This window comes from Nelumbo lutea, chromosome 1 (assembly GCF_056320005.1).
Source record: "Nelumbo lutea isolate HS-2025 chromosome 1, American lotus-T2T, whole genome shotgun sequence".
Taxonomy (NCBI): Eukaryota; Viridiplantae; Streptophyta; class Magnoliopsida; order Proteales; family Nelumbonaceae; genus Nelumbo; species Nelumbo lutea.
This window is the reverse complement of record NC_142684.1, coordinates 22,009,816-22,072,635: the sequence shown is the minus strand read 5'-3', so window position 1 is coordinate 22,072,635 and position 62,820 is coordinate 22,009,816. Positions and strand designations below refer to the sequence as shown.

The window sequence follows — 62,820 nt, the reverse complement described above, 5'->3', positions numbered from 1 at the left end:
CTTATCAATAATTTCAAAAATGTCTTCATATTTTTCCTTCTTTCCACCAAATGTTTTGTTAATGGCCTCCTTTGCCCTTTCCATAGCCTCATAAAGATAACCCATGGAAGGTTTGTTTTCACAAAAGTCCTATCCTTTCTATCCATCCACCCATCAGACATAAGAGAGCAGCTCCACTTTTCTCAAGACTCCTTATGGTGTTGAAGCAATTGTTTTGTATAATCAACCTCCTTCTCCAAGAAAGGAACTTGCAACTTATAGTAACTTCGGATTTTTAATCACAGACCAAATTTATCTATTGCCTCTACCATTGCTTCAAAACTTTCAAGTATACAGTATTCAAAAAATTACCAACTTGATAAAACCATCTAGTAATGCTCTCTCCCTTCTTTATTATGTACATAACAAATAGTGGTTTGCTTCATTTTTTTTTTCTTCTCAAATTTGCAATTTCTTTTGGGGTTGCAGTAGGAAAGAATTTGTCCAAAGGCCTCTTTTGCCTTTCTATGGGGGTTATTTAGAATTTCTTCTTGAACGTAAAGCAGAATTTACATTTCTACAAACATTAGGAATGCGATTACCACCAAGCACTTCCACCTTGTCCCCCATCTCATCTTCATCTTCAATTATATTTTCAAAATCATCAAACTCTTGAATTCTATCCTCTTGGCATCTAACCATGTCCTCTTTCATTATTTTTTTTTTGCATGTACGCTAATATCTCTTCTTTCACCTCTTTTGGACATTTAGTACAAACTTTTGCATTTCTTTTTCCACCAATTAAATGTTCTTTTGTTCTAAAGGTCCCTCCATTTGTCACTTTTCAAGTGATAGAATTTGTGTTCTTTAGATCTTGCAAATAACAATATATCTAACCCAGGTCTTTTCTCTTGCTTTCTTGAGTATAGTACGACTTGTTTCCCATCTCTTTACTCTAGTTGGTTGGCAACAGCCAAGAAACCTAATGTAATGTAACTCTTTAAAGTTTGAAAGGCAAGGTTTATAAGAAAATAAAAAATAAATTAGTTATCAATCTAAAATTCTAAAAAAAAAATAAAAATATACAATTGGTATTGGTTGAAACTTGCAATTTGCAACTATCAATAATCAAATTTAAATAGGCTCAAACCTTAGACTTTAAAATAAAATATACTATTCTACTATTTACAAATAATTTATAAATTCTACTTGATAATAACAAAAATAAATAAATATTCTACTGTTTACAAAGAATTTGCAAATTCAAGCATCGAATGCAAATCCACAAGGAAGAATAATGGGTGAAGCCCCAACTTTTGCACCAAAAATAGATACAAAACATGTACAACCCCTGTTTTAAAGGTAGAAAATGTGAAAATATACACAAAAAATATATGATCAAATCAAAATAGATACAAGCCCTGTTTTAATGTAAAAAATAGTGGAAATAATGGGGTGGATCCCTTGTTTTTTGTGTAAAATATTGTGAGAAAAAACAATGAAGAAGAAGAAGAATGCGGTGGAGCCCCTGTTTTAACATTAAAAGTAATGAGAAAAAGAGGTGGAGCCCTTCTTTTAATGAGAAAACATCGAGGAAAAAATGGGGTGGAGCCCCTGTTTTTGTGTAAATATCTGTATAGAAAGAAAAGAAGAAGAAGAAAGGTAAAAGCACACACGTTTGTTGGGGAAAAGCCCCTGTTTTTGGTCTAAAAAACTATGGAAAAAAAAAGAATGAAGAAGAAGAATGGGGTGGAGCCCTTGTTTTAACATTGAAAATAATGAGAGAAAGGGGTGGAGCCCTCGTTTTAATGAGAAAAAAACCAAAGGAAAAGATGGGGTGGAGTCCCTATTTTTGTGTAAAAATTTGTGTAGAAAGAAGAAGAAGAAGAAGAAGAAGCCCCTATTTTAGTGTCAAAATAGTGGATAAATGCAACCATTCTCAACCGTAGAAAGAAAGAAAGAAAGAAAGGAGAAGAAGATATGCTTACCGCTATTCAGTTCAATCTTGGATAAACAAGAATTTAGAATTCGGGGAAACCATGAACTCCTCTTCATTCTCAATCTTTTTTTTTTTTGTAAGGACTCCTCTATCAATTCAGTTTCCTTTTTTCTTACATTTTCTTATTTAAGTTAATTTTGATATTTTATTCATTTATTTAATATATGGTATAGTATAATAGTATTAGTATATAACATAATATATCATAATTATGGTCCATTAAACAAATAAAATAGATTTTTTCGAAGACCTTTAAAAACATCATTAAGGTGGTCGCCTAGACCGCTTGCCACCTCGCCTAAGGTGCACACCTTTCTAATGCCCATGCGCCTTAGCCTGGGTGAGGTGCCTAGCTTGAAAACCGCCTCACCTCTCTGCCAAGGCACACCTTTTAAAACAATAAGATATAAACACTTATACACTTTGGAAACACACGGATACAAATTAAAGACATCAAAATGAATGGATATGCCAAGAAATGCATACAAATCATATAAATACATTAATAACACTATATCTAAAGTTGAATAATGTATGAATAAGGTATAAACACATGAGAAATGGGCATTTTAATAGGTTATATATGAAGAAAAACATTGCAATCAACAATATTGAGACTTTAAAATATGTACACATCACTAAGATTAGAGAGAGAGAGAGAGACTGAGAGAGATCTTAGAAATGAGAGAGAGAGAGACTGCGAGAGATCTTAGAAATGAGAGAGAGAGAGAGAGAGAGAGACTGAGAGAGATCTTAGAAATGAGAGAGAGAGAGAGAGAGAGAGATCAAAAAGGGTTAGGAGATAAACGTTGTTGCTATTGTCTATCACCACTATTGTTACCGCTACCACCATCCCCCTTCTTCCATCCTTTATTTCCTTTTTTTTCCTTTATTCTATCATTTTCTTCATTTTCTTTCCTTACCTTTCTAATCCAACAACCACCTACCTCTTTCTTTAACCATAAATTATTTTTATCATAATATTCCAATCTAAGATTAAATATATCAAACTTCTTGAACCCTTCGACCCATACGGTCGAACCACTGACCCGAAAACCAGTGGTCAAAGTGGTTCCATTTTTGGGTTGTTTATAAAACCTTGAATATGCCCTATACTAAGAGTATCATGTCAATAATTTAAACCTTGCCTCTAATAGGTTTCAAAGCTTTTTCCTAGAAACTGTTTCAAAATATGAAAATGGTTTTAAGCCTCCTTCCTTTTTGAATTTCAAACTAGATATAGTTTTTGGGAAAAATGACACAACTACCCTCAATCATGTTTCTAATCTATGTAAATTTACAAAATACTATTAATTTGTTGATTTCTTTTAAATAGAAATCACTGCCAAGTTTTAAAATATAAGTGTTGGTGGAAATATCAATCATTGAAATATGGAAAACATGTTCAAAATGTTAGAAATATTATATGAAAATATTGTAAAAATTAAAGACATGTTAGAAACAATTTGAAATATTCTTGTTGGAAGGATTTAAAACCCATCATATGGATGGCCGAACCATGCTAGATGGCTGGGCGAAATTTCAAAATTTTGTTAACCCTTACGGGAACTGATTTTTTGGTGAATTTGAAAATTGAATTTTCCTTATCAATCTTGCACTGAACTGGACTGGATTTGAAATCAAATCAAGAGGGAGAGGTATACCTGATGCGGATACTACAAATATTGATCCCAAGGTGAAAGTTCACACCCAAATCATTCATAAAACCAGCCTCCACTAAAGATGGCGCAGTGTGTAGGTGAAGCTGGTTCAACAACATAGTTTTTAGCAAAATTGTGATTCAACATGCTTGAATTGAATGAGGTAAGTGAACCTGATTTTATTCGGAGTTTTCTTGCAAAAACAAAGAAGAAAACTGATCTAAATCAGTTCTTGAAAGCCTAAGTCGTGATAGGGTTTCTTGGAAGGCAAAAGAGAAGAAGAGAGAACAAAAGAGAGTGGTATTCTAGTTTAATTCGCTCTCTTCTTCTTTTATCTCCCTATGGAGCACTCTCCTAATCAAATTAAGAGATTATCCAAATCTAATTTGGATCTGGACTCTATTAAGAGATATGCCTTATCCTCTTAAGAGGATGGGTGCTCTATACCCATTTCCAAACCTAGATTTGACCCAGAATTGTGACAGCTAACTTAATCTTATTAGTATGGGCCTTTGGCTCATTTACTTTAAAGGATCACAACCCAAGATGTTTCATAACTAACTTAGGACTGATTTGCATGGCTTGGGACCCCACAATGACCTCACATAAGTCAACATGGATTTAGCCAAAAAAGGCTTGGCTGAATTCATTGTTAAACGCAATGAACCCTTGAGCTCATCACTATGGACTCAATATGGGCCCAACATTTATACCTAAATGATCATTGAATTCAACCATCCTATGAATACCCAAAGATAATGGATTCAACCATCCTTGAACTCAGCCATGTAATGGTTGATCAAACACTGTCCGTAATGATCAAACACTGTCTCTTACACTTAACCCCTTGGCCCGTAATGATCAAACACTGTCCAATAGGGAATGACCTCTCCCCTGGCTATAAGATGTAGTATCACACTCTCTATTCGGATGGATCCCAGGAATTACAACATTTTTCATAAAACATTAATATATATATATATATATCATAAATACATTTTTCAAAATCAGATTTCAAACACAATTGAAATTCACTATTCATAGTTTAGGTTTCCATCAGAGAGAGTGTAAACCATATCATTCAATTTTTCTGACAAATGGGCCAATTCTATCACTGTGATCACCCACTTATATTACCCCAACATACCCAGGTTTTAACCCTTGATGGATCTCACTGATTGGCATATCAAAGACAACTCAATCTAATACCTAGTATAGTACCATAATCAAGTTCAGAGTTATGTGTAACTTGTCAGTTTTGCCCATTAATCTCCAAGGTCCAAGGCATAACTAGAAAATGGTCCGAGTTTATTGTGTCATCCAAATACAAACTCCGTGTGCTTCGGGCTGAACCAAGTTGCTCCAACTTCTTTGACAGGATAAACTCCCCAAATCTATCCAACAACTGAGAACATTCTAAACTAACACGAGTATCATAAGTGTTCAATTTAGGGAATAGATATACAAAAACATATCAATATTAACATGAAACAATATTGTATTTTATTCATTTACAAATAAATGTTTATGTACATCATTCTGATTGGAGTAAAGAACATATGCTATTTAACAATGCTAAAATATAGAATGTCGTTTTATTTAATGATAAAAGAGCATAATAGATCCTTTTAAATTATTATATTATTCTAAATCATTAGGCACAATGAAAAACTAAGGTTAATAACATGATCTATATACTTTAAATAAAGAATTTTTTTAAATATAAATAATATTATATATTTAATATATATTTGCATACATACATATATAAACACAGTATATATATATATATATATATATATATATATATAATTGAGATCAGGGTGGGTGTCGAATTTACTCCCCATCCCTACCCCCTCCCCAGTTGGGTATCACTATTAATTCCCATCCTAGCCAAGGCAAGGAACTAGAAGAACCACCCAACCTCTAAGAGCAATGTTGGCCATCCGATAGAAAGCTTATGGCTCTTAGACAAGAGGTAGTTTGAGGCATTTCAAACTAGACCTTCCAAGACTCAACAGCTTACAACTCGACAAGTAGATCCTTTTTCTTCGATGGTATTTTACATTGCATGGAATGCCCAAAGAAGAATGGGTTACTGTTTTGAGCCTTCGATTTGAAAGCAATACCATTGAATGGTATCAATGGCTTTGTGCTTATCACCCTCGCACGACTTGTGGGCAATATGTTGTGGCCCTCAATGCTTACTTTAATGGACTATAAGGATCTTGTCATTTTAACATCTCACCCAAACAAGTTTTTTTACCATTTACTAGGAGGAGTTCCAAAGGCTCTTGAGATGAGTTAAGAGACTCTCTAAGGAGTAATTGGTTGAGTGCTTCATTGCATGAATCAAAATCAGAGTGGGCATGGAAATGTTGGGGCCCAGGATTATGGATAGAGGCTTGCATTTGGCCTTGCTCAAACAAGAGGTGATTGTGGTGAAACAAATGGTGAACTTGTTTACACCCATGCAATAGATACCATCAATTCCACCCATGCCACCTTCTAGACCAGTTGCAACCACTAGGCCCTTCCTAGAAGTCAAGAGACTATCATCTATCAAGGCAAGAGAACGCAAGGCTAAGGGCCTTTACTACAATTATGATGAGGCTTACATCCATTAGCACAAGTGTAAGAGTTAGAAACTATTATGGATTGTCCATGATTCAACAAAGGAGATGGAAAAGACATTACCAAAAGATAATGTAGAATGTAAAGAACTCTCCCCATATATTTCCATTCACGCCCTAGTTAGGGGACCATCATTGCAAATTATGAAGGTTTAAGGATTTGTATACGACAAACTAATCCTTACTAATGGGAGATTCACTCATAACTACTTGGTAACAAGTGCAGGCTACCCACCACTTTTGACACTCAATTCATAGTCAAGGTTGTTAGCAGCGAACGACTTCTCAGAGTTGGGAAGTGTTATAGGTGACCCTCTAGATTCAAGGTAACAACATCACAACTAATTTCTTTTAGCTTGATTTTCCTAATAATGATGTTGTTCTCATAAAGCAATAGCTCTGAACTCTTGTGCCTATAACTCGGGACTTAGCTGAAATGAGTTTTTAATGTCAAGGTTTGGAAGGACCCCAACAATTGAAAGGAATTAAACCTTCTAGCCAATAAGGAAAGTCAACTATTTGTTTTGCAATCGGATGATAAAAACATCTTCAGGTTTAAAGAAGATTGAATTGAAAGTTGTGAGGCTATTAGAAGAATTTTTTTATATGCTTGAGGAACACAAAAGTTTGCCTCCACCCAAGAATCAGGATCATTATATACCTCTCATTGAAGGAACCAATCCTATCTATGTCCGGCCATACAGGTATTCCTATAGCCAAAAGAATGAAATAGAGTGGTTAGTTTAGGAGTTGTTACAAATTGGAAACACAAGATCTAGTTCCAAAACTTACTCCTCCCTTTTATTGTTAATGAGGAAGAAGGATGGCGATTGCCGCCTTTGCATAAACTATAGGGCACTTAGTTAGGCCACTGTTAAGCACAAGTTGTTGGATTGGATGGCCTTACCCAAGAGGGGATGGATTGGGTATGCCTTAAAATCTTTTTCAAAAAAGAGAAAACTGATTTAAGTCTACTTTAAAGAATGAAACTAAGAGTTGCATAATGGAAGGCCTAAAGTGTGTGTGCACTATGATTAAAGTAGTTGAATAAGAAGATTCAACAAATAAATTAAACAAATGTTTTAAATCAATTATTAGAACAACAAATACAGTCGTGTAAAATAAATGAACAATATATTCAAATAACTAAAGCAAATAAGTGCAAGTAACAATGTATTGCAACAAATGAAGGTAAATGAGTAAGAAGCTTCTCAATATGGAAGTATTGTCAAACCTTTCACAACTTTATTGAAGAAGGGGAGTTGGGCATGGATTGAGGAAGCAGATAAGCTTTTCATAGACTTAAAGAAGCCATGATTAGAAACCTAGTGGTATCCTTACCTGACTTAACAAGGGATTTACCATAGAATGTGACACCAATAATTTAGGCATTGAGGCAGTACTCTCTCAAGAAGCCCTATCAATTGCATTCTTTAGCATGGCCATCAGAGGAAGAGAACAATCCTTGTCAACTTATGGGAAGGAGTTGTTAGCCTTCGCCATCGTAATTCAAAAGTGAGACCATACTTGTTGGGTCACTGCTTCACTATTCCTAGTGACTACTAACGCTTAGACAGCTATCATAGTAGAGGCTTTCCACTCCTACACTACAAAGGTTGCTCTCTAAGCTCATTGTATATGACTATGAAATTAGATATTATAAGAGGAAATGCAATGTTATAGTAGACTCTCTATCATGGATGTATCACAATGCCCTCTGATGTCCAATTCCTATTTGTAGGGTTGTCAGTGGGTGGACCTAAATTGACTGGGTTAGTTCTAGTTCTAGGAACTTGAATTGATGGGCCGGTTCTGGTCCCCGATATATTGTCCTATTATTATTGGTTTGGAATCAGTTCTTTCCAGTCCCAAATCTATCCAGGTCCAACTCGATATATATACATATATAAAATATATTTTTAGCAGGTTTATTATAATAAGGTCCATTGGGTTAGACCCAATTGTCTCGAGAACCGTTTAACTCTGGGTCTAAAATTGCAGACCCTATTAGGTCTAGTTCGGTTCTAGGTCCTTAGTATTTCTTGTTGGATTGATTCCGATTCTACTTGGACCCGACCTATTGACAACCCTACCTCTATGGCTGGAAGAGTTTAAAGAAGAAGCAATGCTTGATCCTAAACTACAACAACTGAAGAAAACAAAGGAATAACGAGGAAAATTTTAGATTAAAGGTGAGATGTTTTGGAGGAAAGGAATATTGGTTTTAATCTCTCAATCCAAGTTTTCTAGACAATTTTTTGATGAAATGCACAACTCACCCTTTAGGTGGCCATTTGGGGTTCCACAATTTAGATATCATATAGCATAAGCTTGGCCATATGGTTATATCTTGTATTATATGTATTCTATTTTTCCTTATTCTTTCTTTGTTACTTATGAAGGGAACATTTGTCCTTTCAACCTCTTGTAACATTTTGGTATAAATACAATTCTTTCTTAGGGGTGTGCAAGTGAGAATACACCTAATTTTCAACCGTACTCTCTCTCTCTCTCTCTCTCTCTCTCTCTCTCGTACTAGTTTGGCATGGTATCAGATCAGGTCTTCCTAACATGTTTTTAATTTGGATTCGACACCTGGGTTTTAAAGGGAGATAGAAGGACTTCAAATCAATTTCTCTGCAATATTCTACAAGCCTTCTAGGTGTTGTTTTGGTCAACACAAATCTTTCTTACTTTACTCTAAAATTTCATATTAGATTTGTGTTTTTTTTTTCATTTTCTCTCAATCAAACTATTGTATCTAACTAGGATTCTATATTTTGTGTCACCCTAGCCCTCTCTTTCATTCTACCAAATCAGATCTTTCTGGATCCAATCTATTGTAGTAGGGTTTTGATCTATCTCTTCTTATTGATATTGCTAAAAGTCGCCTTTATTTGGATTGTCCATTCTTGCTATTATTCTTTGGAGTTACTCTGTTGGAAAAGGTGTTCTCTTTGGTGGTTTTTTACATTAACTCTTTGTTGTTTATCACTTGTTGGACTTGTTCTTGGTATTTTTCTACTATGATGGCTTCAGATAGAAATGAAATTCTTCCTATTAAGTTTAATGGAAATAATTAGACAATGTGGAAATTCCATTTTCAATTTTTCGTTGAAGGACAAGGGTTGTGGGGCTATATTGATGTTCAACAAGATGAATTAGACAGTAAAGGGATGAAACAATGGAAAATAGACAATACTAAAAATGTTTCTTGGGTTCCTGGGTCTATTGAGATTGATATTACCATTCCGATGAGATGATTAAGAACTGCTAAGGAAATGTTTGACTATATGGAGAAGGTTTAAAAGCAATCTAACCTATCTAGGCAATACCAAATTCAAACTAAAATCTTCTTCTACAATCAAAGGGAGAAGAAAATACATGAATATTATGCTGAGTTTGTAAACTTTTGGAATGAATATAAATCGGTCCATATGGGGGATTCCTTGACAGCTTGTTGTGTTAAAGCAATGAAAGATCACATTGACAATAGAAAAAATGCAATTTCTCATGCACTTAAAGCCTGAATTTGGGGTAATTAGGTCAAATATTTTGAGTAAGGGCACTACACCTAGCCTGGATTCTATCTTGGGAGGGTTTCTCAGAGAAAAAACTAGGATGATTACTTTATCTACCATTGATGGGAAACATGATTCTGGTGCTAAAATTATTTTTCTTGCTAAAAAGTCCAAACCCAAAAGGGACTTATTTCTGGTGCAATGTTATGGGTGTAAGGAGTTTGGTCATGTGATTTCCCATTGCAAAATAAACACATGCACCTACCACAAACAATATGGACACATCATCACTAAGTCCCACTTGACCACCTAAAAGACATACTTCAACCCCAAAGAATAATCAATACATAGCCTATTATTTTACTATTGAGGGTCCAAATGGTGCAATTATCTCGTCCTGATTTTCAACTAAGTGAGAGTCATTTATTATCTAATCGAGGAAAAGATGCGACAATTGGTATCCACTATAATTTTTTCTACGTTTTTGGCTATTGGTTTGTCAAGTAAGTTATCACCTTATTGTCCCAACCCTAGCCATCTTTGGATAATTGATTCAGTTGCCTCTATTTATATGGTAGGGATATATTTTGGTTATCATCTCAAACCTTCATCTTTTGTTAAACACATTGTTACAACTAATGGTGAAACACTTGGGGAAAATTCCTTATCAAAGTACCATGTACTTTGGGGGTTGTGTCAAGTCAGTCCCCGAATTTCAAAATGTGTCTTTGTAATACCCTAAACTTTCAAATTGTGTCTAATAGGTCTCTACTGTTAGTTAACCATCAGTCAACACCATCATGTGACATCAGGTGCACATTAAATAATTCCAAAATGGCAAAATTACCCTTTATGGTATTTTTTCTGACCATTTTACCCATTTTGTCTTAGTGTTAAAAGAAAGAAAGGGGAAGAAGGGTTATGAAACTGGACATCGATCAACTGTTGAAGCTCCTGCTCCCCCGTTCAACAATCAACTATAACCGAACAAAGAATTATACTACTCAAGGCTCAAGGCTTCCTCTACTGCAATGAAGCTCATTAAAAAGTCTCTGGATGGAAATGGGTCTAGTACAATGGCGATAATCCTTGAGGAACTAGATGACCTCTGGTTCATATACAACTTGGCATCCAAAGGTGATACAATTTCATCTAAGGACACCCAAAAGGTTCAGATTGGTCCGGCTACAAAGACTACTAAAAGAGTGAATATGAGGTTTGACATCAAGCTACTCAGCTCTTGAATTGGTTTATGTAGAACTGGCAGATAAAGAAAATTAGATGACACCTTACAGGTTTTTCTATCATTTCACTTATCCATTAAAGTAGGGACCTATTAGACACAATTTGAAAGTTTAGGGTACCGTAGAGACATGTTTTGAAGTTTGGGGACTAACTTGACACAACCCCTAATAAGGAATTTCCCAAAAACTTAAAATCACTACGTATAATGATTTGTCTTTGCCTACCCCTACTAATTCTCATTTTCATCTACCTAAAACCTTATTTGTCCCAAAAAATTATTATTAATTTAATATTTGTTGATCAGTTGATTGATGATGGTAACATTGTTTCTTTTTTCTTTTGATGATTGTTTAATCTAGGACCAACACACTAGGATAGTGAATGGGAAGGGGTGTAGGTTGGGCTGACTCTTTGCTCTAGAAGTCAAGAAAATGAAGATACCACATATCTCAATGTTTGCTTTCTATTGCTTCTAGTTCTAATATTGCTCGCAAAAATAATGAGTGGTATATTTGGCATAGACGCCTTGGTCATCCTTATCTCAAGAAACTTGAATTTTTATTGTGTACTAGTTGCCTATTGTCTAACGCTACTACTTTTGTTGATGTTGATTAGTCTTGTATTACATGTTGCTTGAGTAAGAGGCATAATTTGTCATGTCCTTCTATTGTTGAACACTCTACCGTTCCTTTCAAGTTAATACATAATGATGTTTTGTCATCTCTCATAACTTCTAGGTTGGGCTATAAATATTTTGCTTTTTTCATTGATGACTATACTTGTTTCACTTGAATCTATTTTCTGCACAAGAAATCAAATTTTTTTTTCTCTCATTTAAATTATTTCAAACTTTAGTTAAAAATCAATTTAATGGTACTATTGGCAGTTTGCATTCAGATTTATGGGGACTATTATAATAGGGAGTTTAGAGAGTTTCAAACCTATTTAAAAGAACAACGAATTATTTTTCGATGGTCATGCCCACGAACTCCAAAACAAAATGGGGTTGTAGAGCATAAGAACAAACATATATAGAATGTTGTGAGAACCCTTCTTTAAGACTCTCATGTTCCTACTTCCTTTGGGTAGAGGTGGCCAGCATTACTGTGTATTTAATCAACTTCTATCTTCTATTGTTAGTAATACCTTATCCTTTCAATGCTTATTTCATTGTCCACCAAGCTTCTCATCAATTCATGTGTTTGGATGTGGTTGTTTCGTTCATTTTCCACCTCATGAATGCACTAAGATTTCTTTTCAATTTGTCTTGTGTACTTTCATGGAGTACAATTTAGAACATAAGGGGTTCCTTCTGCATTCATATTTCTATGAATGATATCTTTCTTGAGAATGTTTTTGTTATTGCCAAAATTTGCAATAAGGATGAAATAGGAAATTTTCTAAGGACCTCAACTAAGGGGGTGTCGCCTTGGCTGATGAGGTGTCACCTCGTCTATGTCACCTTAGGTTGGCACCTTGACTACTATAAAGCCCATGTAATCAAAAGAGAATGTTAGAGGTCCCGAAGGGCAGATTTGTCCTTTCAGACTCTTGTAACATTTTAATATAAATACAATTCTTTCTTGGGTGTGTATGAGTGAGGACACACCTTATTTTTTAACCATATTTTGCTCTCTCATATTGGTTTGACATCATAATGAAAACAACAAGAGACTATTCTTATTGGAAAGGAATGGATTGACTGGTGCGATGATGGGTCCAAGAATCTCACATTTTCCAACAAAATAAATATGAGAACTTACCCTTTCCCGAACTGTTGCAACCTTTGCATATACCAAAAAATCTTTGGTCAAAAGTCTCACTTGACTTTATTAAAGGATTACCGCCATCTAATTTGAAAAACTATGATCACGAGGCTATTAACTAGGTTTCTAAATATTTTCATTGCCCTTTCCCATCCTTACTACCAAGGAGGTAGTTTATGCTTACATGCATCAAGTATTTCAGCTTCATGGAATACTAGGAGGTATTGTCAATAGGTATCCCACATTCAATGAGCTTGTTCTAGAAAGAGCTCTTTAGATTTCAAGGAAAGTGTTGAGGATGAGCTCTATCTACTATCCTCATATGAATGGTCAAATAGAGGTATTGAATCGAATCCTTGACACTTAAAATGTTTTTTCTAGAACTAAGCCCAATACTTGGGCACAATCGCTTCCTTTGGCCAAGTGGTGGTACAATACCACTTATTTGAGACTTTGTATAGAAGGAAGCCCTCAACTTTGATTGGTAATGTATCAAGAACTATGAATGGCAATGGGCAAGGCAGGGATGGGGAGTGGCTCCCCATCCCCACTAGCAGGGACAAGGTTGTTCCCATCCCCATCCCCTTGGGGATCCCCTCTATCCATGATTTTTTTTTATGATGACAATCATTTTGTTATTTCTTTTTATTTCATTTAAAAAATTAAAAATAAAAATAGTTAAAATTTACAATATTATTAAAAAAGATCCAAATGTATTCAAACATATACAACCATATTTTCAAAAATATTAATACACATATATAGATAAATACATACATATATACAAGTAGGGATCCCTGCGGGGTGTGGGGGGGGTGGGGGGGAAGTGATATCCACATCCCCACCCCTTCTTTGTCAATGGGGATGAAAACGTTTCCATCCCTCTCACTGTGGAGGAAAAATCATCCCCATCCCCACCCCATTAAGGGTGGGTCCCCACAGGGATCAGGGAAATGAGGAAAATTGCTATCTCTACCAAGAGCTACTAAGGTTTAGGCGATGGAAACAGAGTTATGTGACTAACACTAGGCCTTGCAATAGTTGAAATTGAACCTCTTATGAGCTTAGGCCTAAATGAATAAGTGTGTTGATATGGGTCCTTCAGAGAGAGAATTCCTTATTAGTGATATGTGTATTTTCGATTATAGCCTTACTAGAAAGGCTCAATATCTTCCCACTAATCATAGAAGTTAGCTGCATGTTACTATGACCCTTATGAAGTCATGGAGAGGATCGGACTAACAACTTATAAACTCAGGTTGTCAAAGGAAACAAGATACATCAAGCTTTCCACATTTCGTTGCTCAAGAAAAAAGTCAGGCATTGACACTTGACCTGACCCACTTTATCGCCATTGGCACCCGACGGATTTCTTCTATCCCAAATGCTTACCTTGAGAACAAGGATGCTTCTAAGGGAGGGGGATGATTCATATCCCCATTTGCCAATTATATAGTGATGAACCCCCCCTATTCCTGGCGCGTCTAAAGGTTGTTGGAGATCATCTCCAAAATCAGTTATACTTATCAGCTTGTAATGGTCCTTATATATATTCCAACTATCATTAACAAAGCATCTATACTATATATATATATATATATATATATATATATATACATGATCCACATCAACATCTCTCCCATTCTCCCATTCCCTTTTCTCTCATTTCTCCCTAAAGGCTCACTCCTTTCTTCTTTTCCCCTTCTTAGTCCTCTCATATAACCATGTCAGAATTCCTTTAGTTCCTTGCTAGCCACTATGTGTCTGTTTGGCATCGATGTCATTGCTCTAGAAAATGGTGGCACATCAGCACCATGTCAAAAAAAAAAGGGTGCTCCAGGAAATGTCTGTTCTCTCATTTTTCCCTTAAGGCTTTCTCCTTTCTTCTTTTCCCCTTCTTAGTCCTCTCATATAACCATGTCAGCATTCCTTTAGTTCCTTGCCAGCCACTATGTGTCTGTTTGACATTGATGTCGTTGCTCTAGAAAACGGTGGCACATCAGCGCCATGTCAAAAAAAAATGATGCTCTAGGAAATTTCTGTTTGTTTGGAACTATTTTTTCATTAAAAAAATGGTGCTCCAAGCCATGCCTTGGAAATCGAGAAGGTGTGGTTTGGAGCAACACCAAATTTAACGTTTCTTCAGATTGGAGCTCGTTGCTGCCAATGAGGATGTGATGTGACAGTGACGTGGACTTCCTATAAAGGGCACCAGTGCTGAAAACAGTTATATAGCATTGGTACCAAACAAAAAGTGTTGTTGCTGATCTAGGAAACGTCCCACCTGGCAGCAATGTTTCCAAACAAAAGAAAAAGACACCACTTCTCAAAAAACGGTGCTTCCAACTCACATATCATCTGCAACATCGATGCCAAACATATACTATATGTTTCTAAGAAAGAGCCCAACCCATTTAGGAACGTAATTGATAAGGAAAAACTTACCAAACAACCTATGTACAAGAAATGGAAACTTGCAATAAGAGTTTCTCCCTTTCTATTATCAATCATTTTTCTCAATTAAAACTTCTCTCTTCCTATGTTTCACTCTTAAACAGTTTGTTCTTATATTTTTCCTTGTTTTACTCTTCCCTATTTTTTTTTTCCTGTTTAAGGCTGAAATAAGGAATTTCTAAGTCAATTAACGAAAGTTTATTCCCCAAGTATGTCTAGAACAACTGTTTACATAGATTATAAGAACTCAGAACTAGCATATTTGATTGGTTCTGATGAGGGGTGATTTGGCCTGATCTATTCATGCACGGATACATGGAAGCAATATGCTTATTAGACATTGACTTGGCACTTTCTGCCACCTCAGTAGGCTAGATCACCTCAGGTACCTCAGTCACATCGGCCAGGACCAAGGTCCGAGCATCTCATGACGGCCCGACCTGCCGATGTGACATGTAGCCACCTTCTAAAAGCGAGCCAGCTATCTCCGAGCTCTTTAGGATCACGTTGCACGGTTGTAGGTCTTATCCTTGTCCCGCCCGGATCATACTGACTCGACAAACCTTATCGGTTAGCACGAAGTCCACCTCTTGGTGTGGAATGGACTCCTAATAGCGTGGGCCGAAGATCTCGAAAGTGTTTCATGAGACCTACGGCAGTTCACCTATTTAAGGGCATCAACCTTAGCAACACAAGGTACATGCGATTTACTGCTTACTAGCATTCTAGCATTCAAACATTCAGCTCACTCAACAAGAGTACTAAGTTAAGCATCAGAGTGCCCACACGGGGTAAGCCACCCCGGGTTCTCTAAGCTTTTCTCTTCTTGTAGTTTGACCGACCAGCTAAACAATCGATGTTTAAGCTGCCCTCCAACTAGGAGCAACCAGTTCGTGCACAATCAGCTCCCAACCCTAAGGATAGTGAATTTGGTTTACAAGAACAATTTTCCCATTTCGTTTAAGACCGAAGAAAGTAGTGTTGGATCGGTTGGTTTTCAAGTATATCCAAAACCGGTTCACTATCGCAAATTGATGGTGATAGTTGGAGCACCTATCGGTGTCTCTACGGTGTTCTACATGCTCATCGCCGATTGATTAATGGACTAAAGAAACAGTTAAAGGGCTACTGTCCCAATATTATTTTCTAATTCTCAAGTCTTAGCCTTTTACAAAACATATTAACCATGCCTTTTTTTATCAAACATTTTTGACCCAGCTATTACAATTTGCAATGCTGAAACTGTTCATTTTACCAGTTTTTTGATCGGCCAATTGTTTCTGATTAGTTATTAATTTCGGGGAAGGGAAGGTTCAAAATATCATTACATATCGATCCGTTGATACTTATTATATCGGGGCCTTTTTAATATATCCCTATAAGGGTTGTATCGGGTCAGGCCATGGTTCAGAGAATAAACGAGACTTAACCGGCCTGAATCAGGCCATGATTCAGAGAATAAACAAGACTTAACCAACCTTTTTAAATCGATTTTAAAAAATAAATAAATAAAACATAAAAAAAAAAAAACACTGATACAGGCCGATACACCCTACCGATATATCTGCCTGTATCGATAACGACATAGCAACTAGGTGATTGTTAATAACGACATGGCAACTATTATCAATGATCTGCAACAATCTTTAATTGATTTTACTCCTCCGAAGTAGGTTGTTTCACAGGTTTATGTTTGGCTTGTTGCCTTTGATGAGTCGTCGATTTCCGGCCAATTTCCTGCTATAAACTGAAAGCTGCATCCACTAGTAATCACAACCCATTTTGCAAGAAACGGGTGAAGAAGATGAAGTCATTGGGTTCATGCAACCCATTTTTCAATTATTTCAAGGGTCAATCCGACACGTGACTTTTGAACTTTTGCAAACATGCCACCATTAATGCTAATGTGCCCTTGACTTTTGCATAGGTGATTAGGCGCCCGGTATTACATTTTATAATAATTATAATTATTATTTGACGAGATAATCTATAAGATTACTAATAATTAATAATAATCTATTAATTAACAGTAATATATAACTACACTTAATAATATACTACTGTTAACGGTAATTAATATAATTACTAGTATTTGTATTTCTATTAAGATATACAACTGTTTTAAACTAAGAAAAACAGAAATTATTGTAATTTAATTATTTAATAATTATTACTATAAATTATTAACAGTAATACATAAAATCATAAATTATTAATTAACAGTAATTTTATAATTGTAAATATTTAATAATAGTAAATTACAATTGTAGATTGTAATTATTTAACAATTATTACTGTAAATTTTTAACAGTAATCTATTATTTTAATGCTTCTAAACTTAGATTTCTATTAAGAAATAAAACTGTTTTAAATGACACGAGTGGTCTTAACCAGCTTGTACAATATATAACCCAAAAATAATGCTTGGGTTGGTCTGAACTATCTTAGACAATTGGAATGTCATAAGCTCTTTTGGTAGAATTTTGCTTAACGAAATTCAATCATGTTCTTCCCCTTTGAGCGGTGTGATCCACTGTAACTCGGGGAGAGGTCCCTCCAGCCACTTGTTCAAGCAAGGGGTCAAAATCTTCCGAACTTGAAAATTTTTTATTTTTCTCCAATGCAGTAAGTGTAGAACCAGGAAGAAAAATTCTCCAAGCTAAGTAAGAAAAACCTCCTGCGTCTTGTGTCCATCTCCGGCTGAAGTTCATAAACCGCCATGCGTTGGTAGTGAGTATATGGTTAAAAAAATTGTATGATGTGATTAATTTTACCAAATTTTGAGAGGGAATGAGTATATTACCTTGTGAACCCACTCGTATTCACCACCCTTGGTGTCAAATGTTCCATGCTGCAGACTAATCAATTTCAGCGTGAAACGAGGGCCACACTCCTGCAATATTTTGTGGGGTGGGGAGAGAGAGGTTGTAAGGTCACTGAACTAAAATTAATGGCTGATAACAGATAATAATGTTAACCCTGATGTACAAAACACATTATCTTCCTCATTCAGCTGACTCATAAATTGTAGATTTTGCAGCAAAAAATAAGGTAATATAAAATGTTAAATAAAATAAACAGATTTGAGGCGACCCAAGCAGCCTTAGGTCATCCTTAATGGTCAAAGAAAGTTCACAGCTCTGATGATCATATATGAAGGAACTTTGTTCCCTTTGCCAGTTTGCTGGTACATTTGGCGAGGAATAGGTCAATCTTGGAAGATGAATGATGCTCACTTGTTCATGTAATTGGAAAGAGTCTCTGCTTAAACTTTTTATTGCATGTACTCTCACGAGACAGTCTCTCATGGATTCTTGAGGACACTTCTATGTAAAGTTTCCATTTTATCTCCTACATTATTTAACAAAGATAAACAGTTAATGTACAAGATGAATAGCACTTTTTTTTCTAATTAGTAACAAAAGGTCAAAAACTGTACTTAGTAACAAAGATCATGTTTTATTAGACCCTTTTTTATTAAAATTCAAAATATGTGAACTATTTTAATAGTATATACTTTTCCATAGGCATTTCCTCAAGTCCATGTTTTCCCATCTTGCTGAATCAAACTCTTGGAAACACATCAACACTGGTTCTCAAGACTAATGGAAATCGAAGACTTCAATCAAGCCATGTTTAAGAGGTATTAAAGGGTACCAGATTTGACTCCTCTTGCAATGTATGGCTTAAGTTCTGATTACTTGTGCATATGTCAATTTTTTCGTGACAATGTAAATACTTCTCATATATGGGGCAGTAACCTTTGCAATTTATCTTCGTTCATGCTTTTTAACTACTTATCCAAAAAAAAACGTAATAATAATAAAGTAATAGATCAGTCAATGTGAAACCTGAAGACGTGCAATCACTTTCTCTTGAGGTATTTTCTCATCTTTGGCATCCTTGGACTTTTACCATTTGAATTGCTCTGCTTCATTTCTTTCGTCTCAAAGATGTACCTAGTTGCACAAAAGAAAGATTTGTTACTACATTGTAAATATATCAAATTGCAAAAGCCTTCTGCAAGAACAGGCAAACTCCTTATGTTTGTAAACAGCAAAAGGAAACATACCTATGGTGGCAAAAGAATATCAAGTCCCGCTGGTTGTGAAAAGTTACAACTCGCCGGCCACGGAAATTTGGGTCTTGAGAGAAAAGTGATTGTATTAGCCTAATGATTTAAATCATTCAAAAACAAAAATGGTTAGAAAATAGAAGCCATACTTTGAATGAAACTAAATGTAAGGAAATCATATATAAAAAAGAAAACAAAGAAAACCAGATTTTCACCTCCCGATACGATGACCCAGGCGTGTTGTAAAGTTGGTCAGTATCAGTTCAGGCTTATGACTTGTTGGATTACCATGGTTCTGCAAGCATATAAATATTTCAACATTCAGTTTAATATGTTGCAACCCCAGAAACTCATCCTCTGTCATTTGTCTTGCATGCTATCTAGTTGAAACTAACATCCATTAGGAACTAAGAAGATGGCTCAGATTCACTATCCTGGAAAAATGGAAAACTCATACTTGAAATTTTAGAAAAGCAAATAGTGGGCATCCTCTTCAGGCCTTTAGAATCCTTAGCATCCCTTTCATGTCACACCTAAGGATTATCTTCCATGTTCTTTCTTTGAGAAAAAACCTTCATTGCTTCTACTGACTTTGCTCAGAACCTTATCACTAGCTCATGGAACAAGTCTGATGAATAAACCATTTGCTTAAGGAGCATCATATGGATAATGAACAAGGTAAATAATCCCACTGAAAAAAAAAGTTTAGTAGGTAAAATCACCTGGAAAAGAGATCCATTTAACCTATAAATCTTTTCTATTGCAGCTTAGCAGGTTATTCAAAAGGAATCAACAAGCTTAGCTACGTTCGGACTGAGTTTCAGCAGAATGGGCACTGCCACATCGCAAAAAAAAAAGCCCTTACCTGGGAATTCTTTGAATATATAGGAAGACTAAAATTAATTTGATGGTTGCTGCCTAGGGAACCCTGAACAATCTGGAATTGGTAGAATCTTCAGAGATCATAGTAGCAGCATGTTACTCAGATTTCCTGGATTTTTAGGAAGGCAAGTCACTAAAGTCTGAAATGTTAATGGTCTTAAATTTGCCTTACTGAGTGCTGTAGGGATTTGTTCGTTGAGGGCAAATGCCAAGTAGTGATAGGTTGATTTACTACAAGAGAGACTACGGAAGCAAGTTGAGCTGGGTCACCTAAACCCAACCTCAAAAAATCGGGGGGGATTGAGGTTGTGATTGAAAAATATGAACTGGGCTTAACTTTGGGTTGGGTGGGGATAAGGCCTTGGGGAACCCCACTTGACATGTCTTCATATTGGTATATATGAATATCATATAAATATGCATGCATTTATGTATATGTATCAATAATTTTAACGGAAAAGTACGGACAGGCCCAATGCAGAATTCTGATTTCCCCTGCAGAGCTATAAACATTCAAAATGTCAACAACCCACACTCTATGCACCAACGCCCGCCCGTAAATTGGCATCAATTCCGAGCTGGCACCTACCCCAACTGTACTTTGGGCCTACAAATTCTGACCCTGGACTGAACCATCATTCTCCCTAATTTTAATTTTAAAGGTAAAAATTTTATAATATAATATAAGGATGGAACTCCTAAGCATCATAACTTTGTCCCTTAATCGATCAATCCTAAAATTAAAAAACTTAAAAAGTGAGAACATCATTTTGAGCAAAAAAAAGTGAAGAAATCGGGCTAATCCAACCCAAAGTCATTAGCTGGGGATTCAACAACTAAGGTTGGATTAGGATTGGCCTCAACCTGACCTAATCCTGCCCAACTGTGCACACCAAGAGAGGAAGACACATGGCCTCAGATTCAGGTTGAGAGAAGCACAAAATCTACCGGTCAATCTGAATTGCTATTTCAGATGGGTAAGTAGATCTGCAAATGATAGGACAGATGCTTTAGCAGGAAGTGGTGTGGACAGAGTAAAATTTTAGGAGTGTTAGAAGTGGAGGCAAAATGGTAAGCAGTTTTTTTTTTTTTTTTGTCTCTTATGTATGACAGTTTTAAGCTGTAAGAAGAATTTTTTGTATTCAGATTTCGTTTCAAAATCCTTGAAGTGTTGGGCACCATCTTTTCCACAACCATAGTTGTCAAGGCAGAGCCTAGGCAACAAGGTGCCCTTGGAGGCTCACCTTGCCCAATCGCCAAGCAGTTTTGTATATTGTGTTATAAAATACTTTTGTGTTCTTGTAAATAGATATTATTAAACTACAATATTCATTTTGTGTTTATATACTAATTTCTTTTTATTATTTTCTTATTTGTCAGGGCTTAATCAACACAAACATTGTTAAATGCTGTATTTAACCCTCAAAGACTTCAAAACCTGAACCAGGAAGAACTTAAAATTTTGTCTAATCAACACATATCTTCTTCTTCCACTTTTTTTCTTTTCTTCTTTCCCTATAACAAAATAGGGGTTCAGCCCCCTTATGTTTTGAAATTTCTTTTCTTTATTCTCTTTCTTATTTTTTGTTGATGTTCTATACTTTAACATGAAGTTTATACTTTTCTTACAAAAGTTATGGATAATTATTAAGGAAACATGGTTACGGAACCTAGGGAACTACCCTAGGATATATGTATTTTACTTTAAAAAAAAATCCATTGCCTAGGCAACACCTAGGTGGGCACCAGGTGACTAGCAGACAAGGCGTCCCCCTATGACCTAGCCCTCACCTTGGTGCCTTGAAAACTATGTCCACAACTTTAATAAAAGTTGATCATGATTGATCAAAATATTATCAAAAGAAAAGTGCAGATGTGCATGCCTGTGAGAACATGCATGCCCATTAAATACCTCGATATCTTTGCGCAAAACTAGTTTTGAGAGCTTGAAATGTGCAGTTGGTCCATCAGGTAGAGCAATGATCAGAAGAGCATCTACAGTATAACAAGAGGCTTCAAATATCAATAACCAAAAGGAAGACAATATTAACACAAAACAAAACAAAAAAAACAGAAACAGATTTCACAGAAATATTCATAGTTGCAAAAGAATGGATAAATATGGATCAGCAATACAAATTTTATAGTAGAATAGATCATGATTCAGTTATTAATATACACAACCATAAAATTACAATTGAACAAATTGAGAACATATTCAAAGTCTCTTTGGGGATAAAGCAGCAACCGATACCTGGTTCTCTAAGGTTAGTGTGGACAACTATGACAGAAGTGAAGTCCTTGTTTTTTGCATATTCCACAATCTGTGTCACAAATTAAAAAAAAAAAAGGGCCTTCTATAGATCATCGTACCCAGGAACCCAGATTATTAAAATATAGCATTACAACATGCTACAATTCAAACACACAGCACCTTCTTCAAGTCAAAGGTTCCCCTCTTATAATAGTGGACATTTGGGATGACTGAAAGTAGCTCTGAGATAAAAGCAGGCCCTCTCTGTAAATCAAGTAAAATATACATAAATCAGCAATTGTTCAAAAAATAAGCTTTGCAAATGATATAAGAATATCCTTTGAAGATTTAGAAATCTATAAAAGTTCAGTAGCTTCCATGCTATGTACAATCAATAAAGAGGGATGAAGAACATACAGTAGAGTTAAAACGACATGTGGTGATCAATATCTTTGGAGTGCACTCCCTTTTAAGAATTGAACTAAAATCATCTACATCATTTCCAGCAAAGAGCTGCATATGAATCAGGGTTAAAATGTTAAAGAGTCATGAATATACAACATAATAATTAATAAGGAAACAAGAAAAGGAATAAGAAACAATATGATCCACAGTACAAGTTTTCCACCATAAGAAATAAAATTCAAACAACAAACAACTATTATGAAGCATGAGAAACTAATTTGCACCAATCAGAAAAGAAATGGTTCATTATTGTACAAATAAGAAGCACTTCACTAGATTCAACAAACTTCAATAAACGATAACAATTAAGTACTTAAAAAATGATATCAGTTAGGTATTTTTATATGATATCAGTTAGGTAATATTTTTTTTATGATATCAGTTAGGTAGTATTTCCTTATAGATAAACATCTTTAGGCTGTATGAGTTTACATATTTTACTACCTTAATAGAATACCATTTTGTTGTTTTTCAAAAAGAAAAAAATTCTCCTTGTAAACCTGAAGTTATTCCTTTGATAGATTTCTGCCTAGCACAAACCTCCATTTCTTTGCCTGGCACCTTCCTACCCACTACAGATATCTATCACAATTCCTCTACTCTCTACTTATTTGCTTTTCTCAGATTTCTACCTTTTCGGTCATATTATTCTCCTATAGCGTTTCAGAGACTTGTGGTCATACGCAGTCAGTTAAGCAATTGTATCAATTGTTAACCATTAACAGAGATTGGAACCATATTGTTGACACTTAATCTTTAGTTTTTTAATCTCAATAAAAGTTTTCAAACTTGCCCATAAAAATGTTATCTACAAACCACTATCAGCAATTTTATTTTTGATAAATAATGAAAGTTTTATTAAGGATCAATAAAAGGATTACATAGTGCCAAGTAGAGGCACAAGATGCAGCCTCAAAAGCAAAAAAAAAATAGAATTACAAATGGGCCCAAAATAATTGATCCTTATGCCTGCCAACCCATTAGCCGATATCCTTTACCATTGAACTCTAATTATTATATTTGTAGTTAGCCAATTGAATCTTCTCATAGCCTCCCTATATGCCCTAACAAGCTAGTGCCTGAGTGTCTCCCTCCGGTTCCTTCAACCACCTGATTACTAGCTTAGAGTCAACTTCAATTAGCAGTCTCTCGTAGTTTAATTCTCTAGCAATCTATACTCCTTGTAAAATTGCTTGGAACCCTGCATTTACTGAATTCCCCACACCAATAGGACCATTACCAGCAACTATTCTTTTTTTTTTCTCTCATACTGAGTGCTGATGCTTGTATTCTATTAACAGATGCCTATAATTAACTCCTCAGAGTGAACTAGTTTTTTGCAAACGCAAACAAAGTAATAGAGCGCCAATGCACTTAAAAGGCATAACATGCATTAGAAAAAACTCATCGGTCACAGAAAAATAAAAAATAAAAGAAGGAAAAGAATTGCTGTAGATGACCGATTAGTTCATTGCAACAAGTCCTGATTATTTCTGCACACATGTAATTCATTTGAAATTTTTCCTTTTAATCCAAGGAAAAACAAGAAACAATAGAGAGGGCAGACCTCTTCATCATCAGGTTTACAGACTGTCTCGTCGAACTCTTTGGTGTTCTCAATCGTACGAGGGATCTTCTTTGGTGGAGGCTGCATAAAAGGTTAAAATAAAATATGTATTAAAAATTTCACCTTCAATCATCTAAGTATCAAAACCCTAAACCCTAAAAACCAGTAGAGTACATTGTTTTACTCTTCTCTTCATGGTTGAACAAAGTTGGTGATTTTAAAGAAGAAAAGGGGAAGGGACAAAGAACATACCTCCTCGCCGAGTTCGAGATCTCTTTTCTCTGCAGCATCACGAGCCTTAAGATTTTTGCGCTTCTCAAGCTTCTTCTCGTGCTTGAGCTTGGCATGAACAGCGGATCTCTTCTCTTTGTTTTTTATCAGCGATGGAAGTATCTGCCTCTTCTTCTCCTTCTCCGACTCCAACAACATCGCTTTCTTCCTTCTTCCTCTTCGCACCCATCGTTTTCCTCAGAAAATACGCAGGGAGTCTGGACTGGAATCCAACCTTAGCCCAGAAACCCTCTATCGACACTTCATCCACGTAACTTTCATAATTGCCACGTCATCATCGCCATTTCTTCTTCTTCTTCTTCTTCTTCTTCTCTCTCCTTTCTTTTCCTCTCTTTCCCTCGTTCACTGCAGCTGGTAAACGAAGTAAGGAACAGGCTCTGCTCGATCGACCCAACGTCTCCCCACTCTCCCCTCTTATTTTCCTTTCACTTTTCCCGCTTCTTTTTCTTTTCTCTTTCTTTCCTCCCCCCTCTTTCTTCTCCTTCTCCTTATTCTCTCCTGCTCCCCTGTTCTTCTGCAACCGAACCTCTCAGAGCACCGCCACCGCCCCTACTTCCTTATCTCCTCAGTCCTCCTTCCCCTATTTCTCTTCTTCCCTTTTCCTCTCTTTTTCTTCTCCGTTTCTTCCCTTCGTTCCTCCTTTTTATATATTTTCTTTTTTTCTCTCTTCAAATTGTTAGTCGTTGTTTCTGTTTCAGGATATCAGCAGCCGAATAACATAACTTTTCGCCATTATTGACACAGCTACTTCAACTTATTGTTGAACTCTCAAACTACAGCAGGGATTTCTGCTTGCATCTCGCGTTCAAGCTCGATAGGAAGTAAACCATTCGTCACCCACGAGACGGGCTACGCACGTACGTCTTCTTTTATCGTGTTTAAAGACAGATGGCGCCACACGCTTGTTGGGAGAACTCTCTTGGGAACGAAGTCCATGGGCAGATCGAGCGCCTCTAGCTAGTACTTTGAAATCCAATTTGGTGAATTGATTGTAATCTCCATTGGAGGCGAGAGCCAGCAAAGTAAACAAGTCTTCACGTTCGGTCGGTTGTAACTCAAGTATTCTCATTTCTACTAGTGGTATAGACAGGTAAGCTTCGTAAAACCCTAAACCCTTGGAGTCTTGTTGAGCCAGACCATGTTCTTCAATCGAACCCACCTCATGAAACTGAAAAAACTACTCTTTTCTTCCCAAAGATCACTGTTATTACTCAGTCAAGAGCAACCCAGTTACAACTACACCCAGAAATGCAACTACGTAGATGTGAAGATGAAATGGAAGAAGGACGCCTTTTATGATTCCATTGAAATCATTCACAAGTCCCCGGAACTCAAAGCACTAATCTCTCTCAAAAACTGTATTGTTAACGCATCTGACGATTGCATTCCAATCGATGCTGTCTCCAAGAGGGAACGAGAATTGGGAGTACCCATGAAAGTTGCCAGGTTTATGAGGCAATATCCATCGGTTTTTGAAGAATTTGCAGGCCCAAAGTACAACCTCCCCTGGTTTAGATTGACGCAAGAAGCCATTAATCTCGATAAAGAAGAGAGGGGGGTCTACTCTGATCAGAATTTCGAACTTATTTTAAGGTTGAAGAAGCTGATACTGATGACCAAGCAGAAGAAGCTTCCGTTGAGGATCATTGAAGGTATGCTATGGTACTTGGGGTTGCCAGAGGATTTCCTACAAAACCCAGGAGCAAATCTTGACAAGTCGTTTAAGTTGGTTGAAATGGGAGATGGGCTTCAAGGACTGACTGTTAATCCAGATAGGAGTATCATGTTGTCTGTAATGCAGAAAAATGTCTTAAAGAGAGGTAACTATATAGAGGGACCATCAGCACCACTTGCCTTTCCTCTTTTCCCTTCCAAAGGTTTGAGGTTGAAGAGGAAAATCTTCAATTGGTTAGATGAATTTCAGAAACTACCGTATGTATCCCCTTATGAAGACTCTTCCCATCTGAATCCATGTAGTGATGTATCGGAGAAACGGGTTGTAGGCGTTCTTCATGAATTGCTCAGTCTCTTTGTTGATCAATCTGCTGAGAGAAAGAAGCTTCTTTGTCTTCGTACCCATCTGGGGTTGCCTCAGAAATTCTACAAGGCATTTGATCGTCATCCTCACATGTTCTACCTGTCACTAAAGAGCAAGACATGCACAGTGATTCTCAAAGAAGCTTACAATGATGATTCAGCAATGGAAACCCATCCCATCTTGGAGGTGAGGAAGAAGTACATCAAACTGATGAATGAATCAAAGATTATTTTGAAAGATAGACGACAAAAGAAGCAGTTCGATGGGTTGGGAGATTACAATTCTGAAGTAGGCACGGATTCTGAAGCTGAAGACAGATGTGCAGTAGGTGAATTTAACTAAGGGAACTTTTGACAAGGATTGATGAAATTGTAAATGATATCTTTGTTCAATGAGTGTAAGTATGAAGCTCTTGGCATGGGTTGTTTTGAGAAACAGATGGTTTATTGGTTCCATGGATTCTTATTACAGCTTGTTGAATGGGTGAATGGTTTATGCATTTCTTTTCTGTGATTTCAAATATCATCAATGCAACTACCCCAGAAAAAGAAAAGAAAAGAAAAAGAGATTCCTTTGTCTAAACCTAACTTGTTTCTAGACGTACAAGGCAAAATAGGTTGAAATTCAAATGAGCATTTCATAGGTTTTAGAAATTAATAGTAACACTAAATAGACCAAGGATTAAATGCTGTTGATATTTAGAAACTAGAAATAAATACTAAGACTACAAACTACTAGGGAGTCTGGTTAAGAAATTCCACACACAAAAAAATAAAACCAAAAATACTTAATTTGGAAACAAGTATAGTAATCCCGTGGTAAATGGAACAAAAACATTGGTGTTTAGACAGTGGTTAATACAAAAAAATATGATCTTAAATTTAGATTTATTACACTGATCCTAGTTATCATGAGTCTTGATTGCATTGTTCATGGCCCTAATTGCTTTGTTCACCCAAACATTCTAGCATGCTTCTTCTAAATTTCCAACAAGCTCAACCTAAATCATCATACTGGTCTAGTACATGAACTCATTCTCTTTTGTTTTTGTTCATCAGCTTTGTCATACAGGTATGGAAAGTCAATACTCAATAGGCATAGCATGTACAAGGTGTTTGGCATGGAATTTGTACTTTTTCCCCAGAATGTAATTTGCACTTTCTAATTCTATTTAAGTGTTTGACATGGACTTGGTACCCATTTTTTATTATACAGGTTGGTTTGTTAACAAAAGTTCAGCATGGTAACCTGGTTAAATGATCTTAATGATCCCAGAGATGGTCTTTTTGTGTATGATAATGTTTGATTTGTAACTTCATGAGTTTTTTAAGTACAATACCTGTTGGTCCTTTATGGATGGTTGAAACCTCAATAAATCTGAAACTTGTTTTCCAAGGTCCAAATAATGACCTTTTATATAGCTTATGAGTTCTAAACCATCTAAGACCAGAATTCTTCCACTCATTTCAGATAGGATATTTTGCAAGAATCAGAACAGTTATGTGATAAGATATGGTCATGGTTGTTTTTCATAATGTTGAAAGAATAGAGCATGCAGTAGATATCCACCTTTAGATATGACAAAAGAGGACAGACATAATTCTCTGGAGGTGCACAAGGGCAGTTTTGGTTTGGACTTTATGGAAGAAAGAAACAATAAAATTTTTCAAGAGAAAGAGAGAAGCATGAAGTGGTAATAGAGTGTAAAGTCTTGAGGGTGGTATGCTGGGTTAGAACCTTGGACAATTTTTCACAGTTCTCCATTGATGGTATCTGGAGGAATTCAGGTACAGTGACAAAAAGCTTTTCATGTACAAGCTTATTTCCTCTTGGATCCCTCCTGAAGAAGACTATTAAACTTAACTTTGATGGAAGCATCTTAGGCAACTTAGGGCCTTCAGGAATAGGAGGGGTTATTGCGTTGTTCAGTTGTTCTCGGGTCTGGTTGGTATGGGAGATTCAGCTAGATCTGAGCTTCTTGCTTCTCTTGAAGGTTTACCATTAGAAAGACAGTTGAGCTTCAATAAACCGGTAATTGAAGGGGATTCCAAGTTGGTGATAGGTTGGCTTAAGAACCCAGAGATAGCTTTATAGGTTTTGAGGGAGGAGATGAAGAGATTAAAATGGATTAGCAGTAACCTGACACTAAAAATACAGTGGGAAAGAAGAGCAGCTAATGAAATGGCATATACTCTAGCCAACCAAACAGGGGGTTACCAGGGATCATTTCTGTGCCCATTTGTAATCTGTCTTTAGTTTGGGAGGGTGCACCTCACACCTCTCTTTGAGCCTTGTACTTCAATCATCCTCTAATAAAATTTACTTATTACTGATCAAAAAAATTGTTGAAAGTATAGAGACCCTTAAGCCAGTTTATCAATGGTGGGGTTGAAAGTTGTAGTTGTGACACACTGTCTTTCATGCTCCCTTGGATAAGTATTGTAATATGTAGGCAGACAGAATGTTACATACTTCATGTATTTCCCCATTAGGATGGACTAAGATATTGTTTAACAATGCAATGTGACAGCTCTAGGGTCCTTGCATGACAAGGACTACATGTTCTCTCCTGTAAACATGATGCATATGCTCTTGGATCCAGAGTATTTGACTTGATCACCTAAAACATTTTTTTTATCAGTAAAAGACTTATATTAATAACAGAGAAGTATTGAATTACAATAGATATAGGTTGCAGTAATGCATTAACCCAATCTATAACCCAGTCTACAGACACATACAAAACAGTTATAGTTCAGCCCGGTCGGTACAAGGTAGGTCTATTTGCCCCCAGTTTTGCTAGGGTATCCGCCAACCCATTTGCAGTCCTTCTAACCCAACCAAACTGAGAGTTGAACCTCCTTGCAATTGTGTCAATTTCTCTGTAGATAAATTTGAGCTTCCAAGGTACTGATGTGATGTTTTTAGCCCAAGAGATGACCAGTAGTGAGTTTCCTTCTATTTCTAAGTCTGTTGTTCCAATCTGCTCAGCCATCTTTAAGCCTTGAAGAAGAGCCAGAGATTCAGCCTATGTTGAGTCACCAATGCCTATTGGTCAGAAGAGTGCCACAACTTCACCTAGATGATTTCTTATCACACCCCCTATGCCTGCCCTTCCCGGGTTACCAAGAGAACTCCCATCAAAATTTAGTTTCAATTTGTTCATTGCAGGTGGCTTCCATTCCGCTCTCACATCTTCTTTGGGTACATCTGTCTGTGCTACTTCAGTCCAATTTCTTAGAATGTCATTCATGGAGAAGTTTTTGAATAGTTCCATGGTCATTACCCAATGTAAACATTGATAAGGGAAAAAGGAATGGTATATGATAATGACTACATGTTCTTCTCCATAAACATAGTCCACAGTATCTGATCTATAGGGAACCTTTATGTTGCTTATGGCCCAGAAATTAATTGGATAGCTATTAATATGATCATCCATGTACCTCTTTCTTGACAAATTCTCATGACTGTATTAACTGCAAAAACTAAGCAATGAAATTTCATGATTAAGGATTGTCAGTTGGAGCAACCAGAAAACTAAGCAATGAAATTCCAGCTGATTGAGCTGACAGGTTTGATTATGTTGCATACCATGTGCAACCAGAAAAGTAAGCATGTTATGACATAATGACATCAGATTATTAATCCTGCAGAATTTCTGTTCTCCAAACACCAATCCTTAATCCTCCCTACCCCACATTATTCTGTGATGGAAGGGGAGATAACCTTGTACTTTGATGGAAGCGCATTTGGAAACCCAGGTGCAGCAGGAATCAGTGGAATTTTCAGAAGAAGAGGTGGCACAGTTATTTGGGCTTTCAGTGGACCAATAGGGATAGCCTCTTCAACAAAGGCTGAAATTATGGCAGCACTAACTGGAATCAGGATTGCAAGAGATCTGGGTTTTCAGAACATCACCATAAAAAGAGATTCAGCAAATACAATCAGGTGGCTAGCTGACCATGGCAGTGGGCCATGGGCTTTAGCACATTTTTTGACTGAAGCAAGGGATATCCTTCTCAACCTAAATGCACAGCTGGGTTGGATCCCCAGGAAGCTAAATACTGAAGTGGATGGTCTAGCAAAAGCTGGTGTTCACAGGGATGTCTTGTTTAGTGATAGTTCTCTCCCTACTTAACTCCTGAGTTGTAATTTCTGTGTACATCTCCTATGTACCCTTTTTCTTTAGGGAGACTGTTTTGGGCTTGTATGTAAGACTTTTATTCTGATTTTCCACCCATCCTTTGGGTGGTGATAACTGTACTCTCATTTTATTATCTTTAAAGAAAGTTACCGTTTCTTATCAAAAAATTATATTGTCCTACTGTAGCTGGATTTGTAGTTGCCTTATGGCTACTAAGGAAACAGGGGACAGGTGTTGGATCTTGAATGTCTTGTTATTTCTAATATCTATCTCAATTCAACTCAATTAAGCCTTGTCCCAACTACATGGGATCTGCAACATGAATCCTGTTCCACCAATCCACTCTGTTCATGTAACATCAGAACAGGTATATGCACATAAGTTAGGATATTCTTATTAATGTAATGTAATGTTATTTGTCAAAAAAAAAAAAGAAAGAAAAAAAGGGAGTATGCATATTCACACAAGATTCTCAAAAGAAAAATATTCACATAAGATTCTCAGGGAAAGATAGACACTACTTGGAAGATTGGTGTTTCAGGTTTTATAATAAGACCTTTTGAGCTTGGACTTGTATACAACCATGTTCCTTGGTATAGAAAGATATTAAAGGAGAAGAGAAGTAAGCAAAGTGAGCCTCAGAAAAACAAAAGGTTGATTAACTTTATTTATTGAAATGCAGATATCCTAGTTTTTTTTTTTTTTTGTTACTTTATCTTAGTAACTAAAGTTAGCTTCTTTTATATATATCATCTGCAATTAGAACCACAGAGAATAAGAGTAGAATATTCCCTCTTTCCTTGCCCAAAAAATGGTCATTACCTAATGCTGGTCTCATCCTTTTGGGGTCTTAGAAGGGGTGGATTCATACAGGCCTACCCCCTGGCATTTTTTGCATGAAGCAACTGGTTTCGAACTTGAACTCATGTTCTCACACATGTCAGCTTGAGTTTTACCTTTTCACTAGGAGATATGCCCATCCCTCCCCAACCCTAAAATAAAATGGAAGAAAAATTTAACTGCAAGGAAAATCTTACCTGACCATAATGTACTTAAAGAAAGAAATTTCCTTAATTGATGTATTCATACATGTGAAAGCAATTAATTCCTACAGCACCAATGCCAAATCCTTGATAGTTCTTGTGATGGCATTCAACAAGATACAAGGACAAGTAAACTAGCAGTCAACCAAGCATGCAGGAGCAGGTATAACATTGTATGATTGTAATATCATTTTGAAGGATTTTGTTATATGTATAACTGAGTAAATTATGTAGAAATTTGCAGTGATCAAGGGAGTATGAATGCAATGGTATAGCTTTTATATTCTATCTAGTTGCACTTCAATTTTTTTTCAAGGCAGTCATTTCTTGAAAGAATTCCATATTTACTATAGCTCTTTTCCTCTTTCTCTCTCTTTCTTGCACATGCCACTGAACCAGTAAGGATAATGGCCATAGTGGTCAAGGCAACACCTAGGCATCACCAAGGCAACTAGGCGGTTTTACAGTGTCACCTCGCCCAAACACCTATAGTTTTGTATACTAGGCGACCGCCCAGAGACTTAGGTGGGCGCCTAAATCCAGCTTCAGTGCTCTTTTTTTCGAAAAAAAACAGGGGCTTCTTCTCTTCAAGCCCAGCTTCAGTTCATTTTTTCTTCGAAAAAACAGGGGCTCCGCCCCTATACCCCTCCTCCTCCTTCTTCCAGCCCAGAGTCGATGCTTTTTTTTTTTTTGAAAAAACCGGGGCTCCACCCCTATTCTCCTACACTTATTATTTTTAACAGCCAAACCTACTCCCTTCCTAGTTCCTAAACTTATAAAATAGTTTAGGTCAGATTCCATCGCCTAGGCACCCGCCTAGGAGACTGGGCGTTGCCTAGCCTTGCCTAGTCGCCTTGACAACTATGATAATGGCATAATTATTTTGGATATATTACTTCTTTTTTATCAGAAACAAAGAAAATTTTATTAAAACTAATTAAGAAAAATGTTACAACAAGAAGTTGTTAAATCTGAACACCCTTTACATCAAAAGAACCCAACACCCCATTGTAATTAAGCCCAATACAGGTGATCTCTATGCACTCTTTGCTTAGCTAATCCATCAGCCAATCCATTAACGAGCCTTCTTACCCATCTAACTTGAATGTTCATAGATCTTGACAACATCTTGAACTGCCTTAGATCATTCTAATATAGCTAAATCACCCCCTTTTCTTTCTTCAGCCACCAAATTATTATTTTTGAATCCTCTTCCACAATCAACCTTGTGATTCCCATTTCCTTTGCTTTTTGTACCTCAAAACAGCAGCCATTAACTCTGCCCCAACTGAATCACTTTGTCTAATTGGCTCTAAAAGCAATCTACATATGTTCCTTCCTTCATCCTAAATCACGCCAACTATAAAGGGTCCTGGATTTCCCAAACTACTTCCATTAAAGTTTCATCCATCCTCCACCTGGGGTTGACCAAACCTCATGGATTCTTTGCTTCCTAGATGATGAGCCAACAATTGAATCCCAACTATTGAAGAAGTCTTCTACTATAAAAATCTGAAAAAAGCACTTCATAGTCTTCACCTAGTATGCTACCGTTAGAGTAACAATCTCGATAATTGACTCCTTATTCTTCTCTTTCTACTCGAAGATTTTTGGGTCTCTCTCTTTTCAATCCAAACTACTATTGCCCTTGTGCATCTCCATAATTGCATCTTCTCCTAGTGCTCCTTAAGAAAGATGGGCTAAAGAGCCTATCCAAACTAATAAGAGGGATCCACCTACAACCAAAAAGCAAGTAAAACCATTCCCAAATACAGCAAACAAAGTCCTTGTTTGATGATTAAGTACTTGTTTAAAGAAGTATTTGTTACGTTAGAAGTACTTATTTTAACAACCACTTAAGGTTGTTTGGTAACCTACTTTTCAAATCACTTATTATGTTTTTAAGCACTTATTGGAGTGGGGATGTTTGGTAAACTACTTTCCCCATAAATGCTTATATTGACACAAATGACAATTTTACCCTCCATTGTAGATTACTCAAATCTCTCCCTCTCCTAGGGATGTTTGGTATTCTCCTCCACTTGCACCCTTTCTGCTTTCACTGTAGCATGGAAATCAGGGGGAAACATTGTTACCCTCACTACTTCAGTAGAGACATTCTCATCAACCATCCAGTTACTACTACTCTTTGTTGAGCCAATCTCTTCCTCCTCATCAAGTTTGTTGTCTTCTCTAGCAGGTGAAGTTGGAGAGTACTGAAATTTGCACAGAGGATGACACGCTCTCCTCTTCCTAGAGGTAGAATCTTCTATTTTATCTACCTCCTCCTTCAATTGCAATTCTTCCACCTTCACAGTTCTATAAGAATCGGATGAAAACACCTCCACTCCCTCAATCTGATTATGCAAATTTTGTTCCCCCACCCTATTCTTGCTCCTCTTACCTTGCTTCTCATCAAGCTCCCCATCTTTTCTAACCTTAGAATTCATCAACAAGCATTGGGAATTGCAAAGAACTTCGTCAATCTCCATCTCCTTTTCTTTATTGGCCTTCTGAAAATAGGATGAAACCACCTGCCCTCCTTTCCTCCTCTTCTTCTTCTTCTCCTATTTCTCATCATCATTGCTTCTCCTCCAGGAACCAGATTTTTCTCCCTCAAGGGCCACTGCCTCTTACCCATTCTCCTCGGCTTCTTCAATAGCCTCATGATGGCAGGAGACCTTGTTTTTTGAATGATTCTCGTTATCCGTCGGAGAACCCAACAACCGTGCCTTGGGATTTTCTAGTTTCTTAGTCGTAGACGTCTCAAAATCAAGGTGGCGAAGACTATGGAGGCGATGGTACCGTCTATTGCGATTTTTGTCTCCTCCTCCTCTTCTTCATGTTTTGGTTCAATTCTCTGCTTTCTTCTTATCTTTCTAATTCTACCACTTCAGCAACCATTTGGTTGTTTTCGTGTTCATGAGAATCGGCCGAGGAAATCCTCCCGTGACGACGTTGTTTCCTCTTCTTCCCGATTGAAGAAATTGGATTTAACACTCAAAGAAATTGGATTTAACACCCAAATTTGCCTGTGGACCTGCAACCAAACGTTGTCGCTGCCTGTTGTTGTAGGGTTTCGAATGGAAGAAGATGATAAACTCAAGTGGGGGTAGTTTTGTCATTAAAAAATAGGGATGGGTTTGTCCCATTCGAATGAAGAAGCACTTCTTCAAAAAGTGCTGAAAAAAAAAAAACCACATCCATGTCACTTTTTTAAGTACTTTTTTTAACAATAAGTACTTCTTACCCTCTTTTTTACCAAACACCCATAAGTACTTAAAAACCACTTATGTGGTCCAATGTCTTAAAAGTACTTGTTTAAATAAGAACTTTTAAATGTTCTCGAACACTACCAAAGAGGCAAGAGATTAAGATGTGGTAAGCATACTCACCATTAAATTTACACAAAAAGCACCATTTTGGTCTTTTCCTTTGCAACAAGCCACACGTATTAATGCAACCATGATAAACTTTCCAACAAGAAAGGTCTAGTTTTTAGGGGAATAGGCATACTCCAAACTTCTTTCACAAGAAAAGGAGAGGAAGAGGCACAAAAGAGGAAAATAAGGATTTACAAGTAAACAACCCAACAGAATGAGACCAAACCTAACTATCACTCATAGATACATCAAAGTCTAACTTCTCCAAAATATTAAGTAGGCAAGAGATTGAAGTCATTTTAGACTCTTGTTTTAGCTCAACCTAATAGAAAGAGAGATTTAGATACGTGTTTTTTTTAACTTGAGAGAGAAAAGAAAGAGGGAAACACATCTTTTAAAGGAAGCTCTCCAATCCAAACATCTTCCTAAAATATAATTTTATTACTACAAGCCAAATCAACCTAACATGCTCATGAAACAAAGGAGAATACCATGTACTGCTTTCCACAATGTAACAAAATTAGCTTTGCGTAGAATACTAACATCCCAAAAATTCATTGAGAGCCTATGAATACTTGAAACCACTTTATGCCACAACCTTTCATTCTCCAAGGAGAAACACCATAACCATTTATCTAATAGAACCAAGTTTTTCAAGTTGATGTTTCTTAAACCTAAACCACCCTTCTTCCTTTTAACCACCTTCTCCCATCTCACCAAATGAGCATTTTTCCTATCTCCTAGTTCCCAAAGAAAATTCTGAATCAATTCTTTCACTCTCTTCATAACTACTTGAGATATAGTGAAGACGGGCATAAAATAAAAAGAGAGATTAACCAATATGGATTGTATCAAAGCGATTCTCCCACCTAAAGAGATATAATTTATTTTCCACCATGCCTATCTTTTCTTTATCCTCTCTACCATCGGATTCCAAAAACTATGTGATCTTGAGTTATCCCTAGAGGTAATCCTAAATATTTTAATGGCCAATTCCATCTCTCTCACCCCAAATTCTTAGCCATAAGACTTAATTCCTCTATTTCCACATTTATACCAACTATCATGCTCTTGTTCCAATTGACTTTTAAATTAAACGTTATTTCAAAAAGGCCCACCACTAATTTCAATTTTTCAACCCTAACTCTATTATTCCCATCACAAAAAAACCCAATATGCCATCCACAAATTGAAGATGAGTGATCAACACTCTATCTTTCAAAAAGGCCCACCACTAATTTCAAATTTTCAACCCTAACTCTATTATTCCCGTCACAAAAAAAAAAAAAAAAAAAAAAAACAATATGCCATCCACAAATTGAAGATGAGTGATCAACACTCTATCCCTCTCCAACATTCATCCTTTATATAATTACAACTGACTAGCCATTGATATTAACCAGCTTAGAACTTCTACCACCAAAGTGAAGAGGAAAGGGGAAATGGGATCACCTTCTCTAAAGCCTTTAATAACTTCAAAAAAAAATCTACCACCATCATATTAACAATTATTAAAAATGGCTAGCTTATAAGCATCTCTTGATCCATTTGCACCACAACTCTTTAAAACTGCAATTTGTTATAATGTTTATTAAAAACTCCCAATCTGCAAGGTCATAAGCTTTCTCCAAGTCTAGTTTAATTGTCACTCCCATTTTCCTATACCTTTTTTGAGCCTCTACATATTCATTCACAATAAGAATTTGGTCCACAATCTACCTGTCCTAAATAAAGACCCATTGGAATTGAAAAATAATTGAAGGGAACACTTTCTTTATCTTTAAAGACAACACTTTAGCAATTATAAATGTTGGCAATCAAACTAATGGGTTTGAAATCCTTCGGATGACTAGCATTAGACTTTTTTGGCCCAGGTAATAAAAGTGGAGTTTATTCCTAGATTAACTATTCCCCTCCTGTGAAACTCTAGAAACACTTTATCAAATCCTCCTTTGTGATCTCCTAACAATCCTAGTAGAAAACTAGAAATCTATTGTAGATCCATATGGACCTAGTGCCTTTGATATGTCCATGGCAAAAATTGCTTCCTTGATTTCATCTTCCTCAACCCTTTTTTTTCCAAGAGTTTGGTTTTCAAAATTTTTATAGTAGCATTCTAGTTCAGGATTATCATCATTAAATGACATGGTGCTAATGTATTTGCATGAAATTACCTTTTTGCTTAGCTATAGTTTTAAGTTTTAATCAAGTGATTTTGAATGTCATTTTGCTTATGCATATGCCCTAAAACCAATAATGTAACATTGTACAAGGGAAATTTTGTACTCTTTACATTTTATTAATAAATGGGCATTTTTCATTCATGTATTCTGATATTGTATTTTACGTGAATGGTCCAAAGCATCTGTGACAAGTGGTGTATTCTTAAGTGTATTAAGAATTTGAGATATGATTATCTTGATACAAGATATTTAAAAAGTTCTTAGTTGGAGGATCTTCAAGAGGGCTTTGATGATTTGAATAAACTAGTACATATTATTTTTTTCCTTAGTAGGGTGATGAATCTCAAGTAACTTTTGTGGAGACACTCAAGCAAATATGTGGGTGCTTGTTAGAGAACAGGTTCACTAAACTTGACCCACTAATAGAATAGTTACATGGAATATCTTGTGAATAAATGATTCTATTATTGCAGTTGTGTAGATAATCCTTAGACCCGAGGCATCATGGATACCTTGTATATGAACCTTAATAGTTTGATAGCGTAAATACTTATACCCTAATCAAGGGCATAATGCACGTACATGTCAACTATGGTAACTTATATATGGAGGCATGTGAATGCACAATATTGATCTTACTCTCCATGTGGAAAGAGAATGCCCTATGCAACTAGATTTGGTGTAACTCAGAAGTCTTTTGCTAAGGCAATATGGTTTATAGAAGAGTTGCAAGTGTCACCATATGAGTCATTATAAATTTAGTGTGACATGATTGAGCTATTAGGGCTGACATAACTCTTTCAGGACATTATATGATAGAAGGATTCTACTACATGATAATTGTAAACAGAAAGGTTCAATTTGTTGAATTCAAGCTATTAGGGTAGTCATGACATACTGTTAAGTATCACTGGAACCTCTGTAAATAATAGTCTACTATTCACATTCAAGGGAGAATTAAAAGTTTCTTTTAATTCAATTCGACTAGAAGGAGTTCTATTTGGGATGTTGAAGCACAAGATTCTAGTTGCAATGTTGTTGTTAGATGTAATAATCAGACCATGCTCTCCAGGCTCACTAAATAGACTATTAGATTATGACACAATGAATCAATGATGACATTTTCCACCACAAGTTCCCTTCTCAAGAGGTAAACCCATTGCATTCATAGGAGAATCAGTATTGGTGAAAAACTCAATTGCCACTATTGGAAATGTAGTTTCAAAAATTTGGAGGCATTTCCTTTAAAATGTTATTTTCCCCCACTCAAGTGACTAAGTTCGTTGGTAGATTCCAAGAAAGTCCATTCCTAATATACAAAAGATCCTTGGATGAGAAACTACTTAAAGAATCTCCAAAGAAACTTTTTTGTGAGAGAGTAGCCACTTATATTGAGAGAGAGTATTCTATATTGTAAACTTGTGTAGAAAATAACATGACTTACACCCTGAAAAGAAACTTATTTGTTTGAAGAGACTGTTTGTACAACCACATTTTTAAATTATGTGACTATTCAAAGTTAATTAATAGTTAATGAGTAATGGTCGTTAATTATTAGATGATGTCCCTTGATCACAAGTAAACAATTCATGAATGTTGGCATTAAATTAAAATGTCAATAGTCCTATTTTGGCATCCCAAAGTGTTTCATTTCACTTTTGTGTAAGTTTGTGTGATTCGCAACCCAGGTCAAATGTGATTTGTGGTTTGTAAATCACGACTCACAATTTATGATTTCCATATTGTGATGGAAATCTCACTTGCAATGAGAGTTTTGTAATTTGTGATATCTTGCTTGTGATGGTCATCTCGTCTCGTCTTGCCTCATCACATCTCATTTCATCTTGTCTCATCTCATTTTATTTCATCTTATCTCATATCATCTCATCTCACTTGTGAGTGGTGCATCTTCATATCATCTAATAATATATAGTTCCCTTAAGCAAGACGAGCAAAGTGCACCTAAGCACTTCATTGTGCCACATACATGTGTGTACATGTGAACACAATAGCAATTCTCTATATTCTCCTCTTTATACTTCTAAGGGGTGCAAGTAAGATCTTACTTAAAATCCAAAACAATTTTTATAATTTTTCTTTATAGAAAAAGACTTAAAAGAGAAAATAAGACAAAACAAGAATTTTAGTGGGAATTTTGAAACCACTTCAAAGTGCATGTGTTAAGTGTGTTCAACCATGTAATTAATCTATCAAACACCCATGGAATTTAATCTATAAAGAGATTAAAATCCACCATCCCAACAATTCAAAATTTGCATTTTATTAGAGAAAACGATATTTCTCGATAGCATTGCCATGAAATCCCACCTTCTTGATCCCATTAAGATACACTTAATCAGCTCAATTTTTAGATCTAAACCACCTTAGTGCATATTCAACTTAAAAAGCAATACAGTAATTAACGGTCACCAAAATAAGCAATAAAATAAATAAAATCCATATATAAATCACAAATTAAACTATTCATGGCTTTCAAAAAAAAAATCTAAACTATTCAAAATAGTGATTCCCCCAATTTATATTCAAACAACACAACTTTTTCCAACAACCAGCAGTGATGAAGAAAACGGAGAGGGAAGAAGGGGGGAGGAAGAGATTTATAACTCCAAGAACTTCTAGAACTCAATTGAAACTAAAAAAAAGGCCAAGAAAAGACCTCCATTATTTCAACTTCAGAGAGAAATGGGAGAAGGCGAGAGAACAAGGAGAAGTTTCTCTAGAAGAGCAAACAACAATAAATTGTGGTCAAATCCCATTCAGATCTCAGCTAGGAAGGAGTGTTTAGCTTCATTTTTTTCATTATTTTATTTATTCATTTTCCTTATTTTTTTTTCTTTCCTTCCCTTCTTATTTTCTCTCTTTCCTTTCTTCTATTCTGTATCAATTTATTTTTCTTTATTCATTCTTCTTCCACTGCATCGGCAAGTGAGACTCTACAACCACATGTCGACCAATTTAAACCATTTGAGTTTCAAATAGCATCCCAAAAAGGAGTTTTACTTCTTTGGACACCCCTTTCTCAATCTCTATTTCAATGCCTGTGATTTTAGTTCAATCTCTATTTGAAATTTTAATGAAACATTTAAGGACATCTTTTCCTTTTATGTTTTATTTCTTACATTTACCGTTGAGAAGGTCAAGGTATACATGAGTAACTTTTGAAACTATAGGGCATATACAAATAGTTTCCTCAACACCCCCCCCCCCATCTATTATATTCAACCTCCCCTTCAATATCTCCTTTGTAAGGCACTTTTTTCTGGTTGGGATCTCCTACCCACGCTCACTGTAGCTGTGCATTAGGAACATCTCCCCATTTGTCCCCGGTGTATAGCTATAGCGTCATGTGGGGTAGGTGTGGGTAGGATTCTTGTGTGTAGGAGATTTGAATTGCACTTTTTTTGGATTGCCATCCATGTGAAGAACTTTACTTTTGGGCCCATTTTGTTTACAAATTTGTCACTTACTTGGGTAAATGCACAATTAAATGTTTCCTAAGTAACACTTACCCGGATAAATTCATTTACCCATATTCTTTTGATTCCCCAGATAAGTAATATAATGACTTTTTTACCCAAAAAAACCAATATTAAAATGGACAAACTTGTTCTATTATGCTTTATAAATTTTTCCCTTAAGTAGGAAAGCTACTTACCCACATGAGAGATGGGTAAGTTTTACTCATGTAAATGGAATTGGCTTTACTATGGGGCCCAGTACTTAATTACTTGTTGCAAAAAGAACAATGGAAAAGAAATACCCATTGACCAACTTTCCCCCTCTTATTTACCAATAAATGAAAATGGCCTTGATGGAGTAACAACTTTTCATATAACTTTGCTTGAGAAGTTTTATTGGTTTACCAACTCGACCCTTGATGATTCAACTGAAAATTCCCTTGAATGTGTCCATTTCAACACCTTAAATGCTGATACTGCAAATTTAGGTGATGATTTTGGAGTAGACCTGTTCATTGGTCAAATAGCCCGATGGCTCGGCCCGGCCCGGCCTACACCCCTATTGGGCTTGGTCATGTAATTAGCCCCGCGGGCCTGACCTCAGGCCTAACACAATAAGCCCGACTATGTTTCGGGCCAAGCTCAGGATTTGTTAAAAAAGCCCAGCCAACTCAACAAGATATATTTTATAAAATATATAATATGTATTTTTATATATTATATAAAATATATAAATAATATAATATTTATTAAAATGAATATTTATAATTTAATATATATATATATATATATATATTTTTTTTATTTCTTCTCTCTCTCTCTCTCTCTCTCTCTCTCTCTCTCTCTATTTAGTCGCTTCAGTAGTAGTAATAGTAACAGTATGGGCTAATAGTCAGGCTCACGCCCAAATTGTAGGCCCGATGGTCGGGCCAAGCTCAAGCTCGGGCCTTAAAAAAATCTGTTAATACAGAATGAAAGCCCGGCCCATGAACATATCTATTTTGGAGTATGGCAAGGAGTACAGCCACTTTGAACAAGAGTGGAAACACTCCTTTAAGGCTGTGTTTGGTTTGAAGGAAAAAGTAGGGGGAAACCTTTACAAACTTTGTATAAGTACCCCTTCCTTTTCCTTCCTTTCCCTACCTTTTCCTTCAAGCCAAACATAGCCTAAATGATCTTTCTGGTTTAAATATATGCATTCATTTGGTGATTTGATATCATGTTTCATATATCATTTGGGGAAGAGTGTAAATACATTTATGCAAAATGCAAATACAATACAAGGTTTATAAATACAATATACAATACAAATACAGGGTTCTGCATGGTACATATTTTGTATTTGTATTCCTTTAAACTGAGCCTTGTATTCTGTATTTCTAACCCTATATGTGTGTTGTACATATTTGTATTTGCACTCCTTTCAAAGTGTTCCAAAGGCTTTGGAAGGAGTATAAATACAATTATGTACTGTGCAAATAAATTCAAAATAATACAAAATACAAGATTTTGCACTCTACATATTTGTATTTGTACCCTTTCCAAACTAAGCCTAAGGAATAATCTATGATGCCAGAATACATGATACCGAAAAGACTTTGACCAATCAACCCCCCCCTGGTGAATCTTGATGAAAACCATAAATTATAGTTGAACCCATGTTTTAAATACATAGATTTGATGTTTTTGAAAACATGAACTTCCTTTTTTTTTCCAAATAAAATTGCTTCTTAAAACAAAAAAGTGGCTTCTTCGGTGCCCATTTAGGATGGCTTCCACGCAATGGCTTTTGGTGGTGCAAGGTGGGCGCAACATGAAAAGCCTATGTTTGGTGAAAAGCCCAGAAAAGTGGCTCAGTCAATAACCGAATCAATGTTGAAGCTCTTCAATGGGCTCTGACTATGTTTGGAATCATGATTCCTCGTCGTTAAGTCATTACATATAAAAGAGAATGGTTCCAAATCTTCACTTTACCCACCTCACAAATTTTTATTTGTTTCCTGATTTTATTTGTTTTAAAACTATTTAAAATTATTTTCATCAGTGTATCCTGCATCTGCATATTTGGATGCACCCATACGGATATCTATATTTTGATCATTGCCAGATAAAAACACTAGAGAATGAACACCATTAAGCATGCCGTCTGACGTCTACCCTTAAAACTAGTTCAAGGGATCAGATTACGATAAAGAGGCCTCCTCTGGAATTGTTTCACATGCACTGGATCCTTGCTTGAAGCATTCTTTTTTCAACCCCTCCCAAGAGAAAAGAGACCTACCCGTTCTGGGTAAATCGTCCTATCAAAGTTTTCCTGTAAATACAGTTGACAACTCCATAGATTCTGTTGTCTGATTTATTTCTTCTCCTACTTGTCTCAATACTTTAAGCACCAGATCTCTTATCCAAGGTTCACAAGTATTGCAATGTATGTAAGAAATCAGGAATCAACAAAGTTGTGGTCTCTCAGAAAATGCGGGTGTACCATGTGTAAATATAACATGCACTGAGCACATTGTATTCTCAGAACAATTTCGTTCTACTGCATTAAGTTCAAGAATAGATGAAGTGAAAAGTATTTCTATTTCCAAATTCCTAAGCATGCCACAATAAATTTCTGGAATGTTGAAGAGTGAAGAGACCTACCACGAGAAGAACCAGAAAAAACAGAAGGTTCTTTTGCTTATTTCTTTCTTTTAGTTTTCTTTCAAAATTTTCTGTGGTCTTATAAAACTTTTGAGCTCTAAAAGATTAGAGAGGATAAAGTGGATGGTTATGCAACAATTGACAGGCCTTCCTTTTTTGGAGGAATCACCACCTTCTTGTTTCCAGGGAAGACATTACGGGAAATGTCTACTAGGGCCTTGAAGCTATATGGCTCATGCATTGACAGTTCTGACAGTACCTTCCTATTCAGTTGGATGTTCTCCTTCATCAGCCCATGCATGAAGTTACCATAATTTACCTAACAGCAGACAGTAACAGAGGGAAGATGAAAAGATATAAATCACAAACTATAGCAGATTTGCACATAAAACATTCTTGAAAACTTAAAATGACAACCCAAAAAATCACTTGAGAGTACACACAGATACTGCTTGAGCCAATCACAAATGGGGTATTCTTTTTTTCTCTTCTTTTTATTTTTTGTGTGGCATGGAGAACCATTAGTATGCAATGAAGGATAGAAACATTACCTTTACCATTGATTACAACTAGGTTTATGACTTGCATAACTGTATTGTGTAGGTATTAGTAAATAGAGGTAAAACCTCAAAGAAAAGAGTGTTTAACCAAATCAAGCATACATGCTATTCTCTAAGGGCTACCTCATTCCAAATCTTTGTTTGATGAGTGAAGTCCTCGAAGATATTAGCAAATACCTTGAACATCTAGAATATGTCCCACAAAGAAATCTACCCCGATAGAAAAGGAAAAAAAAAAAAGAATTGAGAATCTAGCTGACTGCATTGCCAACCTTGGGCATAATAATGAAATTCCTACTGTTTGTCCTGTAATTGAAAGGGTTACGCTAGAGGGTCTGTGGGGTTACTCCATCCCTCAGCTGTGTTAGAGCTTGTTCCCATTGTACCCAAAAAAAAAAGAGAGAATCACCATAGTTTTTTTGAGAATCCTCCAAAAGAATATGATATGGACCTTAGGCTCAGTTTGGAAAGAGTATGAAAACAAATATGTAGTGCAAAACCTTGTATTTTGTGTTATTTTGTATGTATTTGCACTGTACATATTTGTAGTTGTGCCCTTTCCAAACTGAGCCTTAGCATCATTTCATTTTCCAAGCAAATCATTATTATTCAACAAGCATACAGAAATCTATGTTGGCAATTGGCATGCACCTCGCCTAGGCCCAGGCATAGCCCCTTTCAAAAGGTGTGCACCTGGTGCGCTTTGGGCCTCAACCCCAAACAAGTCCATGTTAGTACCTTCATATTACCCAACACTTTTTAGCAATTTAAAGCTAGTTCAACAGATAGAGCAAGTTGAAGAAGTCCAAGATGTGGAGGTACTGGTTAAATAGACAAGGTGCATATTCAAAATGTGATGACTTCTGTAGAGGGTAAGAGCTCAGATATGCAACTTGAAGATTTTTTTTTCACATCTCCCAAATATAACACCTCTACATAAAATCTAGTTCTCATTGATAAAGTCTCCATTCATCTATACTAAAACCTAGACTTAGTTTGCAAAAATGGATTCTTTAAAATGTGAACATATACTAAGTTTTTATAAACATAAACAAGTAGGGAAAAACTACGATGCGGAAAAGATATGGTATAGGAAGAGTTTTCACCAATCAAAACCCACCCATGAATTTTGATAAATAACACCTGATTGGCCACCATGTTTATGATTCCAGTTGACTGGTCAGAAGTTTTTCAGATATCATATCTTTTCCATATCTTAGTCATACCCAAACAAGTATGCCCATGGAATTGATGGCTCCAAATGAACTTCAAAAAATAGAGGATGCATCAATTAAGGCTTTGAGTCAACTTACCCCATGCAAGCGGGTGCCGGCATTGATCCTTTCAATCCAGAGGGAGCGCATGTCCCTCTTCTTATTGCGACGGTCCCTGTATGAGTACTGCAAGGCCTTCTCCACTCTCTCCCTTGCTATTCGAATACAGTTCTTGGCTCTTCCTCTAAACCCTTTTGCAAGCTTGAATATCTTGTCCTTGTTCATCGCGCTCCTCTATCTTTTGTTATTCTCCCTCACTCTCTCTGCTTCTCAATTAAATACAATATAATGAGAGTACGAGACTTAGACTGAACACAATCCATATCGCTGCTGGCCCATAAGTCAAATGGTCCAACCACTAAGACAACCCAGTGAATCATGATTTCATAAATAAATAATATTATAATTCAAAAATCCAGAAAAGTATGAATAGTTCCTGAAAATTACAGAAAAGATAGGAAGACTATGTAAAAGTAATATGCCTCTGCCTATGGAGAATGTTGATCAGTTCGCAGAGGCTTTCTTCTTTGTGTTCCTTTTGGTTTATGAATGAACTTTGCTTACAAAAAAAATGCCTAATAGTTCGTTATATAATAACAACAAACCTAAAAGTTTCATCAGAACTGAGTGAGGTCTATAATTTCTTATTCTTAAATTTTCATCCAAAATTGTAAACAATTTCCTCATGAATAGGATAATACAAGAACCCATAAATTAGACAGTCATAGAAGATACATGATATCATCACTGGAAGTTGAACCTCAAAAGAAGCCATTTTCCGTTACTTGAAAGAAGAATTAGAAATGAAATCAGTACTTGAACCTCATTTCCATAATCAGAATGGCGAAATCATGTGGAATTTATAGACAACAATCAAAATAACTGCCTCATTTCTATCATCTAGTGTCTAAAAATACTACAAATCATATAATATGACAATTGACAACAATCGAATAAGAGAAGAAAAACAATGCAAAAAATTTTAATGCCTTAAACCTGCCCTGGGATTTTGACAATGCCTTGAACCTCCCCAACCTCCTCTGTACTTTGACCCGACCCAAAAAAGTCCCCTGATTTTTGGGGGTTAAATGGACTTCTAACCCTTTCCCTCACTTTTAAGGAGAGAGAGAGAGAGAGAGAGTTAAACCAACCGTTCTGCCCCTATTAAAATCTATATCTTTTGTACATCAATTTCAGTCGTCATCCTCCAAATCAATGTTATTAACAGGGCTTTTTACATGTAGAGGAAGCCGAATTGCAATGGAACACTACAAAATCACATCGTGGCGATACTGACTGCAGCAACAGCCGTGCCGTGCCTTCTTGGCCCACCACTGTTCCTTCCTTCTCCACCAGCGCCCCTGCCACAATCTTCTCATAACCGCCACCGCCGGCCGCCACATACGCCACCAGCGCTGCCTGAACTGGCCCCAGGCTTGGATTATACGCTGCCGATTCCGCATACGACCCTTTGTAGATCTTCCCTTCCATGTCCATAAGGGCCACCCCAGATGGACATCCACTGTACGGCGCGTGGGATTTGTTCGCCGCTTCGAGTGCGGCATACTTTAGCTTGTTATAATCTGCTACAACGCTGTCGTTACTGTAGCACCGATTGGCCTCACCATTAATCTCGTCGTGGTCGTAACTGAAAGTCAGGCCGTTGTGATGGGGCTCTAAAAGCAACGGCACATCCTTGTTCAGCAGATCGTCGGGTCCGAATCTCTGGGGCAGGAAATGGGACATCGGCCGAAACGCGACGTCTTCCCGGTTGTCTCCCTCGTTTTCCGTCGACGTGACAAGGATGTTGATGTCGGCGGCCCCACGTATTTCTTGCATGAATTGACGGCAGTGGCCGCACGGGGCCGATGAGACGGCGATGTATCGGAGCCGGGTGCTGCCGTGGATGGCTGCGTTAGTTATCAGGAATTGCTCGGCGTGAACGGAGTGGTGGAGAGGGAGCCCAGGGAATTCGAGGTTCACTCCCAAGAAGACTCGACCGTCGGATCCTAATCCGACTGCTCCGACATGGTATTTGGAGATGGGGGGCCTCGCTAGGTCTTGTGTGGATTTGACCAACGACGTAAGGAGTTGCAGCAGTGAGAGCCCTGATTCTTTCGCCATTGATTCGACATCGGCCGATTCGATGACGAATCGGGCTTGTTCCATTTTGATGGAAGATTAAACAAGAGGAACGTCGATTCTGGATTAGGGATTACTGTATTGGCAGTGTGAGGACCGAGCGAGCGAGAGAGAGAGAGAGAGAGAGTCGCGGCGATGCTCGTCTCCTCACGATTCTCATCCATGGCCAAATTTGGCATTTTATCATCAGCAATTTCGGTTCGGTTAGGTTTGCTAACGTCACAGTAACGGAACGGGTCTATAAGCCTATTTACCCCCCAAGAGTTAAAGTCAGGGGAGTCCTCAAAGTTCAGGGAGGCTTCAGATATTGTCAGAAACCCAGGGAAGGTATCAGGCATTTACCACATTTTAGTTTTAACGTTTAGATGCAGAAGAAAAAAAGGAAATAACAGGGTTTCATGAGAAAGCAGAGCTTTCAGACTTGAAATTGAAGAAATATCAAATCTGGAATTTATCTCCTCCCTCTCACTATCTTATTGACAAATTTCTCTTCCATAAAATAAATTGAGGCTCACCTGCAAGTCTGCACCGTGCAACTAACTTCAAAACCTCACCAGGATGCTAATAAAATTGACCGACTCAAGCTTCAAAACTCAAGGCTCAAAGTTTCTTTCAGCTTCTTAAGCTTCAAGCTCAAGGATCAGGGTTTAGGCTTGCCTTCTGCTTCGATTTCGACTTGAAATTCCAGAGTTCAGAATAGAAATTAAAAAGATTCAAGGTCTCCCTTCTTTCTCCTTTAAACCTCAATACCTCATGACTCGCGTTCTCTCAGCCTCTCGAAACTCTGTAACTTGATCGATTCCCTTCAATCTAAGATATCGAAGCTCGCTCACTCGCTCAGTAATTATGGTTTCTCCATTCTCCGACGACGGAGAGTTAGGGTTTTTTCCCCTTTTGTGTTTAAATCTTTGGACTCTGAATTGGGGCTGGGTCCGTAATGCTCAGGCCCAATAAGTATAGATCTAAGGGATCAGGGTCGGGCATGTCGGGTACCCAACCCGGATAAACGAAAATCAATAAGGTATGAGAGTCCACACTGCATCAATTTATCATCGACGATCTCCACCTGTCGGCTGTGGATTCTTCCAAGTGTAGTGAGGACAAAACAGATGAGTTCGGCTTCAGTTAGTGATGGGATTCAGTCACCGCAAGCCCTCAAACAACCCTAGCCTTGTATTGGTAATATTCTACCCATGAAATAAATCATAAAAGTATAAAGATGTTTTCGATGCGAGGCTAAAAATGCTGTTCGAACAGTGTTCGAACGGGCCTGACTGAAGCCGAACTCCTTGGCATGATTTGTATGAATTCGTCTGCCCGTTGCATCCAGGCAATGTGCACGCATAGGGAGGACACGCCACCTGTTCTCAGAATCGTGTGAGGGGCTGAAGCATGCGATAGCTTTCAATCCCGTTAGTTACTACTATTGTTGGTCTCGGTCCTCTGATTTTCTCTCCTTTTCTATTGCAGATGAATCTCACACTCTCTCTCCATCCGCCCGGTGGCAACTGTACAACCTTCACCGCCGGCGGCAAACAATCATCACCGGCTGCAGGATCAACCTCAAGTATTGTATTTTTTTCATCTCTTTTAAAACAAAGACAAAAAAATCACCCACAGTGATGATTGTGCCAAGATATCATCTGGTTGGAAAACTCAATTAAAAGATATTACGAGATTAGGAATCTCAATTATCAAAAAAATAATAATAATATGCAATCAGGAAGGCTACTAGATTTAGCTGGTTCATTTGGGAGTAAAGAAGGAATCAATAAACATTGGTAGACTGCAACATCTATAAATGCATTTTACAGAAATCAATAATTCATGCAGGGGGCGGTGCCACCTTTTTTTATCAGTGAACATGATCTATTAATGGAACAGAAACTTTTGCCTTCAGCAAAGGAGTGGCATACTTCACTATCAGTTTTTTTTTTTTGGACTGGCCATGCTTCATCATGAGATTCAACTGGAAATCACATTGTTTAATCAAAATGAGGAAGAATTATAAAAGATTCCTCTTGTGAGCACATTGTTTTTCTTGTAAAATTTTGCCTTTGTTCTATGTTATGCAACTGTTCACTATGAAAGTATTAACGACAACAATGAAGATTGAAATCACTAAAGTTATTTGAGATTAGCACAATGGTTCTATTGAAAAGGCATAGTTTAACACAATGGTGCAGTTAAGTGTTGCTGATCTTGAGGCAGGGGATAAGAAAATGAATTGTCAATAATAGAAAGTGAAAGCATTTCTTCAGATGAGGAGGATGCTAAATGATGAGAAGGATTCCAAAAGAAAAAAAAAAAAAAAGGAAACTCGTTGTGGGTGAGGATTTTTTTTTACTCAGGAAGTTTTGTTGAAATTGTAGAAGGGAGATTGGGCAAAGAATTGGGTAGGAGGAGGTTTGAAGCAAGGATGGAATGGTGAAAGAGGATAGAGTTAAAAGTAAATTACCTTCGAACCCAAAAATATCAAAAGGAAGAAATTCAGGGCATCTGGTACATGTGACTAAGGTTTCTCTCAATTGAAATATGGGGTCTCGGGAGCATGGCCTTGTCATAACTTTAAGAGACTGCATAATGATGAGATCGAGATCCTTGATCTAACGAGGCCAGTTGAGAAGAAAACTGATATGGAAGAAGTGGTAGGAGAAGATGTTCGAGTTAGTAAAATTATGTGTCTTTTATTTTTGGGTGGGGAAGAAATTGCCAAGGTGTTCCTTAAGAACTATTTTCATAGATCAGCATCATCAAGTGCGAAACAACAAAAAGGCATAGCTCAGCAGAAAACAAGAAATATGACAATACCTTCCCATCGCCGGTAATGATTGTTTGTCGCCGGCGGTGATGGTTGTGTAGTCACCGTCAAGCGGATGGGGAGAGAGAGCATGAGGTTCGTCACATGAGCGGAGAGGAGAGGAGGAGCAAAACTCGTGTTTTGCTTAACCCAGACTAATGGTAATGGTAACTGATGTAGCGCGATCTAGTCACTCCTACCTGGCGGTGGCCTGTCTCCTAGCTGGTAGCGGACAGTACCTGAGATGGGGAAGACAGTGAAGGATTCCCGGGGAGTTCGTCCGGCATGAACACTCCGATGCTTAAGTTAGAACTCTGAGAAAACTGCAAAGAATAATAAGAGAGCTAAGAGTGCAGATAACGCAAAATCACCTTGTTCAAGTTACCCCTTGTCCCTTGGGGATCAGGACCTTTATATACTGATGTTCTGTCAAACTGGGTGTAACTGCCTTTAATCCTCTACTACAGTTGTTATTTGCCAGGCTGATTCGATTGGGGCAGGTACCCGTCGCAGTGTACGGTCCTACCGGTTGAGAGACGTTATGCAGAGCGGGCGTGCACCACGCCGCCTGGCGTGAGACGTGGCGCAGTCCTCTGCACTGGCAGGTACTGCGCCATCAGACAAGAGACGTGGGAGCAGTCTGACAAGCACAGTCTTGTCGGGGAGGAAGTTTCCCGAAGCCTCCGAGTTATTCAATAGCGAGCTCCTTTGTTGCGAGCTCCCTTCTAGCGAACTCCTTTATGGCGAGCTCCAATAGCGAGTTGCCTTGAGCTGTAGTGAGCTGTCTCATAGTTATTCTATTGGGATTTCAGCGAGCTCGTTGCACTGAGTTTTGGCCAAGCAGTCACGCTAAACTATCACTTACATTGAGTCATGTCCATGTGTCACCTGGTTAATAGGTCGGGTCAAATCACCCTCCATCAATTGCCCCCGACTTCTCGGGCTAAGGGTCTTACCTTAGCGCGGGGAGTTCATGAAGTGACGGGTGGATTTGATCCATAATTCAAACTAGGTTGACTGTTCACATGACGTATAAGCGCGGGTGTCGGACAATTTTTGGACTTTTTGAGGGCCAAAAAATGCTCCAAACTGCATTCAATTTGGGAAGACATGTAGTCGTCTCTTCTTCAGTTTTGGAGGACGTGCTGCCGACTTCATTGTAAGTCATTGGATCTGCTTTGATCGAGACCGTTGGTTTTTCTGGCATAGTGGCTATAAATAGGAGGGCCCCAGGCCTCATTTTCCTTACGCCAACTTGCCTTGCATTCAGTTTTGAGGTCGCGCCTTCACCTTGTTTGCTCAAGCTCTCTTTGTTCTTCATCGCTTTCTCAGTCCACTTTTCTGGTGAGTCTTCTACTTATGTCCAAACAATGTTTGGGTACCCCGAAGGGTGGCCTTCAAAGGCTCGAGAAACCTCCGGTAACTCTACTTCTACTTCCCGGGATAGCTTTGGCCCCTCTTCCATGTCAATGGAGAGACTTCGAGCCTTAGTCTTTCAGTATGACCTCCCCAAGGATCTCATCTACAGCCTCCCATCTGGCAGCTACCCCTAGGAACATGGTCACGACGAGATCGTGATCTTCGAGAAACAGCTCGTGGCTGATCTCCGGCTCCCGCTACACCCTTTGATAGTGGAGGTCCTTTGCCATTTCAATATCACTATTGACCAACTGCACCCGAACTCTATTCGGAACCTAGTGGGGACTATTTTCCTATTTTTTGAGTATTGTCTTCCTCTTTCCCTTGATATTTTTGCCACCATTCTGTCGATCAAGAATGCCTCTCCTGGAGCTTTGATGAACATACAATTTATCTATAATTTATGAGGTCTTTACATGGATTATTATGACGATTTTATTTAATTTTGCCCTAATTTAGCTTAATGCAAAGAAAAGATTTCAATGGTAATTAATCCAATAAAAATAAGGCAAAAGGTAAGAAAAGAATGTCCAAAAAGACCAAATTCAGCCCAGCCCGGTTATGGAAGCAAGAGAGCACACTTCGGCCCAAGAAGTACAAGTTGATTCCTTGAAAAAACCCAAGAAAAAAAAGCCTAGCAAAGAGTAAAATTCGGCCCAGCAGAGAAGTCCCACTCTCAGCTCAAAAGAGCAGCCAAGAGTGTAGCTTTCATGTGCTAAAAAGGAGCCTAAATGCAGACCAAATAGCAGCTCAAAGAGCTAGGGGCGGCAACCCTTAGAAGGCTTTCAAAATAGACTCTAAAAAAGTTCAAGAAGGGGGTGTAATACACCCCATTCTAGAGGCTTCAAGAAGGGGCAAGAGCCCCCCTTAAAAATCTATATAAGGAGGCCTCCGGAATGGGGGAGAGGTGTTTAATTACTTGATATCAAGGCTCTCCCACTCCTAAATGTTCGAACACCTTGAAGAGAAGAGAACAGAAGAAGGGTTAGGCGCAAGGAGGAGAAGAAGAAAGGCTGAAGGAGTTCAAGTCATGCTAGCAAGAAGAGAATGTGAGTTCAAAATTGGGGTTTTTTATTCAGAGATCTATTGTAATAATTCCATTTTAGTTTCATTTTACTTTGATTCGAATTCAGCTTCCTTGTTGTAATTTTTTTTTCTTTCTCCCTCTTCCATTCTTTCTTAATGTAATTAAGTTTATAAAATTTCATATTAGCAATCAATTTCTTTTTTATTCATTCGAATGGGTGTGAATTGTTCTTGAAGTTTCTTGAATAGGGGTTAATTGTAGATCAATTCATCCAATTAAACTTTCAAAGCTCATATCTGAATTCTCAAATCTGAGATTGCAAGATCTGAATTGCTTGAAAGAGAATTCAGATCTGCAAATTTTCAAATTGGCCAAATTGATCTAAGCTTGGAATTCTTAGATTGCTTGAGAAAAACTCTAAGAATTCAGATCTACTATTCAAGAACTGAATTGGATGCAAGGTTAGAGATAACTTGCACAATTCAGTTGGTGATTAGTTCATATTTGAGTTGAAACCTTATAAGTATTTGAAGAAATGCATGCATGGGATTAGATCTTTGATAGAGATATGTGGATCATCACTCATGCATAGGATGAACATGCACTTGAAAGAGGTTGTTCATGACCTTGGAGTTTCACCAAGCCAAGCCTCAATCACAATCTATTCGAATGATTCAATTTGATTGATTGTTGAACTCTGAGATGCACAATTCAGTTGGTGATTAGTTCATATTTGAGTTGAAACCTTATAAGTATTTGAAGAAATGCATGCATGGGATTAGATCTTTGATAGAGATATGTGGATCATCACTCATGCATAGGATGAACATGCACTTGAAAGAGGTTGTTCATGACCTTGGAGTTTCACCAAGCCAAGGCTCAATCACAATCTATTCGAATGATTCAATTTGATTGATTGTTGAACTCTGAGATTAACATTAACTGCTTACTCTTCTAACATGAATTGAAGGTAGTTGGGCCAATAATTTAGATGGATTTTAGTTTATGATTTTTAGCTTTTAAATAAAGTTTTGATTTGTTGTTAATCAGATAAGAAGTGACTAATTTAGTATTAGTAATTGTTTCCTAAATCCTTGTGGGAATGATACTTCACTCACTACTTTATTACTTAAACGGCTAGTGCACTTGCTAATGCCATGATGATCCGGTCAAGCTCCTCCAAAAAGGCATTCTTATTGCTTTTCCCCCCGTCCCGACTTCAAGCTCCTTCACGAGCTACCCAACAGAATCCCGACTTGGAAGCAGGATTATTTTGTAGTTCACAACCCCGATGGGTGGCCCTTTTCGACTCACTAGAGGGCTGCCATCCAGGATCTAGGCATTGAGTTGGACTCGAAGATTCTGGAAACGTTGCAGTCCTAGGCAAGGGTCGGTTTTCTCTGTTCAGACTATTTAGATGAGGATAAGCTCGTGCAAGCCAGTCTGAGCCTCGATAGGTTTCCTTTGCGTCACCATTTTTTTTGTGAGCTGGACTAATGCCTTGTAATTCTTGCAGCCAACATGTCTGGTGTAGATGCACGTCGCTTGCTATCAAGCAACCAGAAATGTAGGGCGAAGAGGTCGCGCCCTGACCAAGCGTCCACCTCTGGGACTGTTGAGTTGGTGGCTGCTGACCCAGACTTTGTTCCGCTGCCAGAGGTCCCACCTATGCCATCTGAGGGAGTAGCTACAGGAGGCGGCGAAGAAGAAGAGGTCCCACCCCAGGGGTAGTACCCTCCCGCTACACGATCCGGTCCCACCGTCTTCCCGCGGTTCCCTACCGGGGGGGACGAAAGCGTCACCAACTTCCTCGTGGCCGCGCGGAGGAGCCGGCAGACTGCCAGCAATGAAGAGGTCATGAGCTGGGCCAGGATGCACCATAGGGAGCTCGCCAAGCTGGCCACGACTCACTACATGGTGGTAAGTGCATGTTTCTTCCCTTTTTCTCCACCTTCTTTTTCTTTTCTTTCTCCCACTTACCTCGGCTTTTTATTGGTAGTTGAACTCCGCTATCCACTTCTAGGACGTTGTCAACCAGAGGTCGAACGTCCAGAGCCTCGAACGCAAGCTCGACCGGGCCCGGGATGAGTTCCTTCAGGCTCAGAAGGGTAGCGAGGCCCAGAAGTTGCTCGTTAGGGACTAGGAAGCACGGATCTCTGGCCTGTCTGAGGAGAGTGCCCGTTACAGGGAGGAGTCTTCGAGGGTGGCGGCGGAGACGGAGCTTCTTCACCAACAGGTCTAGAACTTGGAGTCCACGCTTCATGAGCGGACTCGTAACTTCGACACCGAGATGGAGGCAGAGCGGGCTAAGGCGGTGGAGGATTTTAGAGAGTCCCAGCAGTTCCACGACCTCCAGGTCGAATATGGCTCTAAATCCTACCGCTCAGGGTTCAAGCTTTGTCGGTGGATGGTCCGGAAGAAGTTCTCCAGCCTTAACCTCGAGGGCGTAACAATGAGGGACCTAGCCCCAGAAACAGCAGACGCGGTGGAGGAGGAGGAGCCCGACTCCCTAGAGGAGAGTGACGAGGATGTAGAGGAGGTGGAGCCTTGAGGTTGGTTACTCTCTTTTTTCTTCTTCTGAAAAAATGATTCTCTTGAAGTGGTTGCTCCCGGGCGGCTGAGCCCAGTTCTCTTTCTTTTCTTTCTATTTTGTTGATGTATTCCTGGTCTGTTAGTCCCAGTTTCTGTTTTAGTAATGAAAATGTCCCCCCCCCCCTTTTTTTGTTAAGTGTTATGCTATTTACTCTTTTGTCGAAGTTATTGTTTCACCTGAACTGCTAGAGCTAAGCACCCGAAGTGGGGTTTCTCAACTATTGTTACCTCGAGATGTCTCCCCGTACTTAGTAGGGGTGATTTTATAATGTACACCGAGGTGATCAGCCCAGTGAGCATATGCCCGACCTATATGCATCTGGGTTACTTAGGTTGAAGTCGATTGTCCCTAGCGGGTCCAACTTGTATATTGAGGCGGGCTATGCATCATAGAATTCACACCTGAGCTGCATGCGCCTTTGGTATTAATATTTAGCCTATGCAGATGAAGCGATTAGGCCTTATACGGTGTCGAGGTCTTCGTTAGCTTGGTGCTTTAGCCCTTAGGTTAGGGGAGTGACTTATGGTCCACTCTCCTAGAGTTCGTCCATGCCATAGAGGCGATTGGGTCTTATAGTATTGAGGTCTTCGTTAGCTCAGCGTTTTGGCCCTTAGGCTGGGAGAGTGACTTATGGTCCACTCTCCTAGAGTTCGCCCATGCCGAAGAGGCGACCGGGTTTTATAGTGCCAAAGTCTTTTGTTAGCTCAACGTATTGGCCCTTAGGCTCTAGGAGCGACTACAGTCCACTCCTCTTCTGTAGATCACCCATGCCAAAGAGGCAACTGGGTTTTATAGTGCCAAGGTCTTTTGTTAGCTCGACATATTGGCCCTTAGGCTTTGGGAGTGACTATAGTCCACTCAACTCGGCGATTGTAGGTAATATTGTCTTAAGTTGACAATATTCCATGCCCGAGATACTTGTTTCCCTTCTAGGGTTTCGAGCTCATACGTTCCTTCCCCGAGCACCCGCTTTACTAGGTAGGATCCTTCACAATTTGGGCCGAGCTTACCAACACTGGGCTCAGGCACCATAATGTTCTTGTGTCATCCAATGCATCATCAATCTCTGCTCACAAGGGAAACTCAAAAAAGCTATTGAATCCTTAGAGCTTCTCTATTGTCGTGGCCTTCGCTTAGACCACCGCACGCTTGCCTTCCTCCTCCAGCAATTTACAAGATCTGGGTCTCTCAGAGAAGGAAAAGGGTATCACTGAGATGAAAACATTCCTGTAGAACCATTTAATCCTTATGTATTTTAAATGTGATAATGATCTTGAAGTTCGTCAAGTTTTTGACAAAATGCGGGTGAGAAATTTGTATTCTTGGAACAATATGCTCGCTGGATACACCAAGCTCGAAATGCTCAAAGGAACAAGGAGATTATTTGATGGAATGCTTGAAAGGGAAATTGTCTTGGAATACGATGATAATTGCTTTCGCTCAAAATGGTTTTTGTGATGAAACTTTGAGGTTTTATGCTCAACTACGTCGTTCTTCACTTGGGTTCACCCATTTTAGCTTATCTGGTGTTTTGACTATATATGTGAAGATGAAATATTTGGGGATTACAAGGCAGGTTTACTGTCAGGTTATCGTTGTTGGGTGCCTTTTGAATGTGGTTCTCTCTAGGAAGTTATTCAATGACATGCCTGCGAGGGATGTGCTTGCTAGGACAACTTTGGTTTCAGGGCATGCCAAGTTAGGGGATCTTGCATCAACTAAAAAGTTGTTTGATGATATGCCAGAGAAGAACCCCGTGTCATGGACGACTTTAATTTCAGGTTATGTTCGGAGTGGTCTGGGGCATTAGGCACTTAAGCTCTTTGCACGAATGATGAGATGAAAATTAGACCAAATCAATTCACATTCTGTAGTAGTCTTTGTGCTTGTGCATGTATTGCTTCACTGAGACATGGAAAACAAATCTATGCCTTTTTGGTGAGGAGTGGTTTCACGCCTAACATGATAGTTGTCAGTTCTCTTATTGATATGTATTCAAAATGTGGTAGTTTGGAGGTTAGTCTGTTGGTTTTTTATCACATTGGTAATAAGAAAAGATGTGCTATGGAACACAATGATCTATACCTTGGCACAACATGGTCATGGAGAAGAGGCCATAAAATTGTTGCATGACATGGTGATAATAGGAACAAAGCCGGATAAGATCACCTTGACAATCATCCTCAACGCATGTAATCATTCGAACCTTGTGCAAGAAGGGCTTGGCTATTTTGAGTGCATGACCTAGGATTATGGTATTGTTCCAAACCAAGAGCACTATGCATGGTTGGTTGATCTCTTGGGTTGTACTGGGCATTTTGATAAGGTGGTGTACATGCTTGACAACCTTCCTTTCAAACTTGATGGCAAGATTTGGAATGCACTACTTGGTGCTTGTAGGATTCATGGAAATATAATTTTGGGAAGACAAGCAGCAAAGAAACTTATAGAGCTGGAGCCTCAATTATCTGCAGGCTATGTGTTGCTTTCAAATATATATGTTGTAGTTGGGAATTGAGAATCAGTTGAGAAGGTGAGGCACCTTATTAATAAGAGACAGGTGAAAAAAGAACAAGCCATCAGTTGGACTAAAATTGAGAATAAGATTCAGATATTCAGTGTATCAGATCAATCACACCCCTTGAATGATGAAATATACTGGATGTTGGAACAATTTTCCAATCAGATGGAAGATGATACTTCCATTACATGGGACAACAAGATTCTGAAGTGTGTCATGATTTTCTCAACTGAGTAACGGGTATAATCAAGAAGAACCACAAAATTTGTACCATATTTATTGACTTTGGTGATTTTCAGGCACTCCTTTTCTTTATAGAAGCATGGTGTAGGAGGTTGGTCTCCAAAGAGAGACACTTTGAGATATATCTTTCAATGAAATCAAACTTGGTTACACCGTGAGAAATATATAGTTCCTACAACATTGTTTTATCTATTTAGGATTTATCATGTCACAATGGATATTTTCTTTTTATACTTGTCTATTATATTTATTATTACATTATAGAATAGAATGTATTTTATGTGGGTTTATTAATACATTACATTATAAAGTATTACATACTTACATGTAACTTTCTCATTTTACACTTAACTGTATTACCATTTTACACTCAGAGTCTGGAGAGATTGTTGAACATGGCATCTTTTGAGTAAATAATCTGATTTCTTTCTATATAAAAAATGGGTCATTGCCCAATGGTAGTTTTGGCTATTTGGGCTTTCAAGAGGGATGAGCGAGATATGAACCTAACCTTAGGATTTGCATGAAGTGGTTGCTTCTAGACTCAAAGCTGCGAGCCCATTTGGCATGTCTTTCTGTGTAGTCTTTCAGCTGTTTACAAGTCAAGAAGACCGAAAGTCGATCTATTTCCGTTTGGCACGTGGAAGATCTAGCTGCCAAAAGACGGGATGCTGAAAAGACGCACGAAGCCCGTTTTGGGCTGATTTCGAGAAGTTCCAAATGAAGCTCCTGTGTCTTTCACATTTTAATTTCACGCGAAAAGACCTAAAATGACACATAGAAAGACGTGCATTTGCCAAACGATCTTTGGGCTGCCCAGATCTTATGTAAAAAGCTCAATGCATCTTTTGACTGTTAGAGCTACAAGAATATATTCTCAAAAAGACTTCCCAAATGGGCTCTAAAAATAACCACCATAAAGCTAATTTTTCAATTATTACAAGTCTAATTTTTTACTTTCCAGTTTTTCACCAAACATGATTTAGTGCCCATTTAAGAGGGCTTTTCCCCTAGCCCTAGTGGGCTTCTAGCGGTACAAGACAAGCCCCACATGGAAAGTCAAAAATCTATATTTGGTAAAAAACCTAAAATTACCAAACTGCATTGAGCTAAGAAATCGACTTGCATGTAAAGCTACTTTTGATAATTTCAAGTGTCTTGGTTAACACTGATCAATCAATGTTGAAGCCCTCCCAAATAGGCCCTAAGTTTGAGAATGACATCCATTTTTATGATTCTAGAACAAATTATTGCATCAGTTATAAATGGATTGAATTTGGATCAAGCTCCTTTCCAATACAATATAATATATTTTTATAGAAAAATAAAACACTAATAGGCAAAATCCATGACGTTTTGAAAAAAAAAGGTTAAAATTGGTGAATGCAAAAAGTAAAATACATTTTTGGCCAAAATTTTCCTTCTCTTCAAAGGTTCATGGGTTTTCTACAAAAACAAAAAATTCATTAATCAATTTCCATCACCATTGTTGAAAATCAATGACATCATACAATTAGGGGTGAGCACGAAAAATCGAAAAACCAAACCAACCAATGAAATCGAACCAAAAAATTTTAGTTAACTGAACCGATAGGTTTGGTTTCAACTTAGTATTTTGAAAAAAAAAATGAAGGTACCAATTTGGTTTTAGTTAACCAATATAAAAATCTAACAATTAACCAAACCAACCAGTATACATATATTTAGATATTTTATATATATATATATATATATTTTATATTATATATATATATATATATTATAAATGAATATATATATATATATATATATATGTATTATATATTATAAACATATATATAATATAATTTATTATTTATAGTATAAATATTTTATATGTATTTTCAAACTTTTAAATAATATCATATAATGTTTTATATTTATTATATATAATACTATGAAAATCGAAAACCTGAAAACCGTTGAACCGAACCTGTGGTTAACTGAACCGGTCGACTGGTTAACTGATCAGCTTCGATTCGGTTCCAATTACCAACTTTCCAAAAACCAATACTATTGATTAAAAAAAAGCCCCTTAATTCCAAACCATGAGCACCCCTACATACAATAGAGCTTGCTTTAACTAAAAAAATGGCAAGCTTATTGCACATAAAAAAAAAAAACAACAACAATAGAACTATATCACGTACAAGGGAGATCGAGAACTCGAGAAGTTTCACAACCAGTAGAAGGTTTTGGAGCTAAGAGAAACTTGGGAATTTGGATAGTGACTAGACCCAGAAGCCCATGTTTTGGCCAAATCATTACTAATGGGTCCTTAATCAATGTATCATATGTAGGGTATGGAATTTTCTTGAAGAACAATAATGAATTTTTTTTACACCAACATCGTATTGGGATCCTAAGGCCATGTTTGGTTCAATTCTCATTCTTACTCAAGATGAAATTCTAAAATGAACAAAAATGGGTAAAAATAGGCTGAATGAGAAAAATATTGCTATGAACCAAACACATTTTTCCTAAAAATGAATTCTTTTTAGATGGACAAGTGTCCTATGTTGCCCATTTTCATTGTTTAAAAAAAATTGTCTCGGTATTCATAAACTGTCAGCCTAGTTCTCCACTAGTTAATGTTTACTAGTTAGCATATATGTTTCGTAAAAGTACTTTTGTAAATGTGCTTTTATAAAAGTACTTTTGTAAAGTGCTTTTATAAAAACTACTTTCGTATAAGTATTTTACAAAAGTGCTTTCATAAAAGTACTTTCGCAAAAGTGTTTTAGTAAAGTACTTTTATAGAAGTGTTTTTATTAAAATGCTTTCATAAAAATTCTTTTATAAAGTGCTTTCATGTAAAAGTGTCACAAAATTACTTTTCATAAATTTATTTTTATAAAAGTGTGTTTGTAAAAGTGCTTTCATGTAAAAATACTTTTATAAAATTACTTTTATAAAAGTGATATCGCAAAAGTAAACATCTATGCAACAGTTTTGTAGGCAGAATTTTCTCAAAGAATGAATGAGCAAGATGGGGCATGATTATTTTTCATGTTGTGGGCTACTCAATTTTTGTGCTATGGGACTGATTTTTCATTCTAAAAAGAATGTGGCCCACGGCAATAATTTTTTAACCAAACATTAATGTGTTTTAAAAATTGAGCCACAATTAGAATCGTGTTGGCCATCACAAGGCGCATTCCAATTAAAAAAAAAACAAAATAATTATAATTGAAATAAGAAATGGCTAAAAATCGTTTTCTAGGTTAAATGGGTCAATGGTTCAGTCGCCCGGGTCAACAGATTGTTAACCAAATCAACATCTTTATCCAAGGAGCGGGTAATGGAACCGGTTGCCTGGATGATTCCCAGGCCAAACTGTCCAACCATCCAAGTTAACAATGGTTCGGAAACACTTCAAAAAAGGCTTGGAATTAGTAGATCAATGTGGTCTAAAATCTTTTTGTGATGTGGTGCTATACTAATTAATACTTTATTGCAAAGTGAATCATGCATAGATACATATATCATTTTGGTTTATCTAAAAATCAAGTCATTATCTAGTTAGTTTTATGTAGGGTGAATCCTCTCCCCTCAGTTTGTGATCTTTTATTCATTGTTTGAAAGCTCTTGTAGGTTGGCTAAATGGTGCAGACCTCTTAAAGTTCTTTTAATGTAATATTCATCTCATTTATCAAAAAATATCAAAATTCAATAGCAATTAACAAGAAAATGAAATGATCTAGACACTAATGCCCTTTGCATTTACAACGAGAAAATCTTTTGTGTTTGCAAACTGAGAGAATTGGGATTCTCCATTTAATCAATCAATGATTGCAATATATGATAGTTGCAATTTATTTCTTGTAGATCTATAAATTTATTCCTTTTTTAGAGAACCGATGAAAGGAAAAAAAAGCATAAATCTGCATAACGGCTTTATATATTGTTGGAAAATATGTGCAGTAATATGGCGGTAATAGAGATGAAACTAGAATCCAAACAAACAAAACCGAATTGCATGAAAAAATAAAATAGTAATCTAATAAGGCACCGATGAAAACTTATCGGTATAGTTGGGTCGTGGCAAGTGTCCACTCTCCTTAAAACCAAATTCGTTGCCTCTCAGAGTATTTCCATTGGTGCAAAAGGATTCTGAGCGGTCAGCCTCTAGGATACAATAGCTCTCGACCATGGCGTTGTGCGCACTCACAATTTAAAGCAACAAACCAGTATGTTATGTGCGCCCAAAATGATTCAACCAATGAATGAGGAAAAACACTATGGGAGAGAGAGCAATAGACGTGTACAGAGGAATTGAGCAAGAACACACCTTGAAAGGCCAAAGTTCAGTTCTATATAAACACATATGTCTTGGACACTAAGAAAACTCATAATCGAAATGTCTCCCACCAACTTTGGGAGTTATCCCACGCAATAAGAGAGTGGGAAGTTACAAAGAGAACATTTGGAAATGGATACTTGGTTAAAAAGTAAAAGCCTTAATGCAAAAAATAAAAAATAAGGATAGGGCATGGGCCTTGAACCTACATG

General features: G+C 37.4%; 3 protein-coding genes and 3 pseudogenes across 6 annotated transcripts; 2 read left to right on the top strand and 4 right to left on the bottom strand.

Annotated features, from left to right (window-relative positions):
• Nucleotides 1-17,579: 17,579 nt before the first annotated feature.
• LOC148873912 (uncharacterized) lies at nt 17,580-25,581 on the bottom strand (annotated as a pseudogene). Its single transcript, XR_016105885.1, has 11 exons — nt 24,754-25,581; nt 24,502-24,582; nt 22,887-22,982; nt 22,650-22,733; nt 22,470-22,539; nt 22,128-22,210; nt 19,549-19,628; nt 19,331-19,429; nt 19,110-19,217; nt 18,062-18,151; nt 17,580-17,958 (listed from the first exon to the last, which is right to left on the bottom strand). The product of XR_016105885.1 is annotated as an uncharacterized LOC148873912 (transcript).
• WTF9 (Ubiquitin carboxyl-terminal hydrolase family protein) lies at nt 25,537-31,144 on the top strand. 2 transcript variants are annotated; one of them, XM_088966688.1, is made up of 2 exons: nt 25,537-25,882; nt 25,990-27,329. In XM_088966688.1, exon 2 carries the CDS (start codon nt 26,063-26,065, stop codon nt 27,170-27,172), a length of 1,110 nt encoding a protein of 369 aa, XP_088822814.1. In that variant the 5' UTR covers nt 25,537-25,882; nt 25,990-26,062; the 3' UTR covers nt 27,173-27,329. The 2 variants fall into 2 exon arrangements, 1 of the variants encoding a protein (XP_088822814.1); XR_016105884.1 differs by adding an exon at nt 30,487-31,144 and having other exon boundaries at nt 25,701-27,227.
• Nucleotides 31,145-34,035: 2,891 nt separating this feature from the next.
• LOC148873910 (uncharacterized) lies at nt 34,036-34,864 on the bottom strand (annotated as a pseudogene).
• Nucleotides 34,865-43,556: 8,692 nt separating this feature from the next.
• On the bottom strand, nt 43,557-48,705 carry LOC148873908 (uncharacterized). 2 transcript variants are annotated; one of them, XM_088964156.1, is made up of 3 exons: nt 48,203-48,705; nt 45,585-45,808; nt 43,557-44,030 (listed from the first exon to the last, which is right to left on the bottom strand). In XM_088964156.1, the coding sequence occupies exons 2-3, from the start codon at nt 45,768-45,770 to the stop codon at nt 43,839-43,841; spliced, it is 378 nt and encodes a 125-aa protein (XP_088820282.1). In that variant the 5' UTR covers nt 45,771-45,808; nt 48,203-48,705; the 3' UTR covers nt 43,557-43,838. The 2 variants fall into 2 exon arrangements, with proteins under 2 accessions (XP_088820282.1, XP_088820283.1); XM_088964157.1 differs by having other exon boundaries at nt 45,585-45,811; nt 48,203-48,702.
• Nucleotides 46,405-48,140, bottom strand: LOC148873909 (cytidine deaminase 1-like). Its single transcript, XM_088964155.1, has one exon. The coding sequence runs from the start codon at nt 47,712-47,714 to the stop codon at nt 46,767-46,769; it is 948 nt and encodes a 315-aa protein (XP_088820281.1). The 5' UTR covers nt 47,715-48,140; the 3' UTR covers nt 46,405-46,766.
• Nucleotides 48,706-56,566: 7,861 nt separating the features above from the next.
• On the top strand, nt 56,567-58,284 carry LOC148873907 (pentatricopeptide repeat-containing protein At2g21090 pseudogene; annotated as a pseudogene).
• The last annotated feature ends 4,536 nt before the right edge of the window (nt 58,285-62,820 follow it).

Excerpts from the sequence above, each read along its gene's own strand:
- WTF9 (XM_088966688.1), top strand. The coding sequence starts at position 26,063 with ATGAAATGGAAGAAGGACGCCTTTTATGATTCCATTGAAATCATTCAC.
- LOC148873908 (XM_088964156.1), bottom strand. The coding sequence starts at position 45,770 with ATGAACAAGGACAAGATATTCAAGCTTGCAAAAGGGTTTAGAGGAAGA. Across the intron at positions 44,031-45,584 it reads CCGGCACCCGCTTGCATGGG|GTAAATTATGGTAACTTCAT; the intron begins GTAAGTTGACTC and ends GTCTGCTGTTAG.
- LOC148873909 (XM_088964155.1), bottom strand. The coding sequence starts at position 47,714 with ATGGAACAAGCCCGATTCGTCATCGAATCGGCCGATGTCGAATCAATG.